At 36.9% G+C, this 72,089-nt stretch overlaps 5 protein-coding genes across 11 annotated transcripts in view; 1 reads left to right on the top strand and 4 right to left on the bottom strand.

Annotated features, from left to right (window-relative positions):
- The window catches only part of LOC108998192 (extra-large guanine nucleotide-binding protein 1-like), a 6,588-nt gene extending 5,135 nt beyond the window's left edge, over positions 1-1,453 (bottom strand). For both annotated transcript variants that reach the window (XM_018974684.2, XM_018974685.2), the window contains exon 1: positions 1-1,453. This exon is cut by the window's left edge and continues 151 nt beyond it. In XM_018974684.2, the coding sequence (XP_018830229.1) occupies positions 1-1,154 (1,154 nt within the window). In that variant the 5' untranslated portion in view covers positions 1,155-1,453.
- A 4,732-nt stretch (positions 1,454-6,185) lies between these two features.
- LOC108998175 (protein JINGUBANG-like) lies at positions 6,186-7,649 on the bottom strand. The gene has a single exon (XM_018974651.2). It carries the CDS (start codon positions 7,647-7,649, stop codon positions 6,186-6,188), a length of 1,464 nt encoding a protein of 487 aa, XP_018830196.2.
- Positions 7,650-15,144: 7,495 nt separating this feature from the next.
- LOC108998183 (putative B3 domain-containing protein Os03g0621600) lies at positions 15,145-22,504 on the bottom strand. 3 transcript variants are annotated; one of them, XM_035683205.1, is made up of 7 exons: positions 22,359-22,504; positions 21,143-21,701; positions 20,875-21,059; positions 18,456-18,623; positions 16,747-17,137; positions 16,507-16,640; positions 15,145-15,756 (listed from the first exon to the last, which is right to left on the bottom strand). In XM_035683205.1, exons 1-7 carry the CDS (start codon positions 22,461-22,463, stop codon positions 15,433-15,435), a joined length of 1,866 nt encoding a protein of 621 aa, XP_035539098.1. In that variant the 5' UTR covers positions 22,464-22,504; the 3' UTR covers positions 15,145-15,432. The 3 variants fall into 3 exon arrangements, with proteins under 3 accessions (XP_035539098.1, XP_035539099.1, XP_035539100.1); XM_035683206.1 differs by having other exon boundaries at positions 15,207-15,756; positions 16,750-17,137; XM_035683207.1 differs by lacking the exon at positions 15,145-15,756 and adding an exon at positions 16,344-16,403.
- Positions 22,505-23,780: 1,276 nt separating this feature from the next.
- LOC108998184 (B3 domain-containing transcription factor VRN1-like) lies at positions 23,781-32,826 on the bottom strand. Its single transcript, XM_018974667.2, has 7 exons — positions 32,520-32,826; positions 31,731-31,920; positions 29,520-30,030; positions 29,253-29,428; positions 28,855-29,131; positions 28,288-28,490; positions 23,781-24,211 (listed from the first exon to the last, which is right to left on the bottom strand). Exons 2-7 carry the CDS (start codon positions 31,824-31,826, stop codon positions 23,966-23,968), a joined length of 1,509 nt encoding a protein of 502 aa, XP_018830212.1. The 5' UTR covers positions 31,827-31,920; positions 32,520-32,826; the 3' UTR covers positions 23,781-23,965.
- Positions 32,827-43,943: 11,117 nt separating this feature from the next.
- Positions 43,944-62,289, top strand: LOC108998185 (GTP 3',8-cyclase, mitochondrial). Of its 4 annotated transcripts, XM_018974669.2 has the most exons (10): positions 43,944-44,290; positions 44,393-44,456; positions 44,777-44,837; positions 44,963-45,025; positions 57,291-57,911; positions 59,042-59,209; positions 59,298-59,489; positions 61,015-61,083; positions 61,687-61,776; positions 61,990-62,289. In XM_018974669.2, exons 3-9 carry the CDS (start codon positions 44,793-44,795, stop codon positions 61,768-61,770), a joined length of 1,242 nt encoding a protein of 413 aa, XP_018830214.1. In that variant the 5' UTR covers positions 43,944-44,290; positions 44,393-44,456; positions 44,777-44,792; the 3' UTR covers positions 61,771-61,776; positions 61,990-62,289. The 4 variants fall into 4 exon arrangements, 3 of the variants coding, with proteins under 3 accessions (XP_018830214.1, XP_018830216.1, XP_018830215.1); XM_018974671.2 differs by lacking the exon at positions 61,990-62,289 and having other exon boundaries at positions 43,944-44,456; positions 59,298-59,379; XM_018974670.2 differs by lacking the exons at positions 61,687-61,776; positions 61,990-62,289 and adding an exon at positions 59,568-59,637 and having other exon boundaries at positions 43,944-44,456; positions 61,015-61,085.
- The last annotated feature ends 9,800 nt before the right edge of the window (positions 62,290-72,089 follow it).

Below are 72,089 nucleotides of genomic sequence, written 5' to 3'. Positions count from 1 at the left end.
TCACACAACTTCTCAGTCCTCATTATCTGTCGAACCTCCAAGTCATTAAGCAGCCGCTTAAGCATCCGAGAGCACTTCCCCAAACTCCCTCGTTTTGACTCGTCAATCGGGAATCCAATGCAAGTAACACATTTCCTACCTTCTGGCATCGATCCCATAGCTCTAAGAACACAATTGCTACAATATTTTGCATCACAGACAATGCAAACCTCCTTTTCAGTGAACCTATTTCCCATAAAGCATCGATAGCATGACCCTTTCTTCCCTTTCACTTGAGGCATTCGCTTCTCAGACGCATCCTGAGTATATTCCTCATCAAAAGCATCAACAGACTCGAAATCACGAAAAGTCACAACTGGGGTTCGTATAAGATCGCATTTCGATTCATTATTGCCATCCACAATCTTCATAGAAGACACCTGAGATGAAGGGTAATCAAAACTCGACACCGACTCAGTTGAAACCCAATCTGCTTGACTCAAATCATTATTTGTGTCTAAACTCTCCTTTTGACTACACGAAACCCTTGAGGCCAGCGAGCTTCCTAGTGACTTGTCGAAACTATCGGAAAACTCTATCGTGCTCGAGATCCCAGCTCCACCTAATAACTCAGGGGAATGCTCATGACTGATGGACGAGAACCCAAATTCCCTCGAGCTGTTTGCTATATCACACAATTCACCGGAAGCGTAATGGCCATTGGAAAACTCTAATGCACGGGAGCTACTCAACTCACCTGACCGGAAATAACCCCGATTGCTCGTATTTCCCTCCTCAAAGGCAATCACAGAAGTAGGAGACACAGTTGCTTCAGAAACTAACTCTAGCTCTTTGCAATCACGACCACTTTCATTATTTCGGTCGAACGCAATCACCGTAGTTGGAGAAACCAAAGTAGAAGAGTCAGAACCTAACGTCTTTAGCTCTTTGGAGAACTTTTTACTCCGAGGATCGGGAGCTAAGAGCGGCTGCACCACTGGCAGGGACAGTTTATCAGACAGGGAGACCTGGGCGGCAGCGGCAGCAACGGGAATCCGCTCAACTTTAATTGGAACGGCACAGGGGAGATTGTAGGTTACGGGCGGGCCACTGTACTCGACGGCAAACGAGAACTCGGCAACATAATCGGCATCGGAGGTCTCAAACGGAGGCATCGTTGTCAGTATAGTTTAAAACTAACTTAACCAGAATTCCAAGGCAAACCTTCAATCCCAATCCCAATCCCAATCCCAATCCCAATCCCCACCAATAAAACACGAAGCTCAGCTCCGAGCCTAACTATCTTCAGTTCAAAATTGACAAGCAAAGAAAAGAGCCTAAACCCAAAGCCGGAGAGAGTTTGCAATGTTTTGGATTTGGGGCTGGGGAGGAGGAAAATGTGTGGGATTGGGAAAGTTTGAGACGAAAATGACAGCAAGGGAGAAGGGAGGAGAAGAGTGAGGGTGGATTCGGAATTGGAAGGGGAATGTCCAAAATATAGAGATTGGTATCTGGGATTTGTCATTTGTGGGCAAAGGACAAGGAGATTAATAATGATGATAGTTGTGAGAGTGGCCCTCCTCTGCTCTGCTTGTCTCTGTCTCTGTCTCTGTCTCTGTCTCTTCATGTGTTTTTATATTTTTCTGTACGAGAATTAAAATCCGAGTCTTGATTTGGACTTCCACCTCCACCTCGGCTCTCTCATTCACTTTTTATAATCAGAGCATACTTCGTGTATTGAAATTATAAGTAGCTACATAAGTTCTAAGGATGGATCCTACCACTCTCAATCAACAAAATACATCTAGATAATATATATAAAGGTATGCATCGGATAACTTAATTGGTTGCTGACTATTATGCCATATAGTGTGCATATCAATTTTGTATTCAATAAATTTTTTTAACGCTCCAATCATCACACTAGCAAATATTCTGACGAGTATTATTTATGATTGGAGTTATTTGCCATACTGGTGAGGATTCCACATCTTCTATTGATGAGATAACCTATTGCCACATCTTCTATTGCTGAAATAACCTATTTTACATCTCCTTTCAAGGTGAGGAAATTTAGTTGAAGAGAAGATGCTAGCTGTAATGCCAAAAGTGCGATTGATGCTTCAGCAATTATTGGTATTGTTGTTTGGATTTTTTATGTCAATCATTTTTGAATTATGACAAACTGTTAAGGATATGGAAAACGAGTCTCTGACTGTTGCATCAAACGAGATGCTCCATCTGTTTGGGGGCGATGGAGTCCAGATTGTGATAAGATGTGCTTGAAGCTTTTGTCCCCATGCTTGTTTATAGGCCTGGTAAGAGTTTTCTAATTATGCACCAGTAGTCCGCAAAGAAGGTTCAATATGATTATGGAGTATTTCATTTCTATGCCTTGAGGCAAGATCAAGACTTAATATTGCAAAAATTTGGAAATTGTGTATGTCTTGACCTTTTAGTCTCGAAATTGGTATGGGATCAATTATCATTAGTATCCAATCAGAAATAGAGTTGATTAGCAGTGCATCCAAGTTCAAAGGTCACTCCATAAGATCCGAGAAAATGAACCTTGGATAAAGAGACAAAACAATGATTCTTCTTCACATTACCAAGAGGGTAGGACACTTCTTCATCTCGGAGATTTGAGAGAATGTTACTTATCCTCTCTTTGGTTGGAAGGATATTCCAAATGAATTTTCAGATAAGTAATTTTTGACAATTGTAGACTTTTATCTTCCACATTTTTTTCAATACTTAGCTCGAAAAGTTTTGCAATGGGGGCTGAAAAACTTTCTACTTCTAAAATGATATGTTGTTTTAACAAAGAAATTTCCAGAGTGGTTTGGAATCCAAATCAAGGTATCTTGCCTATGGTTGTTCTGAGAGAGAGAGAGAGAGAGAGAGAGAGAGAGAGAGAGAGAGAGAGAGAGAGAGAGAGAGAGAGAGAGAGAGAGAGAGAGAGAGAGAGGGATTTTTTGAATTTCAAAAATGCTCTCTGGTTCAAAAAGGGAATGTAGTTTTTAATGTTGTGTTTCGCACCCTGGACAACTCTTCGCTGCTCTTGCTGGTCCTGCAAGATTCCCTAGAGTGGAGACTTAGGGTGGTGAAGGGAACACCTCCAATGCCTAAGTTAGTATATGGGTTTTGGAGGCTCGAGAGAAGAGAAATAATGTAAGACTCATTTTCAAAGATCCTTTACCTAAGCTCAGATGGGGATTTATATACCTTGGTCAGGATGGCCCCAAGTGCTGCCAGTACGTTGTGCAGGGGCCGTATTGTGCGCCATTCTAATGCCAGGATGACCACCTACCATGCCAATCGTTGTTCTGTCATTTCATGTGTGTGTCTGCTTCCCTTCCACGTTTGTCCTCTATGACAGGTGAAGGGAGCGTGCCCATTACTCCGGCTTTAGGGACAGGCGAAAGGATGGCTCTGGACATTGTTAGTTGTCCTTTCTGACCACCCCGTGTGACGTGCTCCTTTTCCTATTGCTTGGGCTATGATTTGTGCAGGTGAAGTGACTATTCCTCTTTCCTCCCTAGATACATGCTTCATGGGCCCTGCCTAGTCCTTCTTCTAGGGTGAGATGTCTACCCATCAAGTGGGCTTTTGTGGAAACGACCCCATTCAGCCCAGCACAGGAGGCCAGGTGGAAAACATCATCTCTAGTTGTTAGCACGTTCTACCCACGCCACTTAACCTTTATGGTGGGTCATGCCTACATTGAGTGTGTCAGTTATTGATACCGCGCGTGAGGCATCGATCCGCTGTCCCATCTGGCAGTGGACTGGCCAGTGTCACCCCACACGCACGACTCTTCCACTTTCCTCATCATTATGCACAGCGGGGATCTCGGGATTTGTCTCTGGCATTACGTCTTTGATGGCTCTAGTCATTTCCATATGTTGGGTAGCCTAACCGGCGCGAGTCCCTATTTAAGCCCAGTTTCCTCATTATTTTTCACTTCCCTTCTACTTCTTCTATGTGCTCTCCTTCCCTATTTGCTTTGTTCTTCTAGCCATTTTCTTAAGCTTCTTTTACTTCGCTTGTCGTCATCCACCCTCCTTCTTTCATTCACTTCAAATGGCTCCCAAGCATGCTTCTCTCCCTAAATCTAAGAAGCCCCATTCTATGTGCCTGGAAGGGACATTTGGGGACCTCGAGAGTGGGGCAAAACTCGCCGCCGATGAGAGCCCACAATCCTTCTAGGGTCAGGCTTGGGAGTCGATAGCCTCTGCCGCGGACCTTCGTATGTTAAAGGCACTTTCGGCATTCCTGATTCGATGGTTCTAGAGGTTTTTGGGCCTCACATCCCAGTCGTTGATTCAGATGGCATGGCTGAGAATGTGGCCCTCTTCCCTCTAATGTTTGCAAACGGGTTGTGGCTGCCTTTTTGCCGTCCTATCCAAGATGTTTTGGACTACCTCTGGCTACTCCTGCCCAGCTTCATCTAAATGCTTGGCAGCTTTTAGTTTCGAGCTACATGATTTATCGCATGATGTTGAGCTCCGAAATCAAAGAATACCCTAACCTGACTGCAAGGGAAATTTTCTCTGTTTACAGGGTGTTGCATTTGTACGAGAACTTGTGCAGTTTCTGTTATGATCAAGCGCTTAGCATTAGGCCAAAAGCAATTGCTATTAGCAAATACGCAACTTTATTTCCTTTTACACTTTGGCAGTGTAGAACTCCACATCTATTAAGTGTTGCAGGCAAGCACGAGGGGCGTTGCAGTGCACACACGGTGCACCGGCAGGTTGGGCTGTCAAGCACCAAGAGACTCCCATAAGTCTAGCGAGTCCCTAAGGGAGATCGCTAGGTCCCATAATCCAACAATTTCAAAGCGAGGGGCAGGAAGCAGATCGCCGGTCTGGAGAAACGCTTTTCTCACATCAAGGACTGGACTAAGCATTTCTTCTTCGTGTCGAGCTTGGATTGGGAATGTCCTGATGGGGGAAGCCGTTCACTAGGAGTTCTCGATTCGAGCCATCTGGGAGGTTGTCTCAGATGGCAAGGCTATTTCCATTACCTTGTCTGAACGGGAGGAGGCTAGGTTGGCGATCGTTCTGGCCTTGGTCAGGGCCCATCCCGACGATTCTATGTCAGACGTGGTGTTGTCCAATGCCAACTTTCACAACCATCTTCCCACCACATATTGCTTTTATGTCAGACGTGGTTCGGCCTACTCTAAAGATACTAATCCGGTGATAGTTCTTTCCCTTTTGGCAAATTCACTTATTTATCAGTATTCATTGACTTAACACAATGTCAATGCATAGTACCAAAGTATTTTAATCTAGGTTAGAGGTGATCACCCCCTCCATAAATAAAACTCGTGATGTGGCCCCTAGATGCTATGATACCAATTGTTAAAGACCCATCCGTTGGTTCAAAAGCTCTAGAGGTGTTGTTGGATACTAATTACGTTAAGTCTTTAACCTTCATGATCATAATAAATTATCCATAGAAGAGAAATAAAAATGAAGAAAATGGACCATGCAGATCATGATACTATTGCAGTATTTCTAACTTTCTATCATAAATATGAGAGGTATTTGTATACAAGACTTGAGGTGCAAGTGCTCCATTAACAATAAGGCTAATTACTAGATTCTAACAAAATAAAAAAATAAAAAATTTGCTAAAATCCTTTACCTCTAATACATTCAGAGACATGATATGAGATCAGTTTGGGAACTATATGTCTAGAGAAAGTATTGATCAGTTCGAAACTCTTTGGTTCTTAATCGATTTGCATAAAAGAAATCATCAGTCGTAGAACGATATAATTAATAATATTCACGAATCACACCTCCTATCCTCATTCTTTAATTTTGTTTTCTTAATTAGAAGAAAGAAATAAAAACTACAATCCACATTATTTATAAAATCAAAAGAATAAATATATTTGTAATTTTTATTTTAATACGCTAAACACACACATATCGATCGTAGATACACTAATTAATACAATATCGTTGATGTAGATCAAGCCTAGCACATGATTATTTTAAATCTTTTTATAGATATATTAATAGGTCCACGATGAATGAATTGTGTGTTAAGCATCAAATTTATAAATGGGAAAACCAAATCAAAATGGCAATTGAAGCTAGCTGCTTTTTATAATGCGACGGCGCCATGCATGCATGGGACATCGATCAAATTGACACACGTACGTACAGACAACATGTATCCCCGTCCGTCTAACGTATTACTGGGCTCGATCGTCCACGAGTGGAGAAGCTTAAAGCTGAGCTCAAAATCGGCGCGCCGGTAGTACTGTTGTGCTGTTGATTGTACTGTACTATGTTGTTTGGCGCTTGCTCCGAAAGCTTCCACACCCTCACGGACTCGTCCAAACCGCCACTGTAAAGAATCCACCGCTGCTCTTCCGATGACTTGGATTCCATATCCTTTTCCACTGCCAAGCACTTGATCGGCCCGGTGTGGCCTGTAAACACCGACAGGCAAGTGTGCTCTCCCGCCGACGTTCTCTTCCACACGCATATTACCAGGTCCGCGGATCCGCTAAACACTAGGTCCCCAGCCGTGGCTATGCATAACACTGCCAATCTATGGCTTTTCAAAACGCCCCCGTGAGACAGAGAGCTTTCGCGCTCCCAGTAGTTAACAAGCCCGTCCGATGATCCACTGTAAACAATAGTGGATTTAGGGTTAATGGCCAATGCTGTCACCGCACACTCTTGCTTTAACAATGTTTGAGAAAAGAAATGCTTCGTTCCCTTGCCTTGTATTTCTCTCCGCCAAACCTTGATAGTACCATCAGCAGAGCCAGTGAATACCAAGCCGTCAAAACCCGCAACCAAGGAATTCACATCATTATCATGAGCAGTGACAGATTCCAAGCACTTGGAGTCTGAGATTCGCCAAACTTTAAAGGTTTTATCCCAGGAAGCTGAATAAAGCAAAGATCCATCTTCGCTCAAGCTAAGGCACGAGATGGCATCGTAGTGCTTGATCCACACCACGCTATGATGATGCCTCACTTCTGCGTATTTCTTGGGTTTCATCGAGCTTTTGATGTAATCTCCCATGGTTGGTAGCGTCCCTACACGCTTGTAAACGCTTTCATTTTTCTTTGACATCTTCCAAACTCGAATCCCTCCGTCTTTATGACCTGTAAAGACTCTCCGCCCAGCAATGGCTATTGCTTTAACTAAACCGCTGTCCGCTTTGAACTCAGAAAACTCTTGATGATTCTTCCAAACCCGAATGTTCTTGCTGTCGGAACCAGTATACAGCAAGTCCCCCGTGGCGGCCATCGAGTAGATAGGGCCTTCTTTGCGGACCAGCATGCCGAGGAGTGCGTTTCCGGATGCATCGGTCGACGAAGGATCATGAGGTCGAGGACTCATGTGGCATGACCATGGCGACTTGGAGAAAGGAGAATTGGACGTCGAAGGCTCGAAAGGACAACGATCTTCCAACACCATTAGAGAATTGCTCGCGTCATACTTAGGCGCTGCTGGATTATAAATCTCCGAATCCGATGCCGAAGCAATATTGCTGCTGCGCCGATGAGTAATAATGCAGCGATCGCCAGCCTCCTCCTCACGATGATCATCCAAATCCGAGTTCTTTAGCTTGTCAAATTTGCGCCCACGTTTGGTTCCCTCTTCGAAGAATATATGGTGCCCTCTTGACATGCTTCTCATTCTATGCATCTCTCTCATGCACAGTACGTAATATTTCTCGCTACACGTACAAGAAGAACAAGAACCAAAAAACAAAAAAAAAGAAAAAAAGATGGTATATATGGATTCTTGAATACGTATATATGTATATATACTAGGAAGAACAAATTAGTGGAAATCAAACTAGACATTAATAAAGCTGAATTAACTTGCATACCTCCTTCCAGACGTGAAATTTCTGTTGGCCGGCCGGTTGGCCCAACAGATCAAGTAATTTGAGGTTTTAAATAAGAATAGAAGTAGAATTTTTTTTTTTTTTTTTTTTTTTTTTTGTTTTAACAGGTTTTTATAAATTAAATTAACGATAATTATGTAAAATCAAATTTTAAACAAAAATATTTTAATATTTTTAATAAAATGACACTATTTAATTATGAAATGGACGATATGTTAACAGTACATGAATCTGTTGCATGCCGGGGGAGGGGGGCAGTGAAACGACGATGTTATCCGAAGAAGGCCAGCACAGCGCCTTTGGATCACGTGGGATTGGGACAAACAAGGCCAAACGACTCAAGACAGAGGCACCGGACGTTTGTTTGCATGCAGTTGCAGACCAAACAGCATGCATGCAGTAGCACGTTTAAAGACCTGGGAATTAGAACGGAAATTACAAAAGATGTTAATGAGATCGAGTTTGATCTCTACTGGTACAAGGAAAATCTGACATTTGACTTGGTCTATATATTCTAAATTTATCTAACTGTCTCTAGTCTGCATTAAATGTGGTAAAGAGGATTTTTAGGTCTAATAATAAGATATTAATTAATTAAATATTGTTCTCTATGACTTCATACATAAGTGGCATTCATAAGGATCATGCAATGTGTTCGTTTTGAAATACGAGAAATGATATTTATAATTTTTTTTTTATAAAAAATGATAGTTATAGTTATAAATGTGTAAGGGTTGTATAATTATTTTAAAAAAAATAAATATAAAATTTATATAAAAAATTAATTTTTTAATAATAAATATCATTCTTTTTCAAAACGACTGTATAATATTTACGTATTATATGACTGTATATAATATTACTGACAGCAAAACACGGGATCCAATAAATAGATAGGGTTTTACTACTTATAAAGTTACTATATATATATATAAATATATATATATATATATATATTGTGAACACGTACGTACAACTTGCTTCGTACGTAATCCATTGTAGCCATATAAAATTTCAAAGCATCATGAATATTACCTTTTAATGTCATTTAATTTGACGTTATTGCATTTATATTTGCATTGTGACGTTAATGTATAGAACCCAAAAGTAATTAAAATTCTTTACATGATAGTTATTCAATCGACAAAGGGGCAATTAATCTAAATAATACACCATATATATTTATATACTATATGCCTATTAATGTTGAAGGCCGGTTTTGGACAAATCTTGTTTCGTTTGTTTTTACAAATGAGATAAGTTGAGTTAAAATTAAAATTAAAAATTAAATAAAATATTTTTATAAAATATTATTTTTATTTTGAGATTTGAAAATTTTAAATTATTTATTCTATTTTATGTAAAAATTTAAAAAATTTATAATAATTAGATGAGATGAGAATAATTATGAAAATAAATAAGATTAAATAGTTTTTTGTCGAAAAGCATGCAAAAAAGAAAGTAAGAGAGTACTGTACGTGTGGGGAGATTTGTGGTTAGAGAATAGTTAGAAGCAGGCAAAATGCAGGCCAGAGTGCCACAAATGGGAAGTGGTAGTTAGAAGTGTAAATTCAAATCGAAAAATTGATCCGGATCGGATCGGATCAGTTTGATCGGTTTTGAACCGGTCCGGTCTGAGACCGGTTCTTAGAATGTGAAAACCGGCCTGTTCCGGTCCAGTTCCGGTTTTAAGATTTTTTGGATTGGACCGGACCGATTGATAAAAATTATATATAAAAAATAATATTTGTATTATTGTATATATAAGTTTTATACAAAATATTATATATATATATATATTAATATATATAAGTTTTATATATTATGTATAATTATAAATTTTTACGTGAAATTTTTATATATAATATATAATTATATATATTCATATATGAAATAATTTCTTATTATAATTTATAAATTATTACATAAAATGTTAATAATAAATCACTAAAAGTATATAACTAATACTAATAGTCTAATAGTCTAATAGTCTAATATAGACTAATGACTATAGTTATACTTATAATTAATACTACAAGTTTATAACTAATACTAATATTAAATATATAGTTTATAATTAATATTAATATATAACTTATAACTATACCAATAGTCTAATATTAATACTATTATATAGTCTAATATATTAATAAAAATATAAAACAGTTTTTTTTAAATCAGTTTTTCTTTTTTTCGTTTTTTTTTTAAACAATTTTTAATGACAAATTGTGAAACTTACATTTTAAAAAAACTGGAAAACCGAACCGGACCGGACTGGAAACCGGTAAAACTGGAAGTACAGGTTTAGGAGGGTAATCGGTAGGTAATTGGTTTCGAAAAATACAAAATCAGTACATACCGGTTCAGTCCTAAATTTTGTCCAAAACCGGACCGATTCGAACCGGTTACACCCCTAGTGGTAGTAGGCCAGAGTGACATCGGTTTTTACACACATTGGTCAAGAACAATGGCCGAATGATCCAAAGTCGGAAAGAGAACATGAACAATCACTTAAGCACGGAATGAGCTAGTCCTTTTTATGACCATGCTGTCTTTAATTTAGGGGGAAATATATTTGCAACTAAAAGAGAAGACACACAGCTTTAATTGGATTTCATACACATTCATTCATTTACAAAATTCAGTTTATATACAAAAAATAGAGTATGCTAAGTATGGAAACTATACAACGTAAAAGTCAAGAATTGTAAAAACTGATCCATAATTCAAGCTTGCACAAATCCTGGCATGTATCAAGTCTGCCGTTAGCTATGAGTTGGCAAATTGATGGCATTTGATTCTTCCTTGATACACCCCCGCAAGAACGGGCTACCATCGGTGAGACCGATCTTGGTCCTTAGATAATCTGTTCGTTGTCTTGAAAGTGGTTTTGTGAGTAAATCTACAAGCTGATCATTTATATGTACATGACGAACATTGAGTGCATTTTTTTGAACCAAGTCCCGAACAAAGTGTAAATCAATTTGAATGTGCTTCATTCTCGAATGTTGGACAGGATTGAAGCTAAGATGAGTTGTACCAAGATTGTCGCACAAGAGCATTGGCGGTTTGGGAAGTGAGAACTTCATTTCACTGAAAAGTGAGAGGATCCACATGGATTCAGAGGCTGCTGTTGCTAGAGCTCGGTACTCAACTTCCGTGGATGATCTTGCAATGGCACGTTGCTTTTTGGAACTCCAAGAGATAGGATTTGAACCAAGCATGATTAAATACACTGATGTGGAGCTTCTATTATCCAAGTTTCCAGCCCAGTCCGCATCGGAATAACATGTAAGAGATGGACTAATGGTTTTATTGATGGTGATGCCGTAAAAAATTGTATTCTTGAGATAACGCAGTAACCTTTTTGTGGCAGTCTAGTGATTTGAAGTTGGACAGTGCATGAATTGTGAGAGTTTGTTCACTGCAAAATTGATGTCAGGCCGAGTAAGCGAGAGATATTGTAAGGCACCAAGTACACGGTGATACTCAGTAGAGTCAACAGTCGCTGATCCATCTGGACTTCAAGGAAACCGAAGTTGATAGTGGAGTGGTTACATCCTTGGCACCATCCATGCTTGTTCTTGCCAGGAGATCTCTAATGTATTTATGTTGAGCTAGAAACAGACCATTGCTTGTATGAATTACCTCAATGCCAAGGAAAAAATGTAAGGGTCCCAAGTCTTTGAGAGAGAATTTTTCCCCAAGTTTTTTTATGATACTTGCAACAAAAATAGAGTCATTGCCTGTAATGATCAAGTCATCAACATACACCAGAAAATAAGCAATTATTGACCCAGCAGTATACACAAACAATTATGAGTCAAACTTGGTGTTAACAAAACCAAATTCCAGTAGAGCTTGTTTGAGAGCAAGATACCAAGCATGTGGTACTTGTTTAAGGCCATATATTGCTTTTCTAAGACAACAAACATGATCAGGTTTTGATGGATCCCGAAAACCTGGAGGTTGTGTCATGTATGCTTCCTCTGTAAGATGGCCATGTAGAAAAACATTATTGACGTCTAGTTGTCTTAGCGGCCAACCTTGCATCACAGTAATGGATAACACTGTTTGGATTGTCACTAGTTTGACTACAGGACTAAAAGTCTGAGTATAGTCCAACCCAGGTCTTTGATTAAAGCCATTTGCCACTAGTCTGTCTTTAAATCTATCAATTGAGCCATCAGCAAGTCGTTTGACTCGAAAAACTCATTTACATCCAATAATATTGCATTTCCGTGAAGGAGGGACCAGCTGCCAAGTATCATGGCGCATAAGAGCCGTGAGCTCAGATGACATAGCATCGCACCATTTTGGGTCAGAAAGGGCTTAATTCACAGTGTTTGGTTCCAAGGATGGGGGTATGGGGTGTTTGGTGACCAAAACCATTTTTTTTTATTTATAAATATTGTTCATTGATCTAGTGACCATATTGTGTGAGCGAGATTCAATATTGGTGGGTAACTCAGAGACACGTTCTGCACTTGTGTGTTGTGAGTGAGTTTCGGGTGGATCTAAAGAAAGAGAAGGAAGTTGAGTTACCTGTGAAGAAGCCGATGTTGGAGGCAAGTCAACCAAAGGCAATGAAGAATCAGTGATACCCAGTGCTAAAACGTGTGGCACCAATGGTGGTTAATGAGGTAGTGTCGGCAGAGAGAATACCACAGATGGCATCTTATCCAGAGTGGGTGTGTCGATTTTGGAAATTTCTGAGGAAGTTGATTTTAGTGGAGTCAAGGGAAATTTTTTTCATCAAAAATCACAGGTCGGGAGTGATAAAGCCGATGGGTAGTGAGCTCAAGACAAAGGTATGCGTTTTGGGTGAGGGAGTAGCCCACGAAAATACACAGCACTGATTTGGGCTTGAGCTTATGCTTGTTATAGGGCCGTGTTAAAGAGTAACAAAGGCACCCGAACTGCTTCAATTTCATGTAATTGGGAGTCTGATGAAACATCATCTCAAATGGAGTTTTATTGTTCAACGTTGATGTTGGCATTCGGTTGATTAAGTAAGCAGCAGCTTGAAAAGCATATGGCCAATAGGAAAGAGGCATATGGGCATCGTGGAGGAGTGTAAGTCCGGCTTCAACAAGATGGCGATGTCGTCTTTCAGACATGCCATTTTGTTGTGGGGTGTGGGGAGCAGTGGTATAGTGGCCGATGCCGTGAACAGATAAATAATTTTTTAGAGCAATATATTCACCTCCATTATCGGAATATATGCTTTTGATTTTGGCATTAAATCTATTTTTCACAAGATTTCGAAATTGAGGAAATATAGTTTGAACACTGGATTTATGAGATATGGGATAAAGCCATATATATTTGGTATAATGGTCAACAAAAATAATGTAGTATTTTGAACCATCAATACCAATATCATGAGAGGGACCCCAAACATCTGTATAGATTAATTGCAGTGGTACCGTGCTTTTTAAACTGTGAGGTTGGAACATTTGGCGATGCACTTTGTTTTGAGAACATGAGACACAAAGAGATGAATGTCCATTTTTATTAGTAGGCAAAGAAAAAGTGCAAATAAAATGTTGGACAATTTTTGAAGAGGGATGACCAAGACGCTTGTGCCAACCATCTGCCCTAGTACGTTCATGAACATAAGCAATTGTTGGTTTTGATACCGTAGCCATTGTTTCTGGCAAAGGGTACACACCGTCTTCACATTCTCCTTTGAGTAGTGTCACCCCCGTGATCCGATCCTTCATAAAAAAATAAGAAGGGTGAAACTCCAAATAGACATTATTTTTTTTTTGGTAAAGTGATGAACAGATATGAGATTTTTTTTTTAATAGTGGGAACACAGAGAGTATCTCGCAAATGAAAAATACGATGGGAAGAGGCAAAAGATAATGACCCAATCATTACTTCATCAGTACCGTCATATTCGGAGTGGATTGAAAGATTTGAGAGATCAATGGTCATATTGTGTGATGCAGCCAAGTCAACTACCATTTCTCATCTTTGCTTTTTGAGAAGGCAACACAGTTTGTCGAAAAATCATTGGGAGAATGCTTCGGATAGGTTTTGGCAGTGTGACCAAATTGATCACATAGCTGACATTTTGGTTTATATTTCCTGAAGCCCAAACCATTGTTGGAGCATTTGGCCTGGTCACGACCTTTATTAGATGAGGAACATTGGCCATTAGATCCAGATGAGCCTCCCTTTCGTTGGCTGAAATTTGTAGTAGCAACCAAGTTCTGTGTAGCTTGTTGATCCAAACGATGGAGATAACTCTCGTGGCCAACTAGCAAATCATGGAGCTCCTCAAACCTAAGAGAGTTTTCTCGAGCTCGTATGGGAGTAGCAATCTCTCGATACTCAGGACCCAAACCATTGAGGATATAAAGGGTCAAGTCGTCATCAGAGACGAGATGATCAATTATGGCCAGTTCATCAGCGATGAGTTTTATAGCTTGTAGAAATTCAGTGACAGTGCGATTCCCATGATTGTTGAGTGTGAGATCTTCCTTCAACTGCATCGCGCAGGTGCGAGACTTCCTTGTATAAAGGCAAGTGAGTTTGGTTCATGCTTCATGAGATGTTTTATAGGAAGCAAGTAACAGTGTGATCGTGGTGGAGGTGGAGGTGGAGGCTACCAAGGCATGAAGACTGTTCGGCATCAATGGCAGGACATTGAAGTTTGCCGGTTACAAAATCCATGAGATCATAGCCAATAAGCAATGCCTCAAACTGTGCTCTCCATTGTGGAAAAATAGATGGGATAAGCTTCTCGTTGATGGTAGTAGCAGCGTTAATGGTTATGATCGGGTTCAGAGGATGCAGAAGAAGACATGGTCCAGGATGAAGAATGTTACTCGGTAGAGATTGGCTCTCTTGACAACATAAAAGAAAAGACAACTTTAATTGGATTTCATACACATTCATTTCGTTTACAAAATCAGTTTATATACAAAAAACAGAGAATGCTAAGTATGAAAACTAAACAACGTAAAAGTCAAGAATTGTAAAAACTAATCCATAATTCAAGCTTGCACAAATCCTGGCATATATCAAGTATGCCGTTAGCTATGAGTTGGCAAATTGATGGCATTTTATTCTTCCTTGATGGCAACTGTGAATTATGTAACTATCGCGTAATTGCTTTGAAAAAAATGAATAAAACATGAGACCTACATGAAAAAAGTTAATTTTTTAATAGTAGACTCTATTCTTTTTTAACAAGATTACGCGACGTTTACACACTTCATTATTGTACGTAGAATTACTCAATCTCGGAGAGGGGTTCCATGCTAGAATTCCTTAGTTGTTTAGAGGGCGCCCTCACGGGTATTACAAAATGAACAACAAATTATGCCTGTAACTTCAACTATAACCAACATACAAAACCAGAAACCCCAAGCGCTAATTTGTTCTTGATCATCAAAAGAAGTGAAACCAGTTTCGAGTCAACAGCAATGATATTTAAGAATAAATGAACAAAACTCGATCGTATATACATATTAGATAATACACTAGAGTATGAAACACTACAACCTGACTAAAACGATCCTTGAGAGAAAGCACTGTACTTACAGCCTAGAGGTTTGCAAACCATGCCTTCTTCTTCCTGTACTGATACCGATGCTTAGAGAGTTCCTCTAATCTCGCCTTCCCTTGAAGAATTTGAACACGCATTTCGCTGCATATATTTCCTCTTCCGAGGACAAACTCAAACACACATTGGTCTTTAGGTTGAACATTGTTCTTCCTGGCAAAAGCAGACCACCCCTTAGAAATAATGATTCGGCCACTTTTCCAAATCACGATTTTCACAGGGAACTTCTCTTCATTCGGACTGCAAATCACCATGTCTTGATTCAGTTTAATGTTAAATGCCTCCACCACCGATTTATGAAGACACTGCAACGAGAAAGAACATGAGAAATCTATTCTTTCTAACATTTACAAAAGCACATCAACATGGCAATATAACTGTTAACTCACAATGGGAGGGGAATTATTTTGATATATACAAACAACATATAGGGCAAGGGTCAATTAAAAGTAATAATTCCTTTGGAGGTTTTGATATAATCTAGGATTATGTTACATGAATAGAAATCACTTTTGTTTCACCCCAACAGACTTTCGAAAAAAACTAGGTGTTGTTTTCCAAAAAGATGAATCTTCTAAGACAAATGGTAGAGTGTTGATGTTCTTCTATCCGGCTCAGCTTTTACTCCGCTCGTCCAAGATGATACTTCAAGATGTTTCTAAACTTGAAGTTTCCCGGAGGCAAAACATTCAATACATTTACAATGAAAGGAAACAAAATAAAATGATAGCCTCTTCATCTAACTATCTGCAAAAAAAAAAAAAAAAAAAAAAACTCAATAACCTTCTCACTCTTTCTTCCAATATCAAAATAGATATACCCAGAAGTCAAAAACAAAAAAAAAAAAAAAAAAAAAAAAAAAAGAAAAGAAAAAAGAAGAGAGTAAATATACATCTCACTGCAGTCCATCATTGATCCTTGCACTCAGAATATATCATCAAATCTGAACAACCTGCTCAAACCTCACCCTCAATATACCAAAATCCCAACATACCCAATAGATGTTGCAGAAAACAATAAATAAACGCCGCAAGATACGATACCAGAAAACTCACAGTGAAATTTTTGTCACGGTTAGAAATGGACACCACACAATACGGATTCTTTGGAGTGACAAATCGGGCAACATCAATGCTCGTTTTTTGTTCAACAATTGTTCTTGATGTTTGTCGACCAGCTTTAGACAAACCTGTGAGCAGAAAAATTTATAAATATATCATTTGTATGAATTTTATACAAAACGAAAATATGGGAGAAAGGCTAGTTGAGAATAACAAGTATTAACTACAACTTACCACCTGCTTCTTCATTTTTCTCGAGGCATATCTCCAAAAGCTTTCGCTTGCCGGCACGAGTCAATCTGCCACAAACCCTCTCTGCTATAGTATCTTCTTCAAAAGTCACAAATGGAATAGTCTTACCGGTAGCTTCAGCTTCATACTTCATGCATCCAGTTTTATTGAATATCTTGACCTTAAACATACAACTTTTAGTGTATTTGAAAATTATGAAGTCGCCAAATTCCAGAGAATGATCACTTGCAAACTGTTGCCAGCCATACTTAAAACACAAGCGCCTGTTAATTTGTTCCAGTCCGACAGTCCAAGAATTTCCAGTATGATCAATGAGAATGGCCTTCTTTGGGATAGTTCCATTGAAGTGCTTGATAAAGGCAGGTGGTATGGACTGCATCACAAAATAGATTGGGATTTCATCAGATATCAAGCAGTCTATCTACCAGTAAAAGAAAACGCAAAATACTCATTCCTATCTAGTGTGCTTCACACGCTCTAATCTGTATCATATTGATTATTAGGATGTTTCCTTTGAATACATATGATGTTTTAGGATAAAATAAAGCCAACATGAGAAGAGTAATGACCTGTGGAAGTTCTACTGTTCTAGAAAGAACCTAACAAAATTAGAATCTATTGTCATGTGAGAATAAATAAAACAGTGAGAATCTAACAAAATTTAGCATAAAAAGAATAAATAAAACAGCTTGTAGAAACATGGGAATATAAATATAAAAGTGGGAAAGTTAACTGAAAAAGTTACTCCCTCTTACATGTAAGCTAGACTCTCCCTTAATAAGGGGTTCAATAAGGAGAATATTTAACAAATGAGGTGAAGTGTTAAAGTGAGAGTTCGAACTCATGATATATATATATATATATATATACTTTTTTTTTTATAAGAACCAATACCAAACACTGAATCTGACATATGTAGAACTCATGACATTTAATATCACGTAGAATTACCAATTGTCTCAAAAAGTTAAGGAGATGGGAAGAGGCAGTTTAATCATTTATATTTATATTAGCATTAACATCTTCTTATCATGCATACATTGGAAATATTGACACTCCTGATACCATCCTAACCTCACCTGCATGGACATTTTAAGCTGTTTATAAAAGATATTTGCAATCGTGAATTGTGCAACCGCTGCGTAATCGTTTTAAAAAAAATAAAACATGAGACTCATATGAAAAAAATTAATTTTTTAATAATAGACCCCACTCTTTTTCAAAGCGATTACGCAATATTTACGCACTTCACGGTTATATGTAAAATTAAATCTTGGATAACAATTTTTATCTAGAGTAATTCTACTCATCATCCTAATTCCCTCATCATTTTATGATGTTGCAATAGATGATCAGAGACTATTTATTATATTTCATTTGTGAATCTATCATCTAATACCATATTATGGGATGATGAATAGATTTTTTTATTTATCTATTGTCAATTAACCATGCTCGTAACAAAACAGAGTCGCAAGATTTTGCGAATTTGGTCCAAAAAAAAGAAAGAACATGATATATTCATACAACTAATTTTACGAGTTTATGAATAAAAAGGAAAAAAGAGTCATTTTCTGTTAGATGCAAAACAAAAAACAAAATCTTGAATAAGAAAAGTCTCCTGCCCACCAATTATTAGAAAACTCAAAACAGAGAGAGAGAGAGAGAGAGAGAGAGAAGAGGGTGCGTACCATTTGGTGAGAGCTAGTAAATGGGAGAAATACTTTGAAGAACTCAGGGCCGTCGTCGGGGAAAGAGGGTTGTCTCCGTACGCGAGACATCGCCATTGTTGTTTTGGCTCGCTCTTTCTTCCTTTTGTTTTCTTTTTTTTGGATACCTTCCTCTGAACGTGGGAAACACTGTAACAGTACGGAATTCAGAAAAATTTTCCGCAATCGAACATCTATAGGACTCTTGCTTTTTTAGTAATCCGAGTCATACAATTTCCTTCTTTTTTATTTTTCTGTCAACTAATTAATAATTTGACCAGTTGTTATATCAGATTTCAATAATAACAATAAATAGTTAAAAAATAAAATTATTAATAAATAGGATAATGCTAGAGTTATCGAAGAGGTTCCGCTGAGAGCTCTAGTTAAAATTTTTATGCTTTTTTTTTTTTGTTTTTTTTTAATATAGATTTTTTAACACTTTTAAATATTCTAAAAAAAATAAAAAAAACTTATAAAAATATTTTAAATATTTTTTTAATGATATTGTGAGTTTTTTTATTTTTAAAAATAGTAAGTGTTAAAAAATCTATGTAAAAAAAAATATAAAAAGCCTAACGATAGCTCCAACGGGAGCTTAGTGGCTCTAGCATTATCCTAATAAATAACTAAAGAAAGGCAGGTAATATTTGAAAATCTTAAAAAATAAAATTTATAAAGTAATACTACTTGAAATAATATCTTAGAATATAAAATTATTTTAATAATAAAATAAATATATCGTATTATTAAATAATATTAATTTATAAATTTATGTTTAATCAAAAGTATTTATATAGTAACCAATTGTCAAAGTCAGTTTGTAGGGCCACTATAGTTTTTAAAATAGATTTCATAACAAGAGTTGCTACCTTTAACTCTTGAATTCTGCCTTTACTATAACAGATTTCTCATTAAATATGTCCTGCGGCTAAGTTTGACTGCCTTAAAACAAATTTTGGGTTCCAGAAAGAGTTCATCATGTGTTAGGAGATGCAGCAATAACTGTCACAATAATTCTAAAATATATGGAACTACAGTCTCAATGACTCCTTTTACTCTCTTCCCTTCACCCCAACTGCAATCTAACTCCAAAAGCTAGCCATTTTACCTCGAGGAAAAAGAAAATGGAAAAGCAGTTCAACCAAGTGTAGTATTAACTATTAACAGGAAAGAAGTCCCAGTGGGGATGGCCATGGGTCCTTAAACAAACCAAAAGATCACTATCTCCACCAGAGAGCAGAAAAATAGATCTGAAAATAACTACTATGAAACAAACAAGCTCCTAAAATTAAAATTACGATGCATCTCGAGCAACCACTTAACTAAGGTTTCTGAAAATGGAGACTTTCAGCATAGCATCATCACTCTTAATCAGCTCAAAGGCACAAACATCTCCTACTTGCAGACTATTATCCTTAACAAAGGTAGACCAACCACTAGTAAAGGCAACAGATGATGAATGTGGATAACTGCGAAACTTCACCGGCCAGGATTTATCCCCAACCAGAAGCATCACCATCTGCACATTTTGTTTGATGTCGAGAAACCTACCCAGTACAGACTGCAAAAGAGTCAACAGTAGTGTCAGCATAAATCCCCTAATCAGTGACAAAGATTCTTTGGCATAGATCGCAGCTCTGAGGAATGGTACAGCTGACTCAACTAGCTTTGTAGTTTTTCCTTGTTGATAAAATTGAACCTTCAGTTGCACAAGAAATATAGATATGTGTTTCTGCTTATACGTTTTACCCTTCCCAATTACTATGTTTCATACTTCCCAACATTGGAATCTACTATACAAAGAAACAATGATCAACTCTATTCTCTATTTGATTCAATGCAGTAGAGTGAGGCAAAGGACCTAGCAACTCTCTCCCACGTTTTCTGCTACAAAGCTAATCCAACTGCATGATATTTCACAAGGTCTGGAAAGAGCTATGAATAATATAATTCCTACCAAACATCTAAATTTAGAGGTTCCATTTTGCAATGCTTGAAAATCGCATGCATTAATGCAGTAATCATATCAGAAACCATAAATCCAGAAGACTGTATCATGTATAAGAACATCTTTCATAAAAGTGCTTCAAATGTAGCGGAGAGAATGTGCATAGCCTTACAATAGCACCTTACTCCTCACAAGCTACTGCATAGAAACTTTAAAGGGATTATCTTGGGATGAATTAGCTGGGAACTTCAAGAACCGTAGGTGCCCTCTATGACTAAGGCCGTTGAGTAATATGCTCACAGGTACTCTATTCACATATCAACAGTTTGAATTCGTCTTTGTCAGATTTAGATAATTAATATTTTTATGTGTATAATTCCTGCTGAAATCAGATTAATATTTAAGTTAAGTTTTCACTTCTCTTGGGACTTAATTATCATGAAAGCTTACCATCTTACATCCACGACACAGATATGATGGCTGCAGGACAACCTTAAAATAAGGACTTTCAGGTCTAAAGCCACTTGCCCTCTGAAGAGCTCTAGCCTTCTCATTCACATTCAACATTCGAGTCATTCTAAGAGTCTTCGATTTTGGGCATCGCTTGGTAGTAGGCACCGGTTTAGAACCTTTTGCTGACAAGCAAATGATCATAAGAGAGTATTCAAAACTCTGTAGAAACAGATAACATAAAATAGTAGCATTAGAGATTCCAAACCGTCAAGCTCCTGTTTGGGAGGATAGAAATTTGCTTGCGCCTTTAACTTCTTCACCTTTGCATCTTTAGATCGATGGGGAGGAACCGACCTTGACAGATTGGAAGTACTCGCAGGTTTAGCACTTCGATTGGTTCTCATCATCTTGCGAGGCTGAGGACTTGGTAATTGTGATTTCTTCCTTGTTTTTGTGAGTGTTGGAAAGTCATCCAATATTTGAGCATGACTATCACTATCAGTTTGTTCCATCCGAGAAACTAACAATTCTCCATCAAGATTTTCCCCCTCACCAAGGGAGCTGCTTGAAGGATAATCTATCTCTGTTGCACTCTCATCAAATACAAGTATATAAAAGTGAGAGTTTCCTTCATATCGAAAAACCAGCAAGTGCCCCAGCTTAAGAGAATAATACTCCATGAATTCTTGCCAACCCTTCTGTAACCAAACCCTTCCATCGCATTTTGTCAATTCAAGTTTCCACTCTGCACCATTTGGAAGCTTAAGAAAAGCTACATTTGACAGGCCTTCTCCATATTTCCTTATAAATCTTCTTGGAATCATCTGTAAAGAATCTAAATTTAGTTTACATGAAAACCATAGAACTCGGTAGATATTAGTAACACAAGCATACATACACGCTGTTCTTATTGTGCAATAGAAACAATCAAAATATTCTTTCTTAAGAGGTCTACAAAACACAATCACCTCAAGGAAAGGACAGCCCGATTAATATGCATTTGGTCTAACTGAAGCAAATTAAAGATTTTCTTTTCTGGTGTACAAACCAAGACATCAATCTAAGTCTTCAAATCTAGGTTGAGCCAATTGCTGCCATGAAAGTGTTTAAACATTTGCATGGCCTTGGCCTTAGAGAGATGGCACAATACACTGTACAGGACAGCCCTATCTAATCCGAGATCAATAACATACTTTGTTGCCTGTTGAAAAATCTGAAGCTTCTTTTCTTTTGCACCTTTTTAGTTTTTTTGCTATCGGTCTTTCACAATGCCAGTGCCATGCATTATAGCATCAAACTAGACCAAAAATTTGGAAATTACAAAAACAAAGAAGCCCCACAAAAGTCGACTAACAGGTCACTATCATAGAGTATAATCCAAATAAACTGTTTTGTATTTAATTGATTTTATAAATTAACAATGTCAACCAAATAGTAGTGTTTTGTTGTTAAACCAGAGAGAGATGGAAGAATATGCTCACAAGTTTTCTGTCTTGAAGACAACGAGGGAGAATTATCTTGAAGAAATGTGGGGCTTTCAGTGTAATTGCTGAACTCTCATAGTCTCTCCGGCCATGAGAAGTCATGGTTGAACTTCGAGTAGTTACAAAGAGTAAAATAAAGCAGAAGCTTTTTAAATAGGGCCTGAACTTGAGTGCTTGTACTCCACAAATGTACAATCTGTCAATGTAATTGTTTTTCAGCTTCTGTACCAGGTATAACATTCTTTAAAGAGCGATCAATCGTGCATACTGGCTCAATATGAAATTACGAAAGTTAACATCTTTTGAATCCTAGGGCCTTGGTTCAGTTATTCCATCACATGCATCTTAAGCAAATTTCAACTACGTTTATAAATTATTATACACGCAAAAATAGGAAAACAAAATGGGGGTTAAACTTTGTAGCCAAAGCAAATATCTGCTGCATATTCTGGCTGACCTTCCAAAGGTAAATCTTATGATAAGATTTTACAAAACAAAATATGAAATTCTGCGTATGGGAAAGATTCGAATCCCTGAAAACTAAAACTGGGCCTTCTGTTTCAATTTACTTTGTTTGCAACAAAACAGAGCTGTTAACTTGACCAAATAAATATAAAAGAATTTTATGAATCTGCGAAACCAATAAGAAAAAAAGAGACTTTTTACCCTCGCATGCAAAGCAAACACAATAATCCCGAGTAAAAACCCCTCATACCTACCAACCATTGTCTGTTCAAGAACAGATTGCTAATGGAAATGCTAGAGAGAGAGAGAGAGAGAGGCAGTACTATTTGGTGAGCGCTGGTAAAGGGGAAGAAGGCTTTGAAGAACTCAGGGCTATCGTCTCCATCTGCGAGATATCGCCATTCTTGTTTCGGCTCTGAACGCGGAAACCCAATGAGTCGGAACCGAATCCGCACAAATATTTAGGACGTAATCGAGCAGAGTCAGCCCAGCAAGTCCACTTTCGAGTTCAGCTGCATTGCACATAAAAGCACTAGCTCAAATCAAAGTCCACAACTTCTGGAGCTCGGCTAATCTCGTATCAACCAACATCGATTATTTTATAGAGAAGTTGTCATGTTCTTATATAAACCACGCAAGCCAATACATGTTTTATGTGGTACCATGGATTAGTTCATAGTTCATACCACAACTCACACTATTCCATAACTTTACCAGGTATGTTTGTTTTTCATTTGAGGAATGGTACGTCTATAAATTTACCAAGTTCTTCCCTTATCTTTTGAGCACCAAAATGCATTGCACCATAGGCAATTCTTGTGTTTCTTTATTATGAAATCAGGCATTAGTAATACAATTTTCCATCATATGTCAGTAGAAATGTATGCCAGCGATTACTGGTACTGGTAGCCGGGCTCTGCTGTTGTCACAAACCATAAGATTAATCGATTCCAATTTGTGACGATAACTCCAAATATAATTCAAGTCATTAACAGATAATAGAAGTATTAGGAGTGCGATGATCACAATGAGATCATTCTCCATCAAAGAGCAGAAGATGAGGTCTGTAAATTACCACCGGTCCACCACCATACAATCAAGTTCCTAGAATATAATTATAACACAACTCTAGCAATCACTTAACCGAGGCATCTAAAAATGGATACTTTCAGTATATCATCGTCACTCTTAATCAGCTCAAACACACAAACATCTCCTGCTTGCAGTTTATTGTCCCTTGCAAAAGTAGACCAACCACCAGACATGGTGACCCGAGAACTAGTACTCAAAACAGTCACTGGCCATGATTCATCCCCGACCTGAAGCATCACTATCTGTCTCCTTTCTTTCATATATCTGCTCTTGAGAAAGCTACCTGGCACAGCCTGCACAAAATAGAAAGTCAATGCTAATCTTTGCATACGTCCCCAACCAATGATCAGTGATGGAGACACTTTTCAAAGGGTTGCAATCTTGAGAAATAGATTCACTGAACAAACTTTTTTTTCTTTGTATGCAAATAATCCATATATTGAAGAAACTTACATATCATAAAAGATATCATTGATGAGGAATTTGCGGTTATATGCATTTGCATTTCCACTTACTATGTTTTAAACACCAACACTTGGAACCTGTCAGATAGTTTGCACTGATCTTGAACCGGTCTACAAAACTGTGTCAACTAACAAGTCTCCTCTTGCATTTGAATCAATGCATGTTCAATGTGGAAAAGCTAACAGATCACCTTTCTTAGAAGTTCTTAAAACTGCAGATAGAAATGTTGATCATAACCCAAGAGCATTGCCATACTCACCATAAGCATGCTACAGTATAAAAGAAGGGATTCTCTAGAAATGAATTTGTTGGCAGCTTCAACAACCCTAGGTGCCCTTTAAGAAGTTCTTCAACAGCCCTAGCTTCAACAACCCTAGACTCTCCTCAAATATTTTTTTTTATAAGTAAATGATTGTATTAAAGAATAGGCATAGCCCAAAGTACACAAGATGGTATACAAAGAGAAAACATCTATCTAGGAAGAAGAGGAGGAAACAAGAAATTCAGCCAAGTTTAAGCCATTAAAGTCTATAGCTATGGACCATACAAATAACATCCTAACAAAAAAAGATCTAAGATCCTCAAAAGATCTGTCCTCGTCTTCGAACGTCCTGTTATTTCGTTCTTGCCATAAGCACCATAGAATACAAATAGGGACCATTTTCCACACCGCTTTGATTTGTAGTAAACCTCCTATAGTGGTCCAGCAAGCCAGGAGTGCCTCCACTATGGCGGGCATAACCCAAGCTATCTCTATCCTGTGGAACACCTCAGCCCATAACGCTCTAGCAACATCACAATGCAATAGAAGATGATCCACCGTTTCACCACTCTTCTTACACATACAACACCAATCTAATATGATCACCCAACGTCTTCGCAAATTATCCGTTGTCAAGATCTTTTCCAATGAAGCTGTCCATGTAAAAAAGGTTACTTTGGGAGGCGCCTTATTTCGCCATATCCTTTTCCATGAAAACTGAATGTTCTGGGCCTGTGTGAGAGACTTATAGAACGAGCAAACTGAAAATATGCCTTTACCAGCCGGTACCCACCACAACTTGTCATTTCCTTGGATGCTCGGTTTCACGGAATACAACAATTGAAAGAACTCTTCAATGCTACCAACTTCTCAATCTTGAACCGCCCTACTAAAAACAATGTTCCACTGTACTAGATCTCCAGTTAACACCATAAAATCCACCACTGAAGCTTCTTTCTGACAAGCAATCCTGAAAACTGAGGGGAATAAGTCTTTTAGTCTATTGTTTCCACACCATACATCACTCCAGAATTTTATTCTAGAACCATCTCCTAGCACTACTCTAGTGTGACGAACAAACACCTCCCATCCCCTACTGATGTACTTCCAAGTCCCCAATCCATGGGCCCATTTACCTCTCTACTACACCAACCCCCCCACATGCTTCCATATTTGTAGTCAATTACTGATTTCCATAGGGCTTCCGGTTCCGTGTTATAGCGCCACAACCATTTTCCAAGTAATGTCCTATTAAAAATCTTTAAGTTTCTAACACCTAGCCCTCCCGTGGGAAGTGAGCAACATACCTTACTCCAATTGACAAGGTGGAATTTAAATTCGGTTCCCATGCCACTCCAAAGGAATTCCCTATACAGTTTCTCAATTCGAGTCGCCAAGCTTGATGGAATTGGGAAAAGAGATAGAAAATAAGTTGGTAGATTAGAGAGAGTACTTTTGATTAAAGTGATCCTACCCTCTTTTGACAAGTACAGTCTCTTCCACCCAGCCAATCTACGTTCAATCCTCTCGATCACCGTATCCCATATTGTTGCAATCCTTGGGGCAGCCCCCACAGGTAGGCCCAGGTATTTAAAAGGTAGGGCAGCCACCTTGCATCCTAGAGTGTTAGCCAGTTGTTTGATATTACAGACATTACCAACTGGTACCAATTCTGATTTTTCAAGGTTTACTTTCAGCCCCGATGCCGCTTCAAAGCAAAGTAAGAGTGCCCTCAGTGTCCACAATTGGTTTTGTTCCGCCTCACAAAATATAAGTGTATCATCTGCAAATAACAAGTGAGAGATGTTAATAATACCCCTAGAGGGGTCCCCCACCAAGAAACCAGTCATGAAGCCATTGCTAACCAACGCCGAAATCATTCTGCTCAGGGCCTCCATAACGATGACAAAGAGGAGCGGGGGCAGAGGATCTCCTTGTCTCAGACCTCGAGAACTGTGGAAGAAACCATTTGAGTTACCATTAACTAACACCAAGAATTTCGCTGTCGATATGCACCATCTAATCCACGAGCACCATTTCTTCCCAAACTCACATCTCCCAAGCAAGTAGATTAAGAAATCCCAATTAACATGATCATAAGCCTTCTCCATATCTAACTTACACAGGATTCCAGAATTACCAGATTTTTGTCTGCTATCTATGCACTCATTAGCAATAAGAACTGACTCTAGGATCTGCCTTCCTTGTACAAATGCATTTTGGGGTTTTGTAATGATCTTCCCCAACACCTCCTCTAGTCGATTTGCAAGCACCTTAGAAATAATCTTATACACCCCACTCACAAGACCCAATCTTCTTAGGAATTAAAGCTATGAATGTGGTGTTAAAGCTTTTTTCAAATTTTCCAGTTATGAACAATTCCTGAAACACCTTCATCAAGTCCTCTTTCACCACTTCCCAACAAATTTGGAAAAATCCCATAGAAAACCCATCCGGCCCAGGTGCTTTATCTTTGGCCATCTTCCTCACCACATCAAGGACCTCCACCTCCCCAAAAGGCCTATCCAATCTCAAGACATCCTGTGGTTCAAAAGAGTCAAAAGCCAGCCCATCAATCTTAGGACGCCACCCCCTTTGTTATGTAAGCAAGTGTTCAAAAAAACCAACAAGATGATCTCTGATTACAGGAGCCTCGGTACATGCTACACCCTCTATGTTCAACATCCCTATAGTATTGTTTCTCCAGTGGGAATTTGCCATCTTATGAAAAAATTTTGTACTTCTATCCCCCTCTTTCAACCACAAAGCTCTAGATTTTTGCCGCCATGAAATCTATTCCAACAAGATGACCCTCTCTAATTCAATAGCCACCTCTGACTTTCGGGAAACTTCTTTCAAGGAAAGAGCCCGCCCCTCCTGTGTCCTCTCTAGCTCTTGAAGCTCTACCAAAATAGACTTCTTTCGTTCCCCTATATTGCCAAAAGAGTGTGTATTCCAAAGCTTCAGGTCATTTTTTAAATCTTTCAATTTACCTACAAGAATGAAACTGGGAGTTCCTTCAAAATGATAAGAGGACCACCATTGCCAAACCCTATCCACAAAACCTTCCGTCTTCAGCCACATATTTTCGAATTTAAAGTACCACCGCCCACCTTGGATACCTCCACAATCAAGCAAGATTGGAAAATGATCCGAGCCCAAACGAGACAGCCTCCTTTGACATACCTCTGGATAATGAGCTTCCCACTCCGAAGATACTAAAAATCTATCCAATCTCGACCACGGATGATTATTAGACTACGTGAATGCCCCTCCCGTGAGAGGGATATCCACCAAATTCAATTCAAAAATAAAATCTGAAAATTCTCGCATCGCTGGTCTCATTCTACTATCACCTGAGCGTTCGCTTGGAAATCTTACAATATTGAAATCTCCTCAAATATCAAAGTTATGAACTTGCCTTTGTTAGATTAACTAGATAATGAGTATTTACTGTTCAGAATTTCTGGCACAATACGATAGGAGATCAATTTTGATCTTGAACTTAAAACTGCTATCTTCTATTTCATAGCGTGGATTTTGAGCTTAAAACCACTAGGTTAGCCTCTATCAGTAGTCAGTGCATCTTATCTGCAAATTAGAGGTTTTGATGATCCAGGATACCTGGAATTCAAAGCTTACCAAGTTGCTATTATTACAAACGTGCGACGGGAACATGGCAACCGTGAGAAATGGATTTTCAGACTTGAAAGAGCTAGCTCTCTCAAGAGCTCTAGCTTTGTTCCCAGCAGTCCATCGTTGCTTCTTGAAAATGTGAGATTGACGGCGCATTAGAGAATTAGGCATGTCTCTAGTCTCTCCTTTAGCAGAAAACTTAAGCTCCCCTGTCCCATTTTGACAACCAAAAAACACCTTAAATTAACTGACATGAACTTGATAGTTTGAAAAAACATGCAAAACATATAATTCAGATCTTCGACCCCAAAAATGCAATTAGGTGAATTTATATCGAGTCCCTTGAGGTTCATAAGAATCTGGTCTGTGAACATTTTTTCTGTCAGGTCTGTTAACTTCTCAAGCATTAGATTGATTTTCTTGAGGTTCATTTTTAAAATTTACTATAGGAACTTGAAGTTTTTTTATTACCTCCATTGCCAAGAGCTTTAAAAGAAAAGCGAGAAAGTGAAGGATATATGAAGTTCTACAGACAAAATAGGTCACTACTGAAAAGAATAGGAGCTTCCTCACCTGGAGATTGAGGGCAACGTTCTTGAGTGGCATGGAAAATCACAACTTGGAAAGAAGTTTCGATGCCCTTAATCAGTTCGAAAACACAAACGTCACCTACTTCCAGATTATTGTCTCGTGCAAACACTCTCCAACCACATCCAAACACGCCTCTCGACATTGTAGCACTCATTTGGAAAATGTACTTGACAGACCAGTATCTCCCATCTGAAACCCGAAGGATGATATCATCTACCTTCTTATTCAAATAACTCTTTGCAAAGCTTATAGGTAGATTCTGGTTTATTCAAGACAGAAATGAAGATGTTAATTACAGTGCTGTTCTGAATGAAAGTATTTCTACAAAATTTGTTCTTTGTTCAATACTGAATCTGCAATTTGAACATCAGAAGGCTTACCAGGTAGTTTCTAGAACCCACATACGATGGCTGCATGACAGCCATGAAATAAGGATTTTCAGGTTTAAAGCCACTTGCTTTTTCAAGAGCTCTTGTTTTTTCATCAACACTCACTGTTTGAGTCCTTGGGACATTATATTTTGGGCATTGCTCTGTTATAAAAATTCCTTCAGCACCTTTTGTTGACAATCAAAGATAACGAGACATTGTTAAAAATTTTGAACCAAAGAAATAAATAACATATACAGTATATAAAAGATTTCAAACCTTCAAGCTCCTGCTTGGTAGAATGCAAATTTTGTTGAGCCAATCTTGGCATATTCGACGTACTCGTGGTTTTTTCGCTAGGATTGGTTCTCATCATCTTCTGAGCTCGAGGACATGGTAACCATGATTTCTCCCTAGTTTTTGTGTCTTTTGGAAAGTCATCCAATATTTCAACAGAACCATCAGCCCGGGTTTCTTCCCTTGGAGAAGCCAAGATTTCTGCATCAAGCTTGTCCTCTCCAAGGGAGCTATTGAAAGGATACTCGATTTCTGTTGCACTCTCATCAAATACAAGTACACGAAAGTGAGAATGTCCTTCATATTTAAAGACTAACAAGTGCCCCAACTTTATAGAATAATACTCCAAGAATTCTTGCCAACCCTTCTGAAACCAAACCCCACCATCACATTGTGTTAACTCTACTTTCCATTCTGCACCATTTGGAAGCTTAAGAAGTGCTAAGTTTGACAAGCCTTCTCCATATTTCCTTACAAACTTCTTCGGAAACCTCTGTAAAGACTCAATGGTTAAGTTAACATAAAAACCAGAAAACTCAGCAGAGTAAAAACAACATACAGGCTCATACGCAGTTCTTATTGTGCAATTGAAACCCTTAAAAAAAGTATTGCTTCTTAAGAGGCCTAACAAAACACAATCAACTCCAGCAAGCAGCAAATCGATTAAAACTTAGATTTGCACTAGATTATAGCTACTGAAGTCCTCTAAAAGTTCCAAGCCAAACTGAATCAAATTAAAGATTTTTTCTTTCCGGGAGTACAAAACCAAAGACATTCTATGTTGATACTGATATTGGTCATTGACAATGTCAGTTTCATGCATTATAGCACCAAACAAGACCTTTACAGTCTGAAACTTAAAAATAAAAATAAAAATAAAATTAGAAAGGCCCCTGATATATCAATTACTAAGAGATCACCATCATGCAGTGGAATCAAACTGTAATCCAAATGAACTGTTTTTTATCTGATTAGCTTTACAAATTCGTGATGTCAAGTAAAATAATAATGTTAAATTGTTAAATAAGACGGATGATAATGGTTACAAGCTTCATGTCTTGCAGAGAATGAGGGAGAATTATCTTGAAGAAATGTGGATCTTTCATTGTTACTGCACTGCACAGTCTCTCTGGCCTCAAGAAGTAATGATTAAACTTGACATATGATTGTTTAGTTTGATTCTTTAAGTGAATCGGGGGGAAAGAGAAATGCCATTTAAGAGTTATCAATCCAATCGTACGGAACTAAACTTTCATTTGACACATTATTAAGGCGGTGTTTGGACAGCCAGACAAGATGAGAAACTTTGAGATGCTTTTGTTCGGATAAGATAACTTTGTATCCAAACATGTTAAGATACTCTGATCCCAGTCGTTCTCTTCATTTATCAACACAATTCACTGAAAAGGCCATACACTCTTAACACTCCATTACATCAAGCTGGCACTCCCTTAAACCATGTACCACACATCATCCTACAAGTTTGTCCAGTTTTACCACACAAGCGAATTTATTTCCCTTTTGTCCTTTTGTGAAAAAAAAAAAAAGTAGGAGGTTGGTATCCGAATGCCTACAGCATTGTAGGCATTCAAAGTAGGAAAAATCTAAATGGAAGCCTCAAACCCCGCACACCTCCACCTAAGCAAAATGTAAATTGTCATTTTTGTCGTCCTATTTAAATACACACAACTCCTTCTCTCCCTTTCCCCCCCCCCCCTCCTTCTCCCTCCCCCCTTTCTTCTTCATATTCACATCCCTGCTCCTTCTCCACCTTTCCTCAACTTTCTGTATTTTGTGATTAATGTCATTTTTATTCAGGTTTCTTTCTTACATCATTCAGCACTGCAACTCTGGTGTACAAACCAAGACATCAATCGGAGTCTTCAAACCCTATAAAGTACTTTGTTGCCTGTTGGAAAATCTGAAGCTTCTTTTCTCTAGCACCTTTTTAGTTTTTTTTTTTTTTTATATCAGTCTTTCACATGCCAGTATCATGTATAGCATCAAACTAGACCAAGAATTTCGAAATTACAAAAACAAAAAAGCCCCACAAAATTTGGCTAACAGGTCACTATCATAGAGTATATTCCAAATAAACTGTTTTTTTATATGATTGGTTTTATAAATTAACAATGTCAAACAAATAGTAGTGTTATATTGTTAAACAAGAGAGAGATGGAAGAATATACTCACAAGTTTCCCGTCTCGAAGGCAACGGGAAAGAATAATCTTGAAGAAATGTTGGGGTTTTGCTAGACTGTTATTGTCTCTCCGGCCTTGCGAAGTCATGGTTGAACTTCAAGTAGTTACAGAGAGAAAAATGAAGCACAAGCTTTTAAACTAGGGCCTGAACTCGAGTGCTTGTACTCCGCAAATGTACAATCTGTCAATATAATTGTTTTTCAGTTTCTGTACCAGGTATAAGTATAACAGTCTTTAAAGAGCGATCAATCGTGCAGACTGGCTCAATATGAAATTACCTAAGTTAATATCTTTTGAATCGTAGGGCCTTGTTTCAGTTATTCCATCACATGCATCTTAAGCAAATTTCAACTACGTTTATAAATTATTATACACGCAAAAATAGGAAAAAAAAAATGGGTGTAAACTTTGTAGCCAAAGCCAATATCTGCTGCGTATTCTGGCTGACCTTCCAAGGGTTTATATCTCGTGATAAGATTTTACAAAAAAAAAAAAATGAAATTCTGCGTATGGGAAAGATTCGAATCCCTGAAACCTAAAACTTTATTTACTTTGTTTGCAGCAAAACAGAGCTGTTAACTATACCAAATAAATATAGAAGAATTTTATGAATCTGAGAAACCAATAAGAAAAAAAAAAGAGGACTTTTTACCCTCGCATGCAAAGCAAACACAATCATCCCGAGTAAAACAAAACCCCTCATACCTACCAACCGTTGTCTATTAAAGAACAGAATGCTAATGGAAATGCTAGAGAGAGAGAGAGAGAGAGAGGCAGTACTATTTGGTGAGTGCTGGTAAAGGGGAGGAAGGGTTTGAAGAACTCAGGGCTATCGTCTCCATGTGCGAGACATCGCCATTCTTGTTTCAGCTCTGAACGCGGAAACCCAATGAGTAGGAACCGAATCCGCATAAATATTTAGGATGTAATCGAGCAGAATCAGCCCAGCAAGTCAACTTTCGAGTTCAGCTGCATTGCACATAAAAGCATGAGCTCGAATCAAAGTCCACAACTTCTGGAGCTCGGTTTATCTCGCATCAACCAACATCGATTATTTTATACAAAAGTTGTTATACTCTTATATAAACCATGCAAGTCAATACATGTTTTATGTAGTACCATGGATTAGTTCGGAGTTCATACCACAACTCACACTATACTATAACTCCACTACGGTTTTTTTTTTTTTTTTAATATTCATTTGAGGAATGCTACGTCTATAAAGATATAAAATTTACCAAGTTCTTCCCCTTATCTTTTAAGTACCAAAATGCATTGCACCATAGGCAGTTCTCGTGTTTCTTGATTATAAAATCAAGCATATGGAATCGAATTTTCCATCATTTGCCAGTGATTACTGGTATTCGTAGCCTGGCTCTGCAATCGCCACATAGCCATTACCCGGTTGGTTGGTCGAATCATCTAGCTCACCATTACCCGGCCCGACATAATCTTTCATGTTAACATTACGAGTCAATTCATGCATGCACCTGGTCATTCGGATCTTATGTTTGAGAGTGAGATAAGATGAAAATTTTGTAAATATTAGTAAGATAGCTTATGAACAGTCGTAAAATAGTTTGAGTTGAATGTTTTTTAAATTTTGAAAAATGAGAGAGAAAAAGTTGAATACAAAATATTATAAAGTTAAAATATTGTAATAATATAGTTTTATAATATTATTTTTATTTAAAAATTTGAAAAAGTTGAAATTATTTTTTATTTGAAAGTTTGAAAAAGTATAATGATTAGTTTGAAAAAGTTATAATGATTAGTTTAAAAATTTTGTATTTAAATTATGTTTAGGAATAAGATGAAACAAGATAAAATGAGATCATATGAAAATTTTATATCTCATCTAAGACCCCAAACCTACCTAGGTCAAATGGTTAAGGCCTTTTGTTCCCAACCAAAAACTCCCTTCAAGTCTCAACCTATTTCGACTTTGATTGGGCTAGATGTCCCCTCACTCGGCGCTCTACTATTGGCTTCTTCATTCAACTTGACAATAGCCCCATCTCTTGTCGTGCCTGGAAATAATCCACTATCTCATGCTCTTTTGTTGAACCTAAATATCATGCATTAGCTGTTACTACTTACAAGCTTACTTGGCTTAAGACTCTTCTCCATAAATTATTGTTCCTTATCCAAAGCCCATGCTCTTTTATTGTGACAATCAAGTCACTCTCTACATCTCTCAAAACCCTGGCTTTCATGAACTTATCAAACACATTAAAATTGATTGTCACATCGTTCGTGAAAAATTTGTAGAATTATGAAGAACAAATAAAAACAGAATTTGGCAATATGGTGACACTCCCATGAGAGTATTTGTTTCACAAGTTGGTGATAGATAAAAAGAATTGAGTAAATTGATTTGTGCACCAATGACCCCTATTTATAGGTCATCATGCACCGGTTGGCAAAGGGCACAACCATTGGTAACCCAATGGCTGGCAGAGGACACAAACTTAAGAAATGACTCAACTTTTTGACTAAATCAAAAAGTTGTGTCTTTTGACACTTCACTAGACACACACAACCTCTTGACTAAAAGGTTGTATCTCTTGACATTTTCTTAACCATCATCCCTCATAAAAATCATCACCATGTAGAGGGTGTCATTCCAAGGAATACACTGTTTGGTGATCACACCCCTTAGAATTATAAAATTGCATTCGGGCTTCATCTCCACCACTCATGTCTCCACCTCTGAGCAACTCGTAAATGTCTTCACCAAAGCATTACGGATCTCTATGCTCCAACTTAGGGGGAGTGTTAAGGATTTGCTTTTATTACGCATTATTTTCTGTAGAATATCTTTCCATTTAGCAATATTTCCAACTTTACTTACTGATTTTATGGCATACCATATAGGATCCATATTCACTTCTTTGTAATATATATTACCTGTAAATGATTCAATTGAATATAAAAAAACTTCTTCTCCTTCCATGGTTGTCCGTGTGCATCTTAACAATACAAATAAGTTCCTAGAATATAATTATAATACAACTCTAGAAACAACTTAACCAAGGCATCTAATCAGCTCACTCTTAATGGATACTTTCAGTATATCATCGTCACTCTTAATCAGCTCAAATACATAAATATCTCCAACTTGTAGTTTATTTTCCCTTACAAACGTAGACCAACCACCAGGCATGGTAACCTGAGAACTCGGTCGAGCAATCAAAATAGTCACTGGCCATGATTTATCCCCAACCTAAAGCATCACTATTTGTCTCATTTCTTTCATATATCTACTCTTGAGAAAGATACTTGACACAACTTGCACAAAATAGAAATTCAATGCTAATCTTTGCATACGTCCCCAACCAATGATCAGTGATGGACACACTTTTTCAATAGGTTGCAATCTAGAGATATAAGTTCACTAAGCAAAATTTTTTTCTTTATATGCAAATGATCCATATATTGAACAAACATATGTATCATAAAATATATATATATATATCATTGATGAGGAATTTGCGGTTATATTCATTTGCGTTTCCACTTACTCTTGTTTAAACATTAACACATTGGAACCTGTCTGATAGGTAGCACTGATCTCGAATCGGTCTACAAAACTTCAGTCAATGTCTAACAAGTGTCCTCTTGCATTTGAATCAATGTATGTTCAACGTGGAAAAGCTAATAGATAATCTATCTTAGATGTGCTTAAACACAGCAGATAGAATATGTTGTTCATAAACCACCACCATCACCATATTTTATGGCAGCTTTAACAACCCTAGGTGCCCTTTGATGTTCTTTAAGAAACACGTTTACCTATACTCACCTCACATATTAAGGTCATGAACTTGCCTGTATTAATGCCCCAGTCTCGGATGTGGTCGGAGAGTTACCAACCGTCACCTAAAATCATCTCTCACAGTACTCCAAATAATTAACTAGGAACACCACAAATTCTTAATATCAACGTCAACCTCTCAACATACCATGCACTTCATAAGAACACAACTAGTTTATTGAATAAAATTCTCCAATAACCATGGCATCCTTTTGTGCTTAATCCACTATGCTCACATAGCCTTACACATGTTTTCTATTCTTGATCCTTAGCTAAAACATCCAAAATATCATAAAATATTGTGGAGATAAAGAGTGAACTATCAATAACTCAGTAAGTAGAGAACATATACTAGTATATAAATATGAGCATTTTCACAGAGTTCAAAATGCATAAACAAAACATTTCAGTTTCAATATGCAGATCTCAAAAATGTGTTATTAGGATATCAGAGCGATATTTCAAACTGTTCATATTAAAAAATCCTTTGGCATAACATGACTGAACATCATCATCTTATCATATCATATTATATCATATCACCATATCATATTAGAGACCATATTTAACCCTCATGGTAGGGTTGTGTTATCCTCGGTGGTCAAATCAAGCAATACCAGAATGTAAATCTTCCATTTATTCATTCTTGGAGCCCGGAGTGTGCACATAGGAAAGACCACGTAGAGAAATCACTTTGTTTCCAAAGTGGATGCACTCAAACCAGAGATCATGTTGGTACCAACCATATAATAGAATCAAAATCATTATATCATAACTAGAATCAAAATCAAAATTTGAAATAGAATCAGAATGTCATGCCAAAAGTTTTTCAGATGCCACATCATATCAAAACAGAGTACTAAACATATTCATATCGTTTTTACATAATTAAAACAGATTCAAAGAGTCCTCATATAACATGTACAAAAATTTCAGATTTCATATTCGCTCTTTTGAAGAGTTCAGAAACAACATGCCAAAATATTGCTTACGTCTACATCAGTAATGTCAGAAAATACTTTTTCTTTTATACCAATTTTATGAGTAATGCAGAATATATAACTGAGGTTATTTTCACATTTCTTTTCAAAACATAACGTGCATATTTTTTATAAAATCAACCTCAGTTCATTTTCTTTTTATGCAAAATCTAGCATGGGAACCTCTTTTACCTGAATTTTTTTAACTTCTCTAAATTTCTCACAATAGTGCCAAAGGAATATCCATCATCGCCTATAAAATAGTGACATAACTTGCGTATTTCCAATTCAACACGTATTTCGTAATTAAAACCCAAGATATTAAAAATCTATAATTCTCTAATGTTTAACATTCTCGAAACCCAAAATATCGTCGCTTCCCAAAATAATTAAATTTTTCATAATTTTTCTAAATCATCATGTGATTAAACTCTAAAATATCCTTAAATTCGAAACATCTAATGTCTCTTAATTTAATCACGAGAATATGCTACCAATCGATGTTTAGGGGCATAAATGTAGTTTAAATTACTAAGGGCTTAATTACTGTGCAGGGGCATGCATGTAATTTAAATTTCTAAGGGCTTAACAATCGATTGATGTGTATTAACAAGTGAAGTGGAGAGAAGGTTTACGTTAGAGTAACTATGCGATGTGGGTTGTGGGTTTGTCCATCAACTTTTGGGGTGGGTGAGCGACGGCGGTTGTCCATGGCGGTAGAGAGAGAGAGAGAGAGAGAGAGAGAGTGGGGAGAGGAAAAGGGAGAGTAACGAGGGAGAGAGGCCTACCGTGCAATCTCGATAAGGTGATGTCGTGTGTACATGGAAAGCTTGTGGGTTACATGGAGGTGTTGTCATGCTATGGGTTGGTGGCATAAGGAGCGCGCGCGGTGTGGAGGGGAACAGGGTGGCCGACACTAATTCGCGGTGGTGAACGGTCGTGCGGGAAAGTATTGGGGCAGAGAGCACAAACGTGCTCTATTTTCTTGCTTAAAAGCAGAGGTTTCTGTGTTCCTGGAACTGGTGTCATATTTGGGCTACCTTATTTCTGGTTAGGGGGTTAGAGCTGATCCTGACCTTGAGAAGCTAAGTGTCATGCTTGACTGGCCCATACCACAATCCATTAAGGCCTTGAAGGGTTTTCTAAGCCTAATTGGTTATTATAAGAGGTTTATAAGAGAATATAGAGGTCTTGCTGCCAAATTAACAGAATTATTGAAGAAAAATAGCTTCAAATGGGATAGTGAAGCTCAAGCTGCATTTGAGAAGTTGAAGACAACAATCACTAAACCTCCAGTTCTGGCCCTACCTAATTTTCAGTTTCCATTTGTGATTGAATGTGATGCCTCCGAAGAGGCCATTAGAGTTGTTTTGATGCAGGAAGAGAGACCCCTAGCCTTCTACAGTAAGGCTCTGAGGAGAAGAGCATTAAGAATGTCTACCTATGAAACAGAACTATTTGTACTAGTCTCAGCTGTGCAAAAATGGTGTCCCTATTTATTAGGCCAGGCCTTTGTGGTCAAAACTAACCATCAAAGCCTCAAATTTCTACTAGACCAGAGGGTGGGAACTACGATGCAACAGAAATGGATATCCAAGCTGATGGGTTATGACTTTGCCGTGGAATACAAAAGGGGGAGGAAGAATCTTGTAGCAGATGCATTGTCAAGGTAAAAGGGAGAAGAATAGGTGAGGGTAGCCCTTATCTCACTACCTAGTTGGAATTGGATGGCAGAGATTAAATCTCTATATGATTCAGATCCAAGAATACAAGATCTGTGAAGAAGATACAAAGCTCGGGATTTGCCCACCCCTTATGCAGTAAAAAATGGGGTGTTGTTCTACAAGCAGAGGATATGTATTCCTGACAACAAAGCTTTTATCAACAAACTTCTAGATCTGGTGCATAGTAGCCTTACAGAGTGTGACATACCAGTTTTGGTGTTAGGGTATATTAGTAATATTTCCTAGTAAACTTTTATTTTAGAATTTATATTTTTATGAGTATAGTTTTATCAGAATTTATATTTAATTTATCTCTATTTTTTTCTATTATAGTTGCTATTTATGATTTGTTAGAGTTTTGTTTTAATAAGGATTTCTAAAGTGTTTCAGATTATGTTCACTGCGATGTGTGTTTTGAAAATTTAAAGTTTAAATTTTTATTCTAGTCTCCGAACCTCATCACTTAGTTAGCCGCTGTTTGACAAATTCAAATCACCAATCCGTAAGTTCATCCACTTTGTTTCAAATTTGAAACCCTGACCTAGTGTGTAAATTCGAGTCCTAGTAGGAGTCTAACTCTCATTAGAAAAAAACCCTATCAGATAGCCTTTCTATCGTCTTTATAAATCCATCTAAGAATATCTGATTCAAACACAAGAAAAATACAAAGAAAACTCACTTGTTTTGGAGTTCTCTTCTCTGACCCGCAGCCACCCACTTCTTCTCGCAGTAACTCCACGCCACTCAGAGACGCGGGACTCCCTTCCGGCATCACTGACGGTGCCGACCAGCCCAGCCCTAGCTCAGCCACCCATTTTCGGTAAGCCGACCGCCATCAGCTCTCTTTTTCTCTTCTTTTGTTTCGGTTTAGTAGTTCCTCTCTCTAAACTCTCTCTCTCTTTCTCTCACTCGGTGCCGCACCACCATAGGAACCCTCAGTCGCGCCGCCGACCACTCCCAGCCACCAGAACCGCCGTCGAGTTAGCCCCTCTCCCTCGGTAAGCTCTTCCATCGTAGAACCCTCTCTCCCGAACTCTCTGTGTTGTTTGCCGTGTACTCGGGTTCTTGAGGAACCCGTGGGTTCTTTTGGTTGGGCCTTGGGCCTTAGGCCCGTATGAGGTTGGGTTTGGGTTTATTTATTTGGTTTGGGCTCCTGTAATAATGTTATTTTCATGGACCAGAGTTTTTAACCCTTTTTACAGATTATAGTGATATTTATTTGAGCTTATATTTTAAGTTAGACTTGATCTCATTTTACTTCAATAATTGTTTTAGTGATTTATATTGAGTTTAATATTACTAGTTGAGTTTATTAAATAAATATATTTAGTTAAAGGTTCTTTTTAATAAATGTTTAAAGAGTTGGAAAGATGTTTTAAAGTATAATTTTTAAGTCTAATATTTGAGTTAATATTTCTTTTGTCAATTTAGTAAAGATTTTAATAAAATTTCTATGTTAAGAATTTAATGGAATTTATTAAGTTTCTTATAAGATTTAATAATTACGTTAAGAAATGAAACTTAGTTTAAGAATTTAAGTTTTGTGAATTATTTAAAAATAGCTCGAGTATTTCTACTAAATTATAAATTAGTATTTTAAGTAATTTAAATACTATGAATTATTGATTTTAGTGTTAAACAAATATTGGTTTGACTATGTGTTAGAATTCCGAATTTAGTTAAGTAAGATATTAGCATTTATTTTAGTTCCAAACAATTTAGTAATAGTTATTTATTGAATATAGGTCTCAAGTTACGAAGTATTATTCAAGAAGAAACGCATCGAGGTAAGTAAATTTGATCATAAATTAGGATCATCACAGTTAGCTTATAAGTATGTATTATTCAAGCCAGTTCTTTGATAGCCATTATTTATGAACCGCTCATGTACAAGCATGTCATCCAGCATAGCATATGATCATGTCATTCCGCATCATGTTTCAGTTTCAGAAATTATAGTTATGTATGTATTATGTCATGCATCTCATGTGTATAAGACACATAAGCCATCTTAAATTCAAGTGTAAGATAAAAATCAGATCAGTTAATAAGATGGCCATTCAGATGCATGGTACCAATGCAGTCCAGTTTCAGGGTGGTGTGCAAGCCACGAACTCAGTCGTGGTCCACCATAGTATGCTAGAATACTATCAGCAGTTCCCCTTGCTGCAGCGGGATGTGGGGCTGGTGCACAACCTTGCACACAGGGTTAAGTGTGTTGGCCAGTCAGATAAGTAAGATAAATCAGTCAGTTAATTCAGATAATTCAGTCATACATAGCATAAGCATTAACATGAACAATCATGAATTTTAAGTTCAGCATGAAAGTTCTTATGAAAATTTTATGTTTATTATGTTTTCGTTATGATAGATTTCTTACTGAGTCATCGACTCATTTTAGTTTATTTTCATGTTTTTAATTACCCAGGTGAAGATGATGATTACGAGCAGGCAGGCCAGGAGTAGAAGGAGCATTTAGTTTTGTTCAGACTTTTTTAAAACAAAATGTGTCTCTTATGAAGAAGTTATTCAGTGATTTCTTTAATGTTTTTGGGAAGACATTTTTATTAGACCTTTTATTTCATAATAAATTACTTCAATTTATTTTTTTCAATTGTGAAATTAGAGAATCGCTTGCCGGGTTTATTTTTTTCATGAAAAATACGTGACACACCTAGCCTTTGGGAAGGGGGTGTTACACAGAGGGACATCTTGGCTTTGAAAAAAAAAATGTACAGAGTAAAAATGGATTTTTATTGGCCTAGCCAAAAATATGATGTTAGAGCCTTTCTTAAGGCGTGTGATACATGTCAGGTGGAAAAGGTGGATAACACCCTTCTTAGTGGCTTACTCCAGCCATTACTTATACCCTCTAGACCTTGGGTAGATATCACTATGGATTTTATTGAAGGACTTCCTACATTTGGTAAGTTCAATGCACTATGGGTTACAGTTTGACAGGTTTACCAAGTATGCCCATTTCGTGCCAACTACTCATCCTATACTGCTAAGAGCACTAATATTGGATTATGCATCTACATATTTGCATAATCTGACTTTAAATTAGTCTGTATTGGATTGTGCATCTTCAAAAATTTACATAGTTATGAACAATATTTCTACAAATTTGAAGATACATTGTTCACTCACCAAACATTATTTTACTACTTTTCTCTCTCTCTCTCTCTCTCTCTCTCTCTCTCTCCACCAACGAAAGGAATCTGAAAGAATCCCACATCCCGACACCAATGAAAAAATTTATGGGCCTTTCTTTTTGTTGCTTGCTCATCAATGAGTCTGAAATCAACGACACCAAAGATTTTTTGATTTCGTTTCTGGGCTTTTCTCTTTGATAGTTCTTGATTTCGATTTCCTGGGGGTTTTCAATTTAACCCTTTCTTCTCTTGTGTTCAGAGATTTCAACTTCCATTGTTAGGAAACCTAAGGTAAATACTCTTCAACATGACATATTTCAGATTTTGTGACAGATTTTGTAATTCACAGATTTTGACTTCTATTGTTGTACTGCTGGTTGCACACCAATTTCATCATTCTTTTTGTACTGTTAGTTGCTATCAACTGATTGGAAATTGTTAGGAGTTGTTGTGGAGCTGATGGTGCTTGCTGTTTGGTGGTGGTGGGAGCTGTTGGAGCTTATTGTTTGACTTTTGGATCACTTTTGTGGAATATGTATTTCAGATGAAAGGGATTTGGTTGCTGCTTTAAGGTCCAACAAAAATGTTTGAATTTTCAATTCTTGCAACATATTGTAATCATCTAGATTTCTTAATAGTGTTTGTACTTACCTGGATACATTTTAGAGCATTTGTTTGAATGATTTATTGTTTTGCTAGTTCAACAATCAACAATCAACATGAATTAATTATTTTACACATTGCATGATGTCTTCCCTAGCTAATATTAGTTTAGATTGTTAAGTTACACCTGTCCTCGTTTTGTGTTGATGGTAGTAAAGCTCCAAGATATGTTGTACTTAAAGAGAACATTTGAGATATGTGACCAAGTTCTGTTTTTTGACGAGTTGCAGTCATATGTGCTTTTGGCTATCTATACCGTGTTATCACTCTTCACATCCTATGCAAGCTGTTTTGAGAAATTTGTTTTTGTTTTGTGTTCTTGTTGCAAACGGATGTCATGTCAATACATAGCTTAATTTTATTCATTTATTTCCTTCGACGGTGTATGATTGATATATTGTCATAATAATCAACTGATTTCTTTGGCTATTGGTTTCTCTTTTGATTCCCAATTGTTTTTTATTTCTGGTTGTGCCTTCTGCTCATTTCAAGAAATATGCAGTGGGTGCTAATTGCAAAATATATAAAAATAATAATTTTAGGGAAAAAAAATATAAAAAATAATATTTTATTATTATTTGGCTAAAAGATGCATAATTCAATGTGAGAGTTTTTCTTCATATGCAAAATCAATCTCTAAAAGATGTGATTTTGCACATGCATATAGAGAAACCAATGCTAGTGCTCTAAGGCGGTTGATCAGTAGTTTATGAAGCATATCTTCAAACTGCATGGAATGCCGAGTTCCATCATCTTGGACATAAATCCTATTTTCACAAGCAAATTCTGGAGGGAACTATTCTCCTTACAGGGGGTGCAGTTGGTCTTTAGCATTGCTAACTATCCCTAAACGGATGGCGAGACAGAGACAGCTAACAAGTGGGTCGATAATTACTTAAGAAGCTATGTGGGAGACAAGCCTAAAAATTGGTCACAATGGATTGAACTGGCTGAATGGTGCTATAACTCTAACCAACATGTATTAACAAAAGTTTCTCCCTTTAAGGCACTCTGTGGGTATATAAACCTCCAGGTTGTTAAACTATGTCATTGGTACAACTTGGGTTAAAGAAGTAGAGCTTACGTTGCAAGCCCGTGATCAACTCTGGAACCTGTTAAGGCAAAACTTGGTTAGGGCCTAAGAGAGGATGAAGAAATATGCGGATAGGAAGAGGAAGGAACAACAATACCAGATTGGGGACTGAGTCTACTTACAGCTTCAGCCCTATAGACAATCGACTGTCAGCCATAGGCAAAGCACCAAACTTACGCCTCGTTTTTATGGGCCGTACAAATAGAGTAGCGAATCGGAGAGGTGGCGTACCGCATGAAGCTCCCTAAGACAACCCAGATCCACAACGTATTTCTTGTATCCCAATTGAAACAGAAATTTGTTAAGCACACAAACCCCCTCACCACGCTACCTCTTGTGGACACTTGTGGGATCATGAAACCCAAACCAGAAGAAATGCTAAATATAAGGATGAAGAAGGTAAAGAACAAACCTTTGGTGGAATTTCTAGTTAGGTGGCAAGGACAACTCGTTGAAGATGCTTCTTGAAAACCCTACCACAGCTTGTGCTCAGACTTTCCCCACCTTGCGGGCAGGGTCTTCTGAAAAGGAAGGGAGTTGTGACATGATGACAGGAAAGAACTGAAGAGTGGAAATGTTCTGTCGATTAAGATGGAACCCTAGTTGAATGCAAAATGAAAAACATGATGGGCTAAGGAAATCAATGGGCTGCGGATTGTGTGATCGTGGGCTGTGGAATGCTAGCAGCAAACACACGTGGAGTTATTGGGCCCTAGCGATAAGGAGGAGTTCTTTACTCTTGTTTAGTTATATGAGATCGGGGGAAGGAGATCATCCAGAATATTCCTACCGTTTATCATCCTTGTGTTGGAGCTCCCCTCGAATCGAAAGACAGCACTATCTAGCTAGTAGCTAATTTAATACGATTCCGCTTCATATCCATCTATTTGATTACACCATTGCTTATTACTAGCTGTAACAAATTCTTCCCTCTTCCCCTCCGTTGCTTCTTCTCTCCCTCTCCCCCCGTCGCTTCGCTCTTCTCTCTCCCATTTTCAGAAACCAAAAGTTCTCCCCCCCTCCGAATCTCTCCTCCCCATCTGATTCCAGGGCAAACTTGACCCCCAGTCTTGGACATGCGTCACGTATATAAAACATTGGAGTCTGCGACAGTTTTCGGTGATTGCTTCCCACTTTCATTCTATTCAACATACCCCGCTTCGCTTCTCTTCATTTTACTCTGCAATCTTCAAACCCTTTCTAACCACACACAAAACTCAGCTTGCAGCCGCTCCTCAGCAGCTCGCCACCCACCCAGCGGCCAGCGGTGCAATCACCATACACGGTTATCTCTCTCTCTCTCTCTCTCTCTCTCTCTCTCTCTCTATATATATATATATATATTATTTTTGTTTACACCCTAATTATTATTCTTGGCTATCGCCTATCGGAATACGTTCCCTTTCTCTAATTTCCAAATTTGTTATTCCTCACAAATATTCAACCATTTTTCTGTATGGGTTTTCTCTTTTAGCAAATCATCTGTCTGATTTCTCGCCCACCATATTAACTCTTATCATTTTTATTCATGTATTTTTTTGTTATTTCGGCGATATATTTTTATATGAGTCTTCATGCAAATATTTTGAATCATTTTGGGCGCAGATTAGGTTAGAGAGCAATGTTCAGAAGCGTGCCTTTGCTTTCTAAACTGCACCCTCGAATTGTAAGTTTCGTCTGTTTTATTTTCCGCCACGAGAGATGGAGATTTGGGATTGAATTTCTTGGATAGTGGAAACACTTATTTGAATTTGATTGAAATGGAAGTTAAAAATGACTTAAACTATGCAGGGCAAGCAGTATCATCTCAAGAATTCCGTTAGATGGTTTCATGTACAGAGCTCCTCTGATCTAGTAATCTCTCTCTCTCAACTTTTCCTGCTAAGAAGTATTGCAAGTTGTATTTTGAATCTTTTGTGCTATTTCGTGGTATTTCGTACTGTATAGATTTGAGGCTGAATCGACTGTTAGTGCCTTTATTTGTTGTATTTTGGCAACCGTCAGTTGTCATATACCAACATCTGCACGTATTACAGCAATTGATTTCTCCTTGCATTACATCTGAGCCCATTTTTATAGTATTCTGCTTGTTTTAGCTGTTCTTGTACCATCTTATATTTCATTTATTTCTTCCGCTGCTTTACAAAAATTCTTCTAACCATACATGTCAAGGTATCAAAGTGGTGAAGTTTTTGTAGTATTTCATTTTTTGATAAGTAGTTTTTGGAGTATTTCTTGTGCATTGTTATTGATTGATAGTTGCTGGTACTTTGAAGTGATTGCTTATTCTGAAACTTTTTCTACCATAAGCTTGCTCATTGTAACATCCCAGTTGCGTGCTACTCATTTTACACTTACAATAATAGTGAAAATAAATCATTTCTTTTGATTCAATTATCATGGTGCTGAGTATGAATCTTTTTTGATAGATTTCAATTTTTTTTTTGGCAACTGCAGAAAATATAAAACATGGTGCTGAGTATGAATCTAATACATCTAAAATAGAATACCAAAGTCGCTACATACTGAACTGCCTAAATACTACTACAACTATTTTTTTATAAGACCTAAATACTACTACAACTATGGTCATTAAAACACTAAAAACAACAACTAACATCCCAACTAGTTTCTAATTGCGCCATTGAAACACTGATGACTTTTAACCCCTAGCAAGTGGGTCTATGCTTGAACAAGAACTTCTACTCAACTTGGTCTTCCTCAATACTGTATGGTAAAAATGAGAATTAGAGTGTTGAGTTCAAACAACTACTTTAGTAGAGTTGATTAAAGTAGTGTATGTCACAACCCATATTTATTTTTATCTAACCATGCAAAATATATACAAAAGAATTCATTTGAAATATATGTGATCCAGTAAGACTGGCGGCCCTTCCCCTACCTAGTAAAGGGGAGCGAAAGATAATGTAAATATTCTCGCATTTATTGCTACTGAACTGTTCATTCTAGTTCTTTTCTTTTATTGAAAGAGGACAAAGCCCAAATTTTATCGATAAACCCTTACTTAAAGCGGAGGATTACCATGATAATAACATTCTAGTTCCTACTGCTTTATTACTTATAATAAACGTAAAAACAGTCGGCCAAAATGATTCATTTGAATGAAACTTGACTGTTTAGCTCTTCCCAAAAGCTTACCTTATATTAAATATAAGTTCTAGAAAGGGGCACCCCTACTATGCCCCTCAACTATAAGCTAGCGTGCAACGGCTTTTCAGCCGTTGATGCTTGGTGCTTGAAAATCTCTTTTTTGCCTCTCCTCCCCGTCTCCATTATGATTGATTCGCTTCTTCCTTTGAGCAAGCGCTTGATTCACCCCTTGTTGTGCATCTTCTTCTGAAAATCCCAGCCATTCTTAGCATGATATTTGGGAATCTCATTGCTATTACTCAAACTGGGCAATCCAATCTTTGTGATCTATTTCACACAATCACACCTTCGCGATTGACTTACATTGGATGATCAAACCTTTGGGGATCATCCTTACTTGATCACACATATGGGGATCATATTTAATTGATCACACCTTTGGAATCATTTTTAATTCAATCAAACCTTTGGGATCAACTTTAACCACACAAGTTCAAATTATTACATCATTCATTTTATTACTAGACACAAGCATAACATTAAATCCATGATATCCTACCACATCCATAAAACATGCGAAATGTTTCATGAAGCATTCATTGGACATTTTATTACTAGACACAAGCATAACATTAAATCCATGATATCCTACCACATCGATAAAACATGCGAAATGTTTCATGAAGCATTCATTGGACATGTATGCATTTGTAGTGTCACAGGTAAGGATTCCTTGAACATTTATGCGTTCATGCTGACTAGTGCAATTCATCCATAACATTAGATAAGTACAAGGTTCTAAACTAACATGTATTATACAATACCATTTTTGAATCAATAGAAATAGCTCGATCTTTACCTTTTCGTGCAATAATCATATTCGTGTTTCATAACATTCAATCATCATATCATAATGCAAATGAAATAAAAAATAAGGTAACCCGAATATAAAGCTTCAAATAACATTTCTCAAAAGTTATCCGGGCGTTTTACAAAGTCTAGGTTAATCAAACCCACTTAGCTTGTCTCCTTTGTGCTTGGGAAATCTTGATGACCTTAACCTCAAACTTGGATTGAGGGGAATAGATTTTGGAAATGACCAAAGTGGTAACACAAGATAAGGTTTGACTTGAGTGAAGGCAAGTTGCGATTGTGAGGGAGAGAAAAATGAAGGGGAGCTCGAAAAATTGGGAGACTTAATTAGGGCTTGGTAGCGGGGGTCCACCTGCAAATTCTGCCCTACTTGTTGGGCAATGAGTGGGCACCTGCTCGTTACTCCCAAGTCGGGTAGGCAGGTTAAGTCTAAAATTTGAAGTGAGCGAGTGGGGCCCGGGTGAAAGCTTTTCACCCACCTACCCACATATCTACTATAAATGAAAAAAAAAAAACCCTAGAATCACCCATTTTAGCCGCACGCCTCATCTCATTTCCCTCCTCTACACTCTTCTCTTCCTTCTCTCCTCCTCTTTCTCTTCCTCTCTTCTATCTTCCTCTCTCTTAGAATCTCTCAAAGGAGGAGAGACCCACGGTCATAATCGTGGATGTGTGGAGGTGTAAAGATCCATGAACATGATTGTGGGTGTGTGGAGGAGGAGAGATCAAGAAGATTTTATATGAGGCGGCTGAGGTTTTCGGATCTCCAATTTGTTTGATTGTTGGAATTTCTATATGAAAGATGAAAGAGGTTTGATATGAGGCAAGGGTTTTTGGTCTGTGGAGCTGTCGTGAGAAATGAGTGCAACTAGAGAAATTTTCCCACTTGTTCATCAGGAATGGGTGGAGCTGGGCCGGGGTTGCGCCACCATATGGCGACCCATACCATTTGAAGCTTTAAGGTATTGTAACTGTCCATCAAACTGAACGTGGGAGGGGCTATGTAAGAAATGGGTAGATAAATAGAGAGAGAGAGGGAGAGGGAGATGTGTGAGATTGGAAGCGCAGGTTTTTTTGGGGCAAACTTTCTGGAATTAGGCTTGGAGTGAAATGAAATGCACCGTTTTACTTCTGTCTCTATCTATCTATCTATCTAGGCCTGGGCTGGGTAGTACTTACTAGTCTTTTTTTTTATAATTAATAAGAGGTTTATTACCATAAATTGGCATAGCTCAAGTACACTGGAAGTATACAAGAGGAAATACCTACATACAACAACTAAAAAGAAAGAAAAAACTAGAAAAACTCCAACACTTCATCACTATTCATTAGAAAAGCCTTAGCCTATAGATAGTGTTTTAAGGAAAAATTCCCTAATTTCTTCCATCGATCGTTCTTTGTCTTGAAAACATCTCCCATTCCTTTTTGGCCATAGACACCACATCAAACATGAAGGAATCATTTTCCAAATGGCTGCAATAGGTAGACACCGCCCAACATACTTCCAGCAAGCTAGTAAATTCACCATTTGCTTTGGCATCACCCAAGAAATACCCATCCTTCGAAAAATGACATTCCACAAACTTTTAGCCACCTCTCAATGGAGAAACAAGTGATTAACTGATTCACCATCTTTTTTGCACATAGAACACCAATCAACAATACAAAGACCACGCTTTCTTAGATTTTCTGTAGTCAGAATTTTATCATGAGACACAAACCAACATAAGAAAGCTACCTTATTTGGCACTTTAACTTTCCAAATACTTTACTAGGGGTAATCACTTACATCTTTCTTACTAGTCATTTTTACCACACGACCTTCATTCTCTGTTAAAAGAGTTGATTTTTGAGCAATAAGTGCTTGTTTAGGTTTGAGTTTAGAAGCTTAAAATGTGCTTTTGACACTCTAAAAGCTCTTTTGAAGAAAAAATGGTATACTTGGTAAATTTATAAAAAGTGCTTTAAGCACTTTAAAAGGTTGGAAGTCCACTTTTTTAAAAAGTACCAAATTGAAGCTTTTGTTGAAAAGCTCTAGCGGACAATGCTACCTTTTTAAAAAAGCACCATAACTAACTTTAAAAGCGCTTTAGGGGCATGTTTACCAAATAGTAAACAACTTTTTAGTAGTAGTTTTTTTAGAAAAACTCTACAATTAAAAGCTCTATTTCCTACTGCAATCCCAAAGAGGCACTAAGTTTGCATTATCATTCTTGACTTCTGGTTATAACTAGGGGTGTAAGGAGTTTAATTCAGACCAGAAAAACCGACTGGACCGAAGTTCAGACTGGTCGGTCTCGGTCCCACAAATTATGGACCTGACCGAACCAAACTCCTATATATATTTTAAAAATATTTTTAATAATTTAATATATTATTTTTATATAGTAATTATATAAGTTAATGATGTAATTTTTACCTAATTTATTATCATTGACCATATAAAATATAAAATAGTATATGCTATCAATTACTAATAAATCATAAATCATGTGATAATTTGTCATTATATGTAAATAGCTAATACATCATACATACTCTACTATTTACACTTAATTAAAATAATTAGATAATTTTTTACATAATCCACATTAATAATTCACTTAATTTTAATTTAGTAATTTAAATAATTTTTTTATTAATTTATTTGAAAAAAAAGATGAAAAAATAGCAAAATAATTGGGCCGGACCGGATCGATAGCTACTTTTCCAGTCCAGTCCTTTGGTCTGGGGAAAATGATGGACTGAAAATTTTGGTCCATCACCCACCTGACCGGACCGATTTACACCCGTAGTTATAACTCATGTTCAGTGCCTCTCCTCTTGTGCAATAAGCATCTCAGGTTTTATTTATTATGATATGTAAAACCTATTATGGTAGGTTAGGAATGTACATTCACATTCATAACTTATGCTTGATAAAGAGACCCGACATAACAAAAATTACGTCACTTATTGAAAAATAATTCGTAGAACATAACGTAGAATTTTTCTTGAAAAAATTAAATAAAAATAATCAAAGCACTGAAATCTAAATCTAATCCTATTGTGTAAAACTCATTCTTGGACAGTAGGTTCTGATGTGTAAGTCTTACCCGCCTGCTCATCTTCCTCATTCTATTCACTTGGAGGGTTAGTTAACATAAAAACAAACAAAAGTGAATCAAAGACTCAAATATTCAATAAACTACACATCATAAAGTAAACATATTTAAATGTAGTTTATTTTAATAACATTTATACTTCTAAACATAACCTTACAACATGTACCATGCATGAAAATTTGACATCCAACATGTTTGATGTGATTTGACTTATTTTTTAAGTAAAAATATTATATATATTAATATCAATAGGAGTAACCAAGTACACTGAGCGTATACAAGAAACACCTAGCCCATATTAGAGAGCCCTTAATGGCCAATAAGCCTGTGAAAATTAGAAATCTATCCAAAATACACCAAGCCTCAATGGGAATAGAACATACCTCCCCAATCCCTTGTTTTCCATAAGACTAATACTCCACCCGAAACTCCCTCTACGAGGAAGACTTCATAATGCCCTCCCTTTAGTCTTCCGTCGACTTGAACTACCTCCCTTAGCATCATAGTTGATTGCCTAAGAAAGACTCTTTAACTCTATGCTTTTATTAAATCTTGATTTGATTTCAAGCGAGTGGCCCGCCTCAGTCGCAGTGAGTAGTGTTGTAAATTGGTCATCACATCCTTCATATGAAATCCCACACGTTGCTGAATCTCCTTAACCTTATGCAGAACCCAATTCGATGGTGAACCCTTTATATTGTTTATCAGAGGAAGAGATATCAGGGGAACAACATTTTCCCCAGACACAGCTCCCAAATGCACTCTCGACCCTAAACATTCCTCCTCACAAGGCACCAACGACAAACTCGTAATTTCCTCCCCACCATCTTCTGCATTCAAATCTTGAACCTCCTCAACAAATATATTGTTGTTGTCCATTATTGCTGTCACCATTGGAGGTTCCTTCACCTCCGGCGTAGGTGTTGTCATTCCATCGACGAGAACATTGCTTGTAGGTGCGCCACTCCCGACGACCCTTTCCCTTTCTGTGCCACTTCTTCAAACCCTACTGCTTCCTCAGGAATAGAACAAATAGGGGAAACACTACCTTCTGTTACACCATTTTTCATCTTCTGAAAGAGACTCGTCCGCTTCTTCCAAAGTACTCAAAACCCTGGAAGGACCGGCCCATCTTCAACTGAAAGTGAACTTTGGAAAAAAGTAACAACTCCATTTGCAACTGGTAACTGAGGGCAGTCAGACAGCAAGCTGCCAATGACTTGAGTGACACCGTGTTGAATAGTGATGTCGGCCTTCAATGACCCTATCTGTGACAGCGTTGAGGTGCCCTTGGCCAGTGAACCTGAGGCCTTCAAACCAGTTGGATCAACCCCGAGGTCCGTTTTCGACCCACCACCCAAACCCTTGTCCAGGTCTAGCCCCTTATCCACTTTAATCATCAGATCTCTCACATACTCCATAACTCCCGTCAATTGACCTCTGATAGCCCACAAGACTCCTTCCACTTCTCCCACCCTCAAACACCCAACAGAGGCACCCATTCCACCATGCAACACATGAGGAGCGTGCTTACCCTTCACTTCTCCCAATGTCACCTGACAGACAAGTGTCTTACCCTTTCCTTCCGCCACGGAGCTATTCTCGGCCGTAATACACCCCGGTGACCTCAACACCGAGGTGTACGAGGCACCTTTGATAGAGAAAGGCCTTCCCATTGTCTTTCCATCAACAAACTGCCCTCTGTTTACATGCTCTAGAACAGGGGCTTTGGACCCAATGACGCTTCAAATGGAATGCACAAAACCTTTTCATTTGACGCCATTTCACCTTCAGGGATCACGAACAAACATTTCCTCCTTCCATTCCAAAATTCTGAGAGTTGCAAAAAACTGTTCCTTGCGTTAATATGGTGTTGAATGATGAGAACTCCATTGCCCATCCTTGGCTCCCTAAAGAATCCGTCATGTCAGAGGAGTTCTAAGCAATCCTCTATCGCCTTAGCAACCATGAAGTCGACGACCCACATAGACACATGAACTTAGCCATTCTTTTGCTAGGTTTAGAGGTGGGAAAGGTATTTCCTCCCTGTTTCGTAAAAACAAAAGTTTTTTATTCCACCTTCAACCACCTCTCACCTTTCGTCCAAGACGATACCACATCGCGCGTCGACATCCTCTGATCCCAAATCACAGGATCATCTCCCAGGATCATCTCGCGTCATCTCAAGGAGAAAAAATGTTATATGGGAATGGGAATAAAATGCATATCTAATGTAGGTTTGATGCTTATTAAGCTTAAAATACATCAGATCTGTGCAGACGAAACCAAAGGAATGGTATCCTGAGAAAATCCCAATCGCCGGAGGGAGGACTGACACCAGAGTGCCCTCAGAGGAGTCGTCGGAGCCTGTTGGTCTTGTTTGTGGCGGCGGCGGGGATCTGCAACCGTCTTACTTGAGCAAGACCCGGCCAAAAGAATGGCAGTGGCAACTTGAAGGGTCGAGGCACGAGAGCAGAGAGAGAGAGAGAGGTGTCTAGGTTTGATGATTATTAAGCATAAACTACACCAGGTATGCGCCGACGAAACCAAAAGAAAGGTTTCCTGAGAAACCAAAAGAAAGGTGTCGGAGGGAGGACCGACTCCGGAGTGCCCTCAGAGGAGTCGCCGGAGTCCATTGGTCTGTTGAGCATGGTAAACTAACTACTATGTTCATGCATGTCTTAATAACTTGTCTTTCACTTTTCTTATGGCCAACACACCTAAAACCCTTGTATGCATGGTGCATTGGTCACACTACATGTGGCCACTATGGACATAGCTTAAAATATCATAAATATGGGGGACCACACCTTCACGTAAATGTCCTTCAATGCTGCTTCACATCCATCCATAACTTGCATTGGTACCATGCATCTCTTATGGCCATTCTTTAAAGCTTTTCTTATTTCTTGTCATTTATCTTTCTTATCACGATGCATGTAAACATATAACATTTTTTTTTTACAAGTAAAATAAGTATTTATTCATCCAAACTTCTGTCAATTACAAAATCAGAATATGCCCTAATTATGTAGGAGCATTAGAAACTAAAAACTCATGAAAGTCCATGCCATTAAAGTCCACAGCAATGGCCCAAGTACAAAGGGTCCTAAAAAAAACATTTTTAGCTCCGCCATAGATCTCTCTGTCTTCAAAAATCCTCTCATTGCGCTCCTGCCACAAGCACCACATAATACAGATAGGAATCATCTTCCAAACCGCTTTGATCTGTTGCACGCCTCGAATTGAGGTCCAGCAAGCCAATACATCCAACACGGTTTTCGGCATAACCCACGCTAAATCAATTCTGTTAAACACCTCATCCCAAATAGTCCTGGCTACCTTGCAATGTAAAAGTAAATGATTCACCAATTCACCCCCTCTTTTACACATGCAACCACCAATCTGCTATGATTTTCTTTTTCTCAGATTATCCGTAGTAAGAATCTTTCCCAAAGACGCTATCCACACAAAGAAAGAAGCTTTGGGAGGAGCCTTATTCTGCCAAAGCTTTCTCCAGGGAAATTGTATCTTAGGAACTTGTGTGAGTACCTTGTAAAAAGAGCGAACAGTGAACACCCCTTTCCTTGTTGGACTCCACCACAGATCATCTGCATGCTGGATATTTGGGCGACAAGAATACAAAAGATTATAAAAATCTACAAAACTCTCCATCTCCCAATCATGTGCCGCCCGATTGAAGTTGATATTCTAGTGGATTTTCCTTCCTACGACTTCCATTACCTCTGCCACCATGTCATCTTTAGCATTTGCAATCAAGAAAAGTGTAGGAAACAAGTCTTGTAGAGCACTATTGGTACACCAAACATACTTCCAAAATCTGATCTTGGAACCTGTACCCAATTGCATTCTTGTGTGTTGATGGAAAACCGTCCATCCTCTTCTAATGTGTTTCCATAGCCCCATTCCAGAGGCCCCTCTAACTTCTCTAGTACACCAACCCCCCCTAAACCACCATATTTGTTCTCAATCACAGTCTTCCATAAGGCTGTTGGTTCCTTGATATATCGCCACAACCATTTGCCAAGTAATGCCCGATTGAACATCCTCAAATTTCTAATACCCAAACCACCATTGGAGATAGGACGGCACACCATCTCCCACTTGACTAGATGGAATTTAAACTCTTCACCTAAGCCCCCCCCACAGAAAGTCTCTATGTAGCTTCTCAAGACGACCCGCCACACTTGCTAGTATAGAGAATAAGAATAAGAAGTAAGTGGGTAGATTAGAAAGCGTACTTTTAATTAGCGCAATCCGGCCCCCATTTGACAAATACAGTCTCTTCCAACCTGCCAGTCTCCTTTCTACTTTTTCAATCACAGTATCCCAAATATAGCGCGCCCTCGAGGCTATACCCAGTGGTAATCCCAAATAGCTCATAGGGAGAGATGCTATCTTACAACCCAGTGTGCCAGCCAACACCCTCAAATTCTGAACTTTTCCAATAGGCACCAACTCAGATTTATCATAATTCACTTTTAAACCAAACACTACTTCAAAACAAAGCAGCAATGCCTTCACAACTCTCAACTGATCTGGATCGGCTTCGCACATAATAAACGTATCATCTACAAACAGCAAATGTGAAATGGTAGTGATACCCCTACTCGGCAATCCAATCTGGAAACCACTAATAAAACCATTAGTCACTAAAGCCGAGATCATCCTACTTAGTGCCTCCATAACAATAACAAAAAGTAATGGAGATAATGGATCCCCTTGTCTCTAACCACGAGAGCTCAGGATGAAACCCTCTGGGCTGCCGTTGATTAACACAGAGAATCTTGTCGTGGATGTACACCATCTGATCCAAGCCCTCCATCTTTCTCCAAATCCACACCTACCCAGTAGATATAGAAGAAAATTCCAATTAACATGATCATACGCCTTTTCCATATAACATGACGTCATAACATCATAAATGGTAACATAGCATAGTAGAGATAACCTCATCGCATCCATGAATTACTTCTATAGAGAAAGGGCTCCCAAACAAAGGGCTTTAGCGCTTCAATAATCTCCTACTTGAAGTTGCTGTAAAAGGTTTGAATTTGATGGGGGGTGAGGCTGGTTTTTTAATAATGTTATATATAGTCGTGAAGTGCGCAAGCACCGTGCAGTCACATTGAAAAAGAGTGGGGTCCACTATTAAAAAATTAATTTTTTTTCGTATGAGTCTCATATTTATTCATTTTTTTCAAAGTGATTGCGCGACGATTGCACACTCACGACTGCAATTATCATTTCTCTTTTTAATATCACAAAATTGCAGCTACTTTCTTTGGGTTTTCTTTAAAAACATTAAACATGAACCTCAAGAAAACAAGTTTGTAGCAGGCTACGAAAGGGGCTTCTTTCCTTTGGTTATGCAGTGTAGTATGTGTAGAAAAAGTTAAGACTTTTCTCTATCTGCAGCAACATGGCAGATTTTGCTGTTTGCTGCAGTTATCTAGGGTTAGAGATTGGTTTTCTTGAAGAACTTCACATGGATTTGCTATAGAAACTTTCTAGATTTGCATCAGCCTAGGGATTGCAATTCGTGTTCGTGGGCTATGTCAAGTCATGAGTATTCGATTATATGGGTCAATTCGAATACGACTATTTTAATTAAATGGGTTAGACCCTAAAACCTTAACACGATCCATATCAATAACGGGTGACATGACACAACCTGCAGAACCCTTTTAATAATTAACTCTCATTGGGTTAAATTAAACACGACCCATTTCAACCTGTTTATCCCGTTTCAAATAAATGGATTGAGCTAACCTGTATATTTATTTTGACCCAATTACATAATTTCATATATAATTGAACGACGAATATATAATTAATTCACAATTACAACTAGATTCATGATATCTCCAAAGAATAAAATTATATATTTTCTTTGGAGATATTTTCTTATGATCAATATTCAAACCAATAGTATATAAGAAAATTAATATCTCTAAAGAATAAAATTACATTGAAACAAAAGAAAAGAGTTTAATAGTTTGAGATATTAAGTAGTTAACTTTAAAAAAAAAAAAATTAAGTAGTCCAATACTAAAATGAATATTACATCCCAGCAACAAAAAAGGCATATAAAACGAAACATGTATAGATATTGACTTGAAAAGAGAATATATTCGGGTTATACGGGTTGAATGCAGGTTTTGCAATTGACCTTAATCAACCTGCAACCAACCCTATAAACCCACGAAACATTTATAGAACTTGAAAAGAGAATTTATTCGGGTTATAGGGCAAATATGTTTCTCTTCCTTGGATCCATTTAGGAGTCGAGCATGGGGCTCATTTCTACTTCCCCAGTTCTGGAACAGCTCAAATCTTATCTCAAAAGAGTCCTAACAGCTTCAAGAAACACTAGTACAGGCCCCCCTTTTATACTATGTTTTCCTTTGATATCTTACAACAAAAGTTTAAAATGAATAAACAATTCAAAGGGAACCTTTTGATACCCATATCAAAATTTACTTTCTAAAAGTGGAAACCCTAGATTTAAAACGAAAATCTAGTTTCCTAGAAATTTCAGGTGTGACATTATACTTCTGTGTTGAGTTTTGTACTTTCCAGTATAAATCAGTCTAACCGACCCAGTCATGATAGAACTTGGGTTTATGTTTGTTCCTAGTTTTGAATTTCTTTGCACTGCATTGTAAATGGGATGTGCATTGGATTGAATGGGTAGTTAAGACTCCTTACCCTTTCCATAGCCAAGGATTCAACCTGCATCAATCTAGAGCTTGCTTTGTTATTACATTTCTAGACTAGTTGTATATGCCACAAATAATTAGACTCTTGATTATAGCTGGTAAAGTATGTGATTAAAAATCCTGATTAGGGATCTATTTCTTGGTCTCTAACTTAGGGTTGGATTTGTTCCCAAACATGGGCTGCAAATTCTAAGTTGATTATTTCTATTTTTTTTCCTCTTAATAATTGTATTTTAAGCTTGGGGTGAGTGTTGCTAATGGTTATCTATGTTCTCACTTTATGATCAGGTCAATTGTGAAATTGCATCATATTCTGAACCCATATATAACAATTGCCGAGAATTAATCAGTGGTTGTCTAAGTGGATTCTTGCCAAAGACATATTCTACATCTTGTTCTACCTTGTCGCATGATACTCTGAAAGATAATCCTGTTTCTGATATGTTAGTTGATTCATTTGGGAGGCTGCACACTTATTTGAGGATCTCCTTGACAGAACGTTGCAATCTGCGATGTCAGTACTGTATGCCAGCAGAGGGTGTGGAGCTCACTCCTGGCCCTCGGCTACTCTCAAAGAATGAGATTGTTCGACTGGCAAATCTGTTTGTAAGTTCTGGAGTGGACAAAATTCGTTTGACAGGGGGGGAGCCAACCATTAGGAAGGATATTGAAGAAATTTGTCTGCATCTATCTAACTTGAAGGGACTGAAAACGTTGGCCATGACTACAAATGGAATTACTCTCTCGAAAAAACTTTTAAAACTGAAAGAATGTGGACTTTCTGCCTTAAATATCAGTCTAGACACATTAGTCCCATCAAAGTTTGAATTCATGACTCGGCGCAAAGGGCATGAAAGGGTTATGGAATCAATTAATACTGCTATAATCCTTGGATACAATCCTGTGAAGGTACATTTCATCCTTGAAACTTTGTGCTTTTATGCTTTTACTTCTTTTTGAACATTCATTCTTTTTAATGATTTTACTGCTGTGTTCTTAAAATGTTTCACATTTTTCTTGTTTTTTGGGGAGGTGGATTTGGTTTCTTCTCTTTTTAAAAAAATGTACAATGTTAGAGTAAGACAAGGAGGTATAGATAGTATTAGCTGAATCCCATCCAAAAGACGTAAGTTTGAAGTGAAGTCAGACAATGAGGTTTTAACACTACCTGTGGATTCTCCATTTCCTTGGAAGAACACTTGGAGAGTGAAGGCTCTATCAAGAGTGGTTTCCTTTTTTCTTTCTTTCTTTCTTTCTTGTGAATGAGAACATGGAGACAAATATTTACGTTAGATAACTTGGGGAAGCGGAATCCCATTGTAGTGAATTGGTGTTGTATGTGTGAGAAGAACATTGAGTCTATTAATCTACTTATCAAAAAAACATTGAGTCTATTAATCATCTTCTTTTTCTATGGGAAGTAGTGAGAGAGTTGTGGTGTTTGCTTTTGAGTGGTTTGGTGTTCTTTCTAGAGGGTGAGAGTTGTTGGTGAGCTGGGGAGGACAACAGGGGCATTGGAATATTTTGGTAGTGTGGAGCTTGTATACTTTATGTCCAATCCGGTGTATTTGGAGAGAGTGGAATGCATGGACCTTTGTAGATGGGAAGCTTCGGTTGCCGATGATATTTGTTTAATTCCTTTTTACCTATAAAAAAAAAAGAAAAAAAGATAGGGAAGCTTTGGTTGTAGAGCTGAATAGAGGTCCTCGATTCCATTTATACACGGATAGTAATTCATGTAGCCCCCCCCCCCCCTTCATATTTTTTTTCAGTAGTCGTTCTCTTTTTCTTCTGAAGTGGGGTTCTCTTGTATGCTTCCTATGATTATAATTTTATTTTAATCAAGACAAATTTCCATGATTTATTTGTAATGGTTGTGATCCTACATAGGTGTTTCTCTTGTATACATTCTGTTTATATGGGTTAATGCCTACTGATTTCATACATAAAATTCTTGATTACTTGTGACAGAAAAATTTCTCTGTTTAGTGCTGTTAGTTCTTGTTCCAGGTTTCTTACAGTAAACTTTTGTTATTCAGGTCAATTGTGTTGTAATGCGTGGATTCAATGATGATGAGATTTTGGATTTCATAGAGTTAACACGTGAAAGGCCAATTAATATTAGATTCATTGAGTTCATGCCTTTTGATGGGAATGTTTGGAATGTCAAGAAACTTGTACCCTACTCTGAAATGCTGGATAGAGTGGTAAGGTAGAATTCTGACAGGTGACTCACTTGAAGAAGTCTGAATTCTCAGTTATACATGCCCTAAGTCTCTCATTATTACTAAACAGGTAAAAGAGTACCCAGACTTAAAGAGACTTCAGGACAACCCAACAGATACAGCAAAGAATTTCAGAATAGAGGGGCATTGTGGTACGGTTTCTTTTATAACCTCAATGACTGAGCATTTTTGTGCTGGATGCAATAGATTACGACTTTTGGCTGATGGGAACTTCAAAGTTTGCTTATTTGGTCCTTCAGAGGTGACATTTCTCCTGGATTGTTGTACTTTCAATATTTGTGACATGGATTTAATTTGTCTGTTATTATTTCTAATTTAGAGCATCCCTGTCCCCAATGCTATTTGGACCAAAGGGCATCTTGTCTCTCTGTACTAAAAACAAAGTGGAGGTGAAGTATTTAATTCAATCACTTATAGGTGGATAAAAAAGAAATAACTGCTGTGAGAACTTATTCATGTTCGCAGGTCATAATGCTTTTGTTATCTTTTATTAATCACGTAGCTTTCATGTATGCTGATGCTTTTCTTGCTATAATATATCTGACATGATATTTTGTGAATACTGTTATGGGTGTGCATGAGAGTGCACGGTACTTTTACATGTATCTATCGATAAAAAGAGGAGGAGGGGGGGAGGGGGTTATTAGTTGAGATAGTTTTGTTGAGTGGATTTTAAAGCCAAAGCCAACTTTGTGAAGTCTTGAATTCTTAATTTTAGTTGGAAGATAAATACTTACAGCTCTTCATTATGAGGAAGGTTTCATACCTTGTCAAGTAATTTTGAGGCATCTTCATGCAAAAACTGATAAAGTTTGTTATCCGATAAACTATTATTGTAGCAAGAAAAATGCTAATTGTACTTAAGAAAAATGTACTTCTCCACGTGTCAGCTATTAATATATGCTGAAAATTATAAAATTTAAAATTCAAAATTGTGAATTTCAAAAGAAAATTGACAAAATGAGTCTTTGTTTTTTAGTACATGTAGCACAACTCTTGTAACAATACAAGGATGACCTAAACCATATCTGAACCCATACTTCAAAAGGACCTGTCAAGATTACAATTAAAGTCCTTTGGAATCATTATTAAAGGCTTAAACTTCTCCCTCCCAAACAATGTAGGATCACATTCAAGATCCGGGATATTACAATCTCCCCCTTAAATTCTCGACATCCTCGTCGGGTTATTCCATTATAAGTGACACAATTCAACTCCCACATGTCTAGTTGGGATTGGCTCTGATTCTATTTTTAACAACCTAAGAAAAGCCCAAGCTGAATATGAGCCTATATTCCAAAAGAACTGGTCAAGATTACAAATGAAATCCCTTGGGATCATTATAAAGGGCTTGAACTTCTCTCTTGTAAGCAATGCGCAATCCCATTCGCCACTTTCCTATACACAATCCGGGTATTATAATTATAGTCATGAATAAACTATCATGAATGGTTTATATGTTTATGTGATTGTAAATGAAACTGGGTGGAATAACTTTCTGCAGTGATTTAACTTCTGATAAGGTAAGAGGTGAATTATAATTTTTTTCTGTGCCTATTAAATATACATGAGTTCGTTGGACTTCTTTCCTATATGCACCTAATGAAGTAATAGATTACTGAAGTTACATGTTTTAGGGAGCTACTCAGTGCTAGTGTGTAATAATTAGTAAACCTTTTCTTTTTCCCATGATGGAAGTTTTAGCTGAATTATTTTACATTTTATTTACAATATAAATCTAGAATGCAGTTTACTTGTTATACCAGGTTGGCTTAAGAGATCCTCTTCGCCGTGGTGCTGATGATCATGAGCTCAAGGAAATAATTGGGGCAGCGGTATGCATATTTCCGTATCTCGTGACCCTGAACTTCAAGTCATAACCTTTTCTTTTTCTTATGTTCTCGGTGATCGTGGATGTGCTAGGATATGTCTGCTTTTGATCTAATAGGTATATTAAAAAGTAAAAGTAAAATAATAGGCATATGGCTATGACTTGAAGTAGAGCAACTTGAACATTATGAACACTTGAGACATACCCGATGTATGATACTCTTCTGGAGATTTATTAAAACAGTCAATTTGCATTTACCTAAGTAGGTATGGTTTATGTATACTGTTTTTCTTTGGCATGGGAAAAAAACACGCTTGAACTTAGACAAATGCATATGTTATGATAGAAGAAGACCCATTTCGCATTAATATCTTATGGATTCCTTATTTTGGCTGAATACTGACTGAAATCTTTCTGTTCAGTAAGATCCCAGTAAATTTGAATAATCTTTCTGTCTAGAGTTTATAGAAAATGACAAAATGAAGGGCCCACAGTAGTTTAGCTGAACATTGCATTGTTCGTTGTTCAATTAGATCTGCTCTCAAACTTTCTAAATGCTATATTTAGCGAATACAGTACAGTACAGATTATTATACTTTTGTTTCAGGTGAAGAAAAAGAAAGCTTCACATGCTGGAATGTATGACATTGCAAGAACAGCAAATAGGCCTATGATACATATTGGTGGCTAAATTTTGGTATGCTCGTTTTCAGAAATTATGTTCAATTTTATTTTTTTTTGTACTTCTAATGATACAAAATTTTCATGCCATAGACGCACTGATGAGCATTTCCTTCTAGATCCTAGTAGGCTTGACTTGCCGAATACGGAACTGTTTATTCATTTATTTGGTTGATCTTTGCCCAGAGAGGCCAAAAATAATCTAGTACATATTTGTTACTTCCCTCAGGACTCTGCATCCAAGCAAATTCAGTCAGTCATTTGCTGATGGAAGAACTCGACATCTTACGTGTTACTTTTGAAGGCCCTGGTCCCTTTCTTAGCATTACCATTCCTCTCTTCTGTAATTTATCTTCATGTTTGTTTTTTATTGTAAGAAGGAACACTGCACTAACTCTGTCCTCAGTTATTTTAAATTATGCATACAATATACGCTATTATCATGTTCATAATTAATACTCGTCAAGAAAATATCTTATTCACTTTGATGTACCTTTCTCAAATATGAAATAAGGCCTTGTTTGGGTAATAAGGAATTTTTAGATATTTTCAAATATTTCATTCCCATTCGTCCAGGTTTTTTTTTGTTTTTTTATAATTCTATTTTCTTAAATTAATATTTATTAGAGTTTAATTTCAAGGAACGTTCCAAATCAATCGCCTAAATATTCCTGCATGCTGTACCATCTCCCCTCCATGCACTGGATGATCAAATCTTCATCTGTAGAAACTGATCATTATGAAGGAGAAAAGGTAAGAGACAGTAGTACTGCAACTTCAAAGTCCGATAGAAGCAAATCAAAAGTAATTAATGGTAATGAATTTTGTTGACTGCATGCAATCAGATTATCTGATATTTAAGAGAGAATCTATTATACACGTACGGCCAAACTACCACTTTGATAGTTTATGATGCAATTTGAAATTTTTAGGTCTAGTTTGTTTTTGTAGACGAGATGAATTGAGATTAAAGTTAAAAAGTTAAATAAAATATTGTTAAAATATATTTTTTAATATTATTTTTATTTCGGAATTTGAAAAAATTGAATTGTTTATTTTATTTTGTATTGGAAGTTGGAAAAATTATAATAATTAGATGAAATGAAATGAAATATTTTCTGAAAACAAACGAGGCTTAGTGGTTCGGGCCTGGAGATGCAAATTATAATCTCTCTTTACTTTTATGAATAATGCTAGTCACATTGCTTCTAGCTCCTTGCTCGCTTTATTTTTTGTTTTTTTCTTAATTTGTGATTAAAGGAGTGTTTTTTAATAATATTATAATTTTCTTAAAAAAATATATATTTAAAAGTGTTAAAAAATACATATAAAAAAGGTAAAAAAACACACTAAAATAACTAGCGATAGCTCCTAGAAAGCTAACAGTGGTAGCTGTAGTGCTTTATTTTTCTGTAATCTTTTAAGGAAAATAATACTCTCACCATTGGTTTTTACCGCTCGGTGTTATTGTTGGAATTTTTTATTTTTCTTTTTACTTAGTGATTAATAAAGTATTTTTTAATAATATTATATTTTTTTTATATTTTAAAAAAATATTTAAGTGTTAAAAAACACATAAAACAAAAAACAAAAAAAGATGAATTATGCCTAATGGTAGCTCCCAGCAGGTCGAAATCTTTCTTAATTATCCAAATGTTGGTCGAAATATTTTTCCTCTCAGTTTCTCACGTTTCCAGTGTCTTTTAGTCTTCACTTTCTCAAACAAACTTCTGGGTTCTTCGGCGTTGGAGTTTCTTTTCTTACCTGTGAATCTCGACGTTACTGGGTATGAGTTTTCTTCGTCTCTCTTCTCAATTGAAGCTCTTTGGATTTTTAGAAGCTGTGTAGAAAACTCATATGTATAATATGGGTTACCCTTCATTCGAAATAATGTGATCAATAGACATGCATCAACCTGGGTGAAACCAATCATAAATTCAGACGAAATAAACACTATATAATATCTATTTAGATCTAAAAAAAAGGACGATGAGACGATTTAACTGTTAACAAACATCAAATCGGACGAAAAAATTATTATATAATATCTGTTTAAATAAAAAAATGGTGATGAGATAATTTAACAAACAGAAACAAGTGAGATCTTAGAGATCCTTACACCGATGCATTGAGGCAGTTTGAGTGAAACCGAATTTATGTAAAAAAATTGTGTTTATAAACTTGGTGATTTTAGTATGCAACTCTCACGAGTTTGTCAATTAAATGGTGATTTTGAATATTGGCCCATTTATGTAAATAATGGTGTGTTTAATTAGGTGTTGTTCAGAATATGCTTTTAAAGAGTTTTTATTTAATAAATTGTTACCATTATATGCTTCTGCAAATAGATTTTAAGACTTTTTTTTCTCCAACTAGACGCTACGTACAAGGGGCATACATGCCTTGCATGTAGCCCCCATGCTAGTATGTGTGTATGTATGTAAGTGTATATATATATATATATAATAATTCTAAATATAGTCCCAGTTGAGGCTTGGGTGCGCACGAATTAATGAAACGGCTCGTTTCATTCATCCCAAATACATCTCCTCCCTCATTTCCTTTCCCTCTCCAAGTTCCCCGGCACGAATTAGTCTCTCTCTCTCCAATGCATCGTCTTATGTAATTTTAGTTTCTTTCCATACAAACTTACTTCACTCAAATCTAGTTAGCGTAAAGACAAAAGACGAAGATGGAAAATTTCTCGTTTTGGTTTCCAGCTATGGTTGCTTGGACTCTTTTCCTAGAGACTTTTCTCACAAGCCCCAGTGCGATACAGGGACTTTTCCTATGTAGGTCAGACACTCCAGCAGATCACTCTTATAGATGAAGACACCAAAACTACAAAGCTTCATCGTTACTTGACAAAACAATGCATGCTTACTTCGTGAGGAAGTGCAGTAGGTTCCCCCACTTCAAGATTTACCCAAGTCCACATACACAACCACCCATTCATTTACATATCTATCTATCTATATATATATAACTAGATTCCCCTTCCCCGGTTTCCAATGGATCATCAGATAAAGTTATTTGAAGTGTGTGAAAGAGTTTCTCCACATGAACGATGAATTGAACAGTCAAGGGTAAAATCATTAGACACAAGTAAGTAAAGAGGTTAAGATGACCATGATGAGGTCAAAGAAGTTCATAGTTCCAACATAAGGTTGTCTACATTAATCAACATACATTGTAGGAAGGAAGATTTGTAATGTCCAAAGAGACGACATGACGCATTGTTTAACACGTTTCCTTTAGAATCTGTACAATATAATTGGTATGAAACAACAACATAAATCAGGCAACAAAAAGGAATCAGTTTGAAGGATTCTTTTAGCATGATTTTCTTTCATAAATCCTAGCAAGCCACCAAGGGATCAGTTTGTAGGTGAGCTGGGCCAAGTTTCTCAGGATGATCAAATTTTGGACTAGTCTTACGCTTGTTAGCCTGAACTGGCCATGCAAAGTGTCAAGGATAAAACCTCTGTTATGGAAACCTCTATTATGGAAACCTGCAGCAAATCATGCACATCATCCTCAAGTCAATGCAGCAACAATACTCAAGAAGGAAACAAATAAATATCTTTGTATACTCCTTTTTTATTGTTTTAGAATATTCTGTCATTAAGTCTCTTTATTGTGATCCTTACAATTCATAATATAAATAAAGTCTTCATCCTACAGCAAATGTATGCTGAGAAGTTGTCACTATGAAATCACCACTTGTCTCAAAAGTTTAAACAGATGGGAAGAGGTAGATTTTATTTTTTTATATCTTAACACTTTCCCCTCACTTGTGAGCCAGACTTCCTCTCAATGAGTAGGCCCAACAAGTGAAATATTTAATTAAATGTGGTAGAGTGTAGAGTCAAAATTTGAACTCAAGATTTCTGCTCTGATATAAGGTGAAATCACCACTTGTCTCAAAAGTCTAAGCTGATGGGAATAGGTAGATTTTATTATTTTATATCTTAACACTCACTTGTGTGTTTTTGCTTCTGCACAAACCAAGGTCTCTAAACCTTGTCACAAAGCACGACTTTATTCTGTTTAAATATTTCTTCATAATATCTTCAAACAACTTTTACATTTATTTTATTTTATAGTGGTTGAGATGATTTTTTGATTGAGTGGAATCTCACCAAGCCATACATAACCCTAGTTGGATTTGCCCTGTTTGTCGTGGAATCTGCAACTACAGTTTGTGCCAGCAAGCAAAGGATGGCCTCCCACTGGTCCACTTTATAAGAAGGTTATTCTTACATCTCTCTCTCTCTCTCTCTCTCTCTCATTGATAGGAGTTGAGTTCAATTTTGGCCACACTCTAGATATCGAAACTCTGTTTCAAATCAGTTGCACACTATCTCAATCAAAATCCAAGGCCAAATTTAGATGAAAATGCAGATGCTACGTACCAAGTTTTTGCAAAGAGGCCATTACCATTCTCAGACATCGAAGCTCAGTCTAAGGGATCATTTGAGGTTGACAGTATTCAGCTTGTCTCACTAAAGCCTTAGTCTGAAGTCAGTGGTCAAGATGAGTTCAAGACTGACAAAGAGAGTGAAAGACAAAGTAGCCAAACTACAGGTTCAAGCAATCAAGTGTCTGCAAGGACCTCATTACCCTTTGCATATCTGGGAGTGCAGTTTGGGGACATGAATTCTCTAGACGTTGAACGTGGGGGTGATGACAAGCTAAAATCTGGAGACAAGACACATGAGCAGTACAAAGGTGAAAGAGACAAGGAACGGCATTTTATGGATAAACAGCACGGTCATGACAATATTGTGATGGAAAGTCACGAAAACCTTAACAAGCGTGCACTCCCAAATAAACGAAGCCTAGAGAGTATTGCGGGAAGATTGAGGCAGATCGAGACATCGAAGAAGCAATAGCCATGACGCAGTTGCATATTTCTATGGGGAAAAAAATTGACCAAGTTCAACTCTGTCATGATGCAGTTGCATATTTTGTCAGTATTATCAACTTGGAGATTGTAGTTTAAATTTGAGCAGCATTTTAGTGTGTTTGTGATTGTTGATATTTTGCTTGACCTCTTTGTTGGCTCACAAGGAGAATAATTCACAACAATGATCTTGAAACTGCTAGCATTATAACAGCTCAATGAGGGTTTATGAACCACAAATTCCTGTTATGGAAAAGATTAACTGTGAACAGAGAGAGTCACTATTTTGCATGATGGCAATGACATTATTGGCACTTATCACAAGAATGCTATCAAAGAAACCATCTTACATGTGTACTGAATTTGCTTCTTGTAGTTATATAAATATATGAATATATGCCATCAAACTTGCGAGCTCTTCTGATCTCCTGGATATTTCTTTTTCCTTTTTGTTTTCTGGAACTTACTGTTTGGACGCTGAGAAAAATGAAAGGAAATATGAAATAGTGAAGAGTATTTTCGGATTTGGTTGAATATTGAAATGAGAATTCTTTTAACCTTTACGAGCTCGGACAAAATGGGTAAAGTATTGGTATCGGTCCTATGATCTATCAACTTAGTTCTTAATAATAATAATACAACATTATTATCTTAAACAGTGATGCAGTCCTGTAGAGTGATACAGTTGTTGTAAAAAAAATGGATAATTGCAACTTTGGATACCCTTTTATGCAAAAATTCAAAAACCAAAATGACCCAGACACCCCCATCAAGTTTCAAGATTACTTACTTTACCATACCATAAAAGACTTTTAGTGTAAGCATGTTGTATTGTTGTTGAGGTTAGTACTTACAAAATTTATATATTATATAAAATCTGGAAACGACTCAGACTCTGCATCAGAGGCTTCATACAGCAATTTCTTCGGTAATTCCGGATTTATCGGAATAGATACAGATGAAGAATAATTGCTAAATATTACCTGACAGAAGGTCCCACTTCCGTCAACTACTACTTAAGTTCAAAGAAGACCGGATCCACCAGTCTCCTTTAAACTTTGTCGTTTTGTGCCGAAAGCAGCACAGCCGCCAGACACAATAATGACACCCGTGGTTAAACAGTACTAACGCTGTTCACTCACGAATTTACTTTTGCTTTTACTTACCCGTGCTTCAACAGTAGTTGACAACTGTGAGTCACGGATCTTTTGTAAATAGGGACTCCTTCATCTATAAAAGGAGAACCTCATTTCATTCCTGGGCAGAGACAATTTTAGCGAAACCATCTTGTAAGCTATCTACTACTCTCTGCCTATTATCCTTACTACCCAAGAGCAAATCTTGCTCTACCTTGTGCTATAAACTTTGTAATCTTACTAAAGTTTATAAATATGTTAACTTCTTCCATATTATCTGTTTTAATTTCTTTATTTTGCAACGCATCCATGCATATGGTCGGTTTTACCGCCTGCCTTTAATTGTGCAACAATTAAACATTTGATTTGGCCTTCTTAATTCATTGGAGATTTTTCTCAATGGTTCTTCTCCATTGAGATATTGCTTGATGATGTCAACATCAGCACCCGTAGCAATATTTTTTGGAGGCATGGGCATTTCTTGTTCCAAAATCCATTCATTAGGAAGAGAAATTTCATCCCAATAAATTCTTTTTGGAATTTTAATATCCACATCTGAAGAGCTACTCTGGATCAGAAGAGTATTCTTTCCAGAAGGTTTTGCAATGGCTTTTGGATCTAAATTCGTTTTTAAAAGACGATAGTAAATCCTGAAAATTAAAGCAAGAGGTTTACTTCCTTCAATCATATGATATCCGGAGGTTAAAATGTTTAAAATTAAACATTTCAAAATATGTTTGTCAGTCAAAGCCAACGTAATATTTGGAAAACAATCAAAATGGACTGGTCCCTCTGAAAGAGAAGACTGGACCATCCCGAGAATGCTATCCTCGAAACCGAGGAATCTGCCATCTCTTAAACAAAAAAGAACAGAAGCATTGATGCCTAATCTTGTTAAAGGTTTAGCAGCAATTTGCACAGAACCTATGTGAATATATTTAAATCCCTCATTAATATATTTTTCAATCTCCTGTCCATTGAGGAGATAGCATTTTTCTTGGGATTTAGATATACTATAGGTTTGTTCGACTGTTCGAACATTTAAAGTATTCAAAAAAGTATTTTTCAACCAAGTGGTTTTATAAATAGAAGATGGTTTAATATCTGGGATCTTCCATGATCCTAGATTAGGAGATAGCTCTTCTCCATAAGAGCAATCCTCTTCATTAACAATATCAGGTGGCAAAGTCGACCTGGAACTAATTGAGGAATTACTCCTCCTCATCCTAACAGGTTTTGATCCTAATCTACAGGGAAGGTTGCATCTCAAAGAGGCTGCGAACTTTACCTAGTGTGATAGCTACTTCAACCCAGTATGCCCTGACGCTTACCTTGGCTTGGATGGGTCTTATAAGGGTTCCCTCAGTTTCTCACACTCAATACTGAACCACCTAGTGCAGAAACTCCCGCACCCGGTAGAAGATGATCAAAACAAGATAGAAAAAGAAGAATAATGTGCAACAATTAGATACCAGATGGCTCTGATACCATAACAGCGGAAATGGAGAGAAGAGAGATTGGAGAAGAAGAGAAGGAAGGAGAATATGGAAGAATAAAGCAAAGCAGATAGATATGCACAATTAAAGGCAGGCGGTAAAACCGACCATATGCATGGATGCGTTGCAAAATAAAGAAATTAAAACAGATAATATGGAAGAAGTTAACATATTTATAAATAAAGCCTCCAAGTCAAACTTGTAGTGAATATTGACCTAATCCAAAATCTTTTTTGCTTTTAACTTTGGGAAATATTTGAGCATCCTATGAGAGTGAACTCAACAAAGATAACCTCCAAAAAAGAAAGGTCATTGATTACAAACCTCTCCTCATTTCTTAATATAAAGTTGTTAATCCTCCACTTACCTCAAGTTGGTGCCTTTGTGCTTGGAGCCACATTTAGACCATGTTTGCTCTTATATTTTGAGAACATGTTTTGGTTTTGCATCCTGAAAATAACATATTTTGTTCTGTATTCTGAACTCTGTGAAAATGCTCATATTTATATACTAGTATATGTTCTCTGCTTACTGAGTTGTTGATTACTCACCTCCTTATCTCCACAATATTTTCAAATGTTTTACATGTTTCAGTTGAAGTTCAAGAATAGGGACACATGAGTAAGACTATGTGAGCTAGTGGATTAAGTACAAAGATGGTACATTGGTTGACGAAGAATTTTATTCAGTAGTTTTGTTTTGCTCTGTTGACTTGATATTTTGAAAGGTTAAATTTTATTTTGAGACTTAGTGGCGTTCTTAGTTAATAATTTTGGGAGTAAATAGTTTAAAACATTGAGATTTATGTGCAATTGAGAAATTGGAGTTTACATTTGTACTGTGGGGGATATGATTTTAGGTGACAAGAAGTAACTTTCCGACTCATCCGGGACTAGGGTTTTAATCAAAGCTCAAAATCAGGTAAGGATCGTTTCAATGAATCAAGAGATCCAACAAATTGAATCGGGCGATGATAATTTTGAATAAGTTATTTTAATATTGATAAAAATAATTAAAAGTCATATATAATATAATTCAAGCATTTAATATCATGTATAAAATAATTTTATTACTAGTTTCAATAAAAATATTATATGAGTCTAGATTGTTTTAACAAACATGTAATTTATGTATTTAATTTAAATTGTCAATAATTTTTTTACCTCATATACAAAGAAGATAAGGATTATGAAGTTATAAACACATAGCAAATATAGTATTTTATGCACAACGACCAACTTAATACAAAAAATACTCATTCATCTCTTCATTTTTTTGTCTACCTGAAAAAAAAAAAAAGAATTACATGTTTTATTTTTAAATATTTTTATGATTTTTAACGAATACGATGATAAAAAAGTAAATATATAATTAGTTCTATCGTATTTTTATACAAGAAATTAAACAAAAAACATTAATTGTTAGGCAACTTAAAATAAATACAATTTGAATTGGTTGAAATCGGCTCAAATCAATTAGAATATATCTAAATCGGTCAATTGTAATGATTCAATAAACGATTCTAAAAGTTCACTAAAATCGGTTGATTTCCTGACCAATTCAATTTGAATCAACCTGAATCGATTCGTATTTTGGGAGCTTTAATTTCAACTCTCTCATTTCATGCTCCATTCCATTTCCCAAACAATTTTATAAAAAAAATTATACTCACCATCTCTATACCGCACACCACACATATTTTTTATCTTTTTATTTTTTTTCCTTAACGAGTATGTGGTGTAGGAATGATGAGTAGAAGAACTTAATTAGTTTACCTAGAATAGAACAAAAGAAAAATTAAAAAAAAAATAAGTGTAATATGCAATATGTGGAATAATGAATAGAAAAACTCATTTCATTATCCCATTTACTTTAGTCGGTATTTTTTCTATGTACAAATTACAATTCAAACAAATGTTTTAAAATTTTAGACTATGAGTCGGGCTACTCTGCCCAGTTCTACTTGACTATTAGTTTATTTTTTATTTTTTATGCACATTTTTTAAATATTTTTAAAAAATAAAAAATATATCAACATATTTAAAATTATTTTCTTAATTATTAAATAAAAAAAATTAAAAAGAAAATTCCTAACGGTTAAGTAGAGTGATAATAATTAATAGATAAAATAATTTTTTTTTTTTAGATTATATTTAAATGTTGAAAAGATTTGAAATGATTTATGTTGAGTAATAATAAAAAAATAATAATAAATTACCAAACATAGCCTCGTGATTCGAGCAGAGTAATTTTGGTCCATTAAAGGAGAAGTACAGTAATACAATGAGCCTAATGATGAGGCCACATTCATGTGACTTGACCAGGGGTATTTTAGTCTTGACATAAAATGGTTGACTCCTGCAAATTATGCTTGTACAGAGTGTACTTGGCTCTGCTTCAAATTAAATAACAAAAAATTATAACTGTGTTATGTGATAGCATCAGCCCCACACCAGCATACACTTCACATTATTATTTTTTTTTTTTTTTTTATACTCAATAAGTTGAGTGTGTGCTGGTATGGAGCTGATGCAAATATTTTTCCTATGTGATAATGCTCCAACTCAGCAGAGAAACGAACATGGCCTCCCAATTTTTTTTTCAACACCAGCGGTGCTATTCTGCCACTGAGTAGTAAGTTATCACTAATTATAAAATTAATTTTTATTTTTATTTTTTTAATATATTTAAATATTTTTAAAAAATAAAAAAATATCAATATATTTAAAATTACTTTTTTTATCATTCGGTAAAAAAAATAAAAAATTATACCGAATAGTCAAACTAAACG

Source organism: Juglans regia, chromosome 12, assembly GCF_001411555.2.
Source record: "Juglans regia cultivar Chandler chromosome 12, Walnut 2.0, whole genome shotgun sequence".
Lineage (NCBI taxonomy): Eukaryota > Viridiplantae > Streptophyta > Magnoliopsida > Fagales > Juglandaceae > Juglans > Juglans regia.
This window is presented reverse-complemented; position numbering and strand designations above follow the sequence as displayed.

What these genes read in the sequence shown, in the direction of transcription:
- LOC108998183 (XM_035683205.1), bottom strand. Translation starts at nt 22,463, where the DNA reads ATGACTTCTCATGGCCGGAGAGACTATGAGAGTTCAGCAATTACACTG. An exon ending in TTACTAGCTCTCACCAAATG is followed by an intron (nt 17,138 to 18,455) that starts GTACGCACCCTC and finishes TTTGTGATGCAG; the next exon opens with TCCATACCACCTGCCTTTAT. An exon ending in ACCGTGACAAAAATTTCACT is followed by an intron (nt 15,757 to 16,506) that starts GTGAGTTTTCTG and finishes TTCTCGTTGCAG; the next exon opens with TGTCTTCATAAATCGGTGGT.
- LOC108998184 (XM_018974667.2), bottom strand. Translation starts at nt 31,826, where the DNA reads ATGACTTCGCAAGGCCGGAGAGACAATAACAGTCTAGCAAAACCCCAA. An exon ending in TGGGTTCTAGAAACTACCTG is followed by an intron (nt 29,132 to 29,252) that starts GTAAGCCTTCTG and finishes TGAATAAACCAG; the next exon opens with AATCTACCTATAAGCTTTGC. An exon ending in TTTGTAATAATAGCAACTTG is followed by an intron (nt 24,212 to 28,287) that starts GTAAGCTTTGAA and finishes TATTTTGTGCAG; the next exon opens with GCTGTGCCAGGTAGCTTTCT.
- LOC108998175 (XM_018974651.2), bottom strand. Translation starts at nt 7,649, where the DNA reads ATGTCAAGAGGGCACCATATATTCTTCGAAGAGGGAACCAAACGTGGG.
- LOC108998185 (XM_018974669.2), top strand. Translation starts at nt 44,793, where the DNA reads ATGTTCAGAAGCGTGCCTTTGCTTTCTAAACTGCACCCTCGAATT. An exon ending in CTAAACTGCACCCTCGAATT is followed by an intron (nt 44,838 to 44,962) that starts GTAAGTTTCGTC and finishes TAAACTATGCAG; the next exon opens with GGCAAGCAGTATCATCTCAA. An exon ending in GCTTATTTGGTCCTTCAGAG is followed by an intron (nt 59,490 to 61,014) that starts GTGACATTTCTC and finishes TTGTTATACCAG; the next exon opens with GTTGGCTTAAGAGATCCTCT.